At 43.1% G+C, this 72,089-nt stretch overlaps 1 protein-coding gene across 1 annotated transcript; it reads left to right on the top strand.

Annotated features, from left to right (window-relative positions):
* The first annotated feature begins 50,475 nt into the window (after positions 1–50,475).
* Positions 50,476–56,487, top strand: APOLD1 (apolipoprotein L domain containing 1). The gene is made up of 2 exons (XM_061417801.1): positions 50,476–50,951; positions 52,654–56,487. The coding sequence occupies exon 2, from the start codon at positions 52,657–52,659 to the stop codon at positions 53,395–53,397; it is 741 nt and encodes a 246-aa protein (XP_061273785.1). The 5' UTR covers positions 50,476–50,951; positions 52,654–52,656; the 3' UTR covers positions 53,398–56,487.
* The last annotated feature ends 15,602 nt before the right edge of the window (positions 56,488–72,089 follow it).

The following is a 72,089-nucleotide window of genomic DNA, read 5'->3' as shown; positions in this document are numbered from 1 at the left end:
ACCGAATGTAGTAGTCACGCTTTTCCACTTAGTTCTGTATGGGTGGACAAAACTTTAGAAGTGGAAAGTGGGAAAGCCACATTTTCATATTAATAAGATGGTAATATTTATATCTTCTAGAATATGAATGTGTCAGAACCAAAAATTCTTACATAAGTGTAGACTGATCACACACTTGCAGGATTGAAAATGAAACTAACATGGTGACTTCTCTAAATTCTGCATTTACACACACAGAATGTTGTAAGGAGCTAGTGCAATTGTTCAGACCCCCTAAGCTACACCTCTCTTCCAAAATATTCAGATATATAGGTCCTTTAGCAGGGGGCGTGCATTCCACACTAATTTAGATAGAACAGGTATCCTTCAAATTGAACTGGCCATCACACACCAGTTCCTCAACTTTACATTTCCTGGTTACACTCTACACAACCTAAAACTGGTTAATCTGAGTACCCAATCTGAGGGTTTGGGGGTCCCATATCCACATAGCAAAATTATTTTTTATTTAAATAAGAAAAAAAGTTAAACAGCATCTTAAAGTAAGATTTACTAAGATGATCCCTCTAATTTAAAATTCCCTTAGAAAATGTGGCTAAGGTGTAAAAAGTAAATTATTTTTTCTAGGAATCTGCAAATGGTTAAATCGCAAAAATCTGGATTTGGATTAAATAGTTTCTCTTGAATAGTTGCATTTAATTTATTGTACCTCAAAGGGGGCTCTAAACAAGATGATTTCAGCTTATTTTGACCCGAAATTGCTTATCCAAAAAAAAAAAAAAGGATTGTCTGTCTGCGACTGCCGGGAAGGGAAAAATAGGTCCTTTGGTGGCTGGGCCACATCTTCCAAGTTGGGGTATTATTTTAATTAAAGGCTAAAGGTGTTTTTGTGATTCTATTCAAAACACGAAGGCAGGGTGTTTTTCAGGAAGAGACTGAGAAAGCAAGAAAAACAATTCAAAATGGGGAGGAAGGAGTGGAGAGTCAGGAAATAATGAAATAAAGTCTCTCTGAGCCAAAAAGTACTTTAAAACGTGTTTCTATCAGATGGGGGGCAAAAATCCTTTTCTAAAAGCTGCTTCTACCCCCCACCCCCGTTTCTTTCCCCAAGAGGCATCGTTAATCCGAATTTTTAGAGATTGCGTTTTAGGAGTACAGGGCCAGAAAGAAGTGGATGCTCGCCGCGCCAGGCACGTTCACAGGAACGCAGCCCCTAAAGTCATCGTGTCGGTCCTTCGCCCGTTCTGCGTCAAGTCTCTAAACGTGTCCCCGAGATTCTGACCGTTCTCTCCCCGACCCCAGACTGCCTGGCCCGCCGCGGGCGTCGCTCCGAGGGGATGCGGCCGCCGGCCCAGGCACCCCCCACCCCGCTACTCGGGCCACCGCGCCGTAGTCTCTCCGCCCTGAGCCGCAGCCCTACGATCGCCCGCCGCGGCAGTTGCGGGGTCGGGCTGACCGGAGCCTCGGCAAGAAAAGACTATCAAATCTAGCTCCTCGTCTGCTACCGGCGGCTCCCGCAACTCCCGGATCGCTGCGCGCAGTTCCCGCGCCCCGGGCACCCGCAGGCCGTGAAGGGCGGCTGCGCCTCGGCCCGCGCAGCTGGGCTGGGCGGTTTCTCCGAAACTTGCCTCTCTCATCATCTCCCCTCTGGGCTCAGAAAGAAGCGAAAACCCCCATTCCTCTCCACAATCAGACCCTGCCCATCAGTACCCCGTCAACTCCAGGGCGCTGGGGAGATGTGAGCGGAGGGGAGAACCTTTCCGAATTCGTGGACCCTCCAGGGCAGCAGTCCGCTCCCACCCCCACCCCAGGCTCCAATGATCCGCAGCCCCGCGCATTTCGAAAGCCTTCTCGGCTCGCCGGCGGCCCAGGAGGGCCGCAGCCGCGCGCTAGAGGGGCCGAGCGCCGCTGCCGCTCGCGGGGGTCGCTTCCTCGCTTACACCCGCTCTGCCAAGTCCCCCGGTCGCATCCCCGCTGCCCAGTGAAGGGGATCAGGGCAGAGCAGGGAAGAACTAGGAAACTGTGGGTCCAGGGGCGTGATTGCAGACGAAGGGGACCGTGGAAATCTACAGGAGGGGAGCGGGGCGCGCGGCCTTTCAGGCCACGGTGCGCCCACCGGCCGCGCGCCGGGACCTTTCCCGGATGCCGAGGAACGTTGCCTTCGCCATTTCATCTTCACCCTTGTTAGCGTAGACACTTGTTCTTCCGAAGCTTTTTCTGACTGGGAAAAAAAAGTGTTTTGAAAGCTCATCTAGGATCTGCTATCTGTTTTCCAGACTATTAGTTTTTTTTTTAAGTTTGCCAAGTCTTTCACCTGGGCCACACCCTATGCTCGCTGCCCTCCCTCCCGGCCAAAATTAAGGTGAAAATCCTGCGCAGTGGGGGAGGGCAAGAGGGTCCACGGTCACGCTTGACCCTGCCTTCCCGGGTGTCGGCATGGGGGCGGTGGCACCGCCTGTATCTCGGCTTGCGTGGGGGTGGGGCAGGGTGGGGTCAGCGCCAGCCCGGACCCCGCAGAACCGAAAGTGTAGCCTTCGCACGTCAATTCGAGGCCCCGTGGAGTGGGGGTGGGGGGGATGGTGGTGCTCTCTGCGTACTGGGCCTGTCCCGCGTGGGAACACACACAAGAGGGAGGCAGGAGTCAGTAAGTGAACACTACAAAAAGGAGTAGAGGCGGGCTGGGCGCGAAACATCGACGCGCCTCAAAAGGAAGGCGAAGAAAAGGCCGGGAGAAGGGCGCGCAGCCGGGGGACCGCGGGGCCGGGGGATTGCATCATTGTAGCTCCCCCGCCAGAAAAAAAAATGGGCTCCGAACCGCGGCCACCATCATGGCGCTCGGGCCGGGCCGCGCTTCCCGCGCGCCTTCCCCGAGCGCACGGGGCCACGGGCGCTTCGCGTCGAGCGAGAGATCTGCGGACACGTTGCCCTTCCCTCTTTGGCACCCGGCCCCCACCCGCTCCTGTCTTTTGTGTCCTTGTGGACATGTGTGCGTGCCTCCCCGCGAGTGTGTGTGCAGACCCGAGAACTTGCAGATTATTTTTTTTTTCCTCTTTTTTTTTTTTTCCCCTCCTGTGCTGGTGGTTGTAAACTTGATTGGCATTGGCTGCGCCCACTGACCCCGGCGCCGAGTCCACTGAAGATTTAAGGTGGATCCGAGAGGCTGCAGCTTCGGGCGGAGTCTCGGGCTTTTAGCTAGTTTTGGAGGAAAAAAAAAAAAACCCCAAACCGTGCGCCCGCCGTGTTTTTACGCATCCCCTGCGGTACCAGCCCTGGCGCCCGCCCCGCCCCGCTGGCTCCTCCCTCCTCTCGCTTCCTTCCCATTGGTCCGCGAGGGCAGTTTGAATTTTTTTTTCCTTGGGACGCTTGTTTTCTCGGGGGGAAAAAAAAATTCCTGCGCCCCAGATCGTGTGATGAAAGCTACCTCGGCTGCCGGAGGTGGGGTGTTGTAGCCGGTTTTGTGTAGGCGGGAGGGAGGTGGGTTGGTGGGCCGAGTTTCTAGTCCCAAATTTTCCTCCTAAGAGCGGTTGACAGTGTGCGCGCGGGTCGGGGGGCGTGGGGCCGCGGTAAACTATCTGGAGACGCTCGGGCTGGGGGGCACAGTGTAGTATAAAAACGTTAATGGATGTCCAGGGCGCGTCGTTTCCCCGGCTGCTGGCCAGTGAGACTGGGAGGCGCTGGCAGGAGCCCTAGAGAAGACGCACCTTTCCCCTGCCTTGGGGAAGCATCGGGAAGGGCGAGGGGCGGGGAGGTGAAGGTGGCCGGGAAAAATAGACCGTCTCATTTCCTAGGAGGCTGAGGAGTGGGGTGGGGTGGGCAGTGGTAAGAAACCGAAAAAGTACATCTATAGCAAAAATGTATTATTTCAAAGGTCATCCATTCGGAATCCCTCGAGATTCAGGCAGTGCCATTTTTTACTGAATTTGTGGGGGAAAATTGCTTTCTGTCTCTTGATTTCTAGGGTGTTTTTGAATAAGAAAAATGTTAAAATCGAGATAGAGATTGAGACTGAAAGGGCTTTTGATTTTTGAATCTGAAGTGAATTCTTTCTTTACCATGTAGGATACTGTTATTTGTAATACAGGTCTAAAACAAATGATCTCCTTCAATAATTTATATCCCAGTTGTGTTTTAATGTGAAAATTTTGAAAGTTTATAATAATTTGGGTTATTCTCCAAATTACTGTATTTTCAGATTAGTGAAGTTAGCATATGTACAGTTGCTTTCCCTGTTATTTTTGTGGCGGTGTACCTGATGATTTTAACCAGCTACCCAGCGCCAGCCTTCAGTATAACAGTTCCTATTCTGTCCAACCTACAGTCCATTTTTTTTTTTTTTTAAGCTACTAAACTTCCCCAATACTTCCTAACCTCACTAACCCCTTAAGGTTAGCCCAGACCACCTGAGCTCTTCAGACCACCATCAGCCAATCTCCTTGTGCCCTTAGCAAGGAATTTTTGATGTTACAATGCCTCCCCTACCTCACCCCAATAGACAGATTAGCATTAGGAAGCAGTGATCTCGTTCCTGGAAGTACTAGTCAAGCGCTAGTCTCCATGGCCCCTTAATAGGGACATCGCGGGAAAGATTCAAATAGCAAGTGAATATTAGGACTAGTGATTTTGTAAGTCTGTTCCAGACCTTTGAGATAGTGTGTTTCCCGTCTTAGAGTTTCTGGATTTCTACTAAATTAAGCAGTTTATCTCGTTCATTACCATTTTCTTTTCTTTCTTCTTCTTTTTTTTAATATGGACCGTTTTTAAAGGTTTTTTTTTTTTTTTGGATTTGTCACAATATTGCTTTTGTTTTATGGCCAAAAGGCATGTGGGTCTTAGCTCCCCAATCAGAGATGGAACCTGCACCCCCTGCGTTAAAAGGGAAAATCTTAACCTCTGGACCAGCAGGGAAGCCCCTCGTTACCGTCTTCTAGTGTTATGTTATCCATTGTGGTAGGCAAAAGCCATATGTGGTTGTTGAGCACATGAATGTGACTAGTCCAAGTTGAGGTGTGCTATAAATGTGAAATACACTCAGGGCTTCCAAGAATTAGTGTGAAAAAGTGTGAAATATCTCATTAATAATTTTTATATTTATTACATGTTGAAATAATCATATTTTTGGTTATTAGGTTAAAATATTAAATATAATTTCGTCTCTTTCTTTTTACCTTTTTTGTGTGTGGCTACGTGACAGTTTTAGTTTATAGATGTGACTCATGTTTTCATTGGACGTTGCTGTTCTAGACCAACACTCCTGGTAACTTGAAGCCCCATCTTTGAGATCGGTGGCTGATAATCCTGAGGAGTAGGTGGTAATATCTAGCTGTCATTCTCACTTCCCAAGTTAAATCAAGGCCTAGAGTGGCTTCAGGGACCCTTAAAGAAATCTGCCAGCACCCGACACCTACTGTTTAATCTCTAATACGTAGTATTGGTTTTGAGCCCAGACTATGGAAATATGGTACAATTCTGTGGCTCAGTGCTAAAAGAATCCACCTGCCAGTGCAGGAGATTCAGGAGCCTCAGGTTTTATCCCTGGGAGGGAAGTTCCCCTGGAGGAAGAAATGGCAACCCACTGCAGCATTCTGGCCTGGAAAATCCCGTGGACAGAGGAGCCTGGCTGGCTATAGTCCATGGGGGCCGGAAGAGTCAGACACGACCGAGCGACTGAGCATGCACTGTCTGATGAAATCAGACTTGATCACAGCTTTCCACATTATGTAGAGAACCTGAGAAATTCAATATGTTAGACATGACTCTGAAAAAAAACATTTAGACCCCAAATGAAGTCTCCATGAGTAACTTTTCACTAGCCCTTAGCAGCAGAGAGGAGGGTGGTGGGGAGATGAAAGTGTTCTCATTCTAAGATTGTATCTCTATCAGAAGATTTGAACAAATGAAAAGATGTGCCATATTTTGGGGTAGGAATACTCAACATGATAAAGATGGCAATAAATTTATACCTTTGCACTAAATTCTAAGTTCTCATTCTATTTCATTCCATTGTCCAATCAGTTTAAACACTGAGAACCATTTTACTTTAATTACTGTAAATTTAGAATAGTTACAATTACTCATAACACTAATCCTCCACACCCCAACCAGTACCTTTATACTTCTTTTTTTTTTTTCCCCAGAATTTTCCTGGCTTCTTTTCCTTGCCTTTTCTCCCCCACCCAATGGATTTAAAATGAATTTCGTCTAGTTGCAAATATAATGCCTATTGAGTTAAAATATAAATAAAGTGGGATCTTTATTTCCTGCTTCATACCAGATAAATTCCTGAAGGATTAAAAAGTGAATTTTTTTTTTTTTAAATGAAGCCATAGACATACCAGAAGAGATCTCAGAGAATTTTTAAAATTTAATCTTGGAATGAGGATGGTCTTTCTAAGTATGACACAACATATAAAATCTATAACCTGAGTTTCCCCAAAATCATTACATTATTCTGGTTTTGCCTTCTTATTCATAAATCCAGTGACATAAAAGTGTTCTGTGTGGAAAGCTCACCATAGAAAGTCAAAAGACAGTGACTTGGTGGTGGTAGCTGCACAACAATGTGAATGGACTTTGTATGCTTAAAAGTGGTTAAGATGGGAAGTCTTATGTTACATTGTAATAACTGTGTATGCACACAGGCTCAGTGTGTCTGACTCTTTGCAACTCCATGGATTGTAGCCTGCCAGCCTCCTCTGTCCTTGGGCTTTTCCAGGCAAGAATACTGGAGTAGGTTGCCATTTCCTACTCCGATAATTAACTATGATAGTAAATAAATATGCAACTCCAGTGGTCCCCCCTTATCCTAGTGGATGTCTGAGTCTGAGGATAGTTCTGAACCCTGTATACACTGTTTTTTCCTAAACTAAGGAGTAGCTATGCTAGACAGTGGGATGATTTTTGTCCTGGGTGGGATGGGGCCAGACCATTGAGAGATTTCATCATGCTACTCAGACGGTCCTGCAATTTAAATCTGTGAATTACTTCCAGAGTTTTTCATTGAATATATTTGGACCCCAGTTAACTGAAATTAACTGAAACTGAGAACATTGAAAATCTGGATAAGGAGAGACGACCATCCTGAAAGAATTTTATTTTTTTTAATAGTTAATTGTTTCTTTAATTAAAAAAATTATTTTATTTGGCTGTGCTGGGTCTTTGTAGCTGCGTGGAATTTTCTCTAGTTGTGGTGGTAGGGGACTACTCTCTAGTTTTGCACAGGCTTCTCATTCTAGAGACTTCTCATTGCGGTGGCTTCTGTTTCGGAGCACAGGCTATAGACCATTTGGGTTTCAGTAGTTATGGTTCCCGGGCTCTAGAGCACAGGCTGAGTAGTTGTGCATGGGCTTAGTTGTTCCAGGCATGTGGGATGTTACCAGACCAGGGGTGCAACTAGTGTCTCCTGCATTGGCAGGCAGATTCTTTACCGCTGAGCCACCAGGGAAGCCCCTGGAAGAATTTTTAAGTTCATCCATGTCCCACCTAAAAGAATCTCACAAGATTCTGGATCCCATCTGTTTTGAGGCTCTGAAATGAGACTCTTCAGGGTAGAGTTACCCAACTTACTCTGTGCAAGACCATTTTGGAAGTAACTTCACCTTCCCTGGTGGGTCAGGTGGTAAAGAATCGGCCTGCAATGCAGGAGACCTGGGTTTAATGCCTGGGTTAGGAAGATCCCCTGGAGAAAGGAACGGCAACCCACTCCAGTATTCTTGACTGGAGTGGACAGAGGAGCCTGGCAGGCTACAGTCCATGGGGTCACAAAGAGTTGATCACAACTGAGTGACTAACACTTTTCATCCTTTATAGTTTCTATTTCTCTAGCTATATAATGAGGATGCTTATAGTTCTCTCGAAGGATTATTAATACTGTTTGGTGGCATAATGTGTGTGCAGTATTTAGCACAGTACCTGGTATATAATAAATAATAATCATTGTATTAATATATACAATTAATAAGGATAGCCAGTTTGTTTTTTTTTTTTTTGTCCATACCATGTGGCATGCGGGATCTTAGTTCCCTGACCAGGGATCAAACTCATGCCCCTGCAGTGGAAGCTTGGAGTCCTACCACTGGACCACCAGGGAATTCCCCAAGACACCCAGTTCTTATTTGGAATTCTCAAGTAACCACAACCAGCGCTATACTAACCTTGTCAATTTATTTTCTTATTTTTAATGACTGCTATTGTTACCCTTAAGAAGAACAAATGATTTTAGAGGAGGGTGGTAATTTAATGAATAAAATGAAGATATTGTAAAAACTTGTGAAAATGGTAGAGTTTAATGTGGGAGTTCCCTGGTAGCCTAGTGGTTAGAATTAGCTTTCACTGCCATAGCCTGTGTTCAGTCCGTGATGGGATAAATGAGATCCTTCAAACCACACACCGAGGCCAGGCCAAAACAAAACAAAAAGGCATTTGTTTAGTTTGAAAAGTGTGTTAGTCACTTAAGTCATGTCCAACTGTTTGTAACCCCATGGACTATAGCCTGCCAGGCTCCTCTGTCCACGAAATTCTCCATGCAAGAATACTGGAGTGGGAGAAGGAAATGGCAACCCACTCCAATATTCTTGCCTGGAAAAGTCCATGGACAGAGGAGCCTGGCAGGCTGCAGTCCAGGGGGTTACATGACTGAGCATGTGTGCATGAGGGTGGAGGGAGATGGGTTGGTAGCAATAAAGTGGTAGAACTTAAAAAAAAGAATACTGGAATGGATAGCCATTCCCTTCTCCAGGGGATTTTCCTGACCCAGGGGTTGAACCTGGGTCTCCCTCACTGCAGGCAGATTCTTTACTATCTAAGCCACTGGGGAGGTTTAGGGTCATCATTTATTATCTTGGAAAGGACCTGGTATAGATTTGTTTGGGGTACTAAGTCAGTAACACTCACACCCATACAAAAGACAATGGCAAACTGGAAAAAATGTTGGCAGCCTATATATCGAAGACCTCGTTTCCCTGATAAATAATTTCTACAAATCAACAAGAAAAAGCAAACAAAGTAGAAAAGTAAGCAAAGTATGTGACCACGATTTTCAGAAAAGGAAATACAAGAGACTCTTAAAAGACATGCTCAGGTGTAGTTTGAGACTGTTAGGATATGTCATGTGCAGAGTAGGTGAGTTTGGGTAAATAGAGTTACAGTTAGCATCTCTTGGATGCAAAGTTGACCATTATTCTTTCTTGAGATTTTGACATTTGCTTCCCTCCCTTTTGTCCAAAGCTGAGTGGTTTTTTCCCCAGCTTCACTGAAGATCAAGAAGCAAGGAATTTGCATTTGTGAAAGCCATGACCACCTTTCAAGTTGAGGAGAAATCCCTCTCATCCAAACCATCTAATTTTTGGCTTTTGGCATCACCTTACCTTGCCCACAGAAGTAGGTGCAATGACCTTTGTCAACATGTTTCATTCATTCTTGCTTTTTTTTTTTTTTTTTTGCCACACCACCATGTAGCTTGCAGGATCTTAGTTCCCCAACTAGACACTGAAGCTGGGCCCTGGGCAGTGAGAGCACAGAGTCCTAATCATTAAACCACCAGGGAATTCCTCATTCCTGGTTTTAATGGCTGTATATCATTGGATAATCTGAGTTTCTTAAAAATTGTTGCCTTATTCTGGCTTTCCCTTTACTTTCTCTATTGTTGTAAAAAGGTTCAAGCAGAATTTATTATATGATAAATATGAAATGTTAAATAAGAAGAGAATGTGCTGTGCTGTGCTAAATCACTTCAGTCGTGTCTGACTCTGTGCGACGCTATGGACTGTAGCCTGCCAGGCTCCTCTGTCCATGGATTCTCCAGGCAAGAATCCTGGAGTGGGTTGCCATGCCCTTCTCCAGGGGACCTTCCCAACCCAGGGATTGAACCCATATCTCTTATGTCTCCTGCATTGGCAGACGGGTTCTTTACCACTAGCGCCATCAGTAGAGAATATTATGGAATAAATACTAGGTTTTAGCTAATCATGTGAATAAAGGGTTAAATCCCTCCTACACACACATATACACACATACATATCGCATTTTATGTTATCTACTGTAGGTTTAGTCTTGGATTCAGCAGTTCTACAATTTACTTTATAGAAATAATCGTATGTGTGACTAAATGTGGGCTTCCCAGGTGGTGCAGTGGTAAGGAACCTGCCTGCCAATGTAGGTGACATAAGAGACTTGGGTTCGATCCCTGGGTCAGGGAAGAACCCATGGAGGAGGGCATGGCAACCCATTCCAGTGTTCTTGCCTGGAGAATCCCATGGACAGAGGAGCCTGGTGGGCTACAGTCCATAGGGTCACAAAGAGCGGGACATGACTGAAGCGACTTAGCACACATGCTGCGTGTGCCTAAATATATATTTACCAGAATGATTGTTGTTAAGTTATATATTAAACTTCAAAAGGAAACAAAAAAAGTAAACAACCAAACAACCTCCCCTTTGATATAGGATTGCAAGATTGATTATTTGATTGGACCAACTATAGAATATACAAAAAAGACACAGATGACAGCTACTAAAACACCCCAGGTAGCTTTATTGGTATGAATAGGGAAAGTTTATAATATTAAACCTGGCACAGAACAATATTTATAGTATGATCCCATTTTTGTAAAAATATTTTTTAAATACCTGGTAGCTCAGACAGTAAAGAATCTGCCTGTAATGCAGGAGACCAGGGTTTGATCCCTGGGTTGGGAAGATCCCCTGGAGAAGGGAATGGCAACCCACTCAAGTATTCTTGCCTGGAGAATCCCCATGGACAGAGGAGCCTGGCAGGGTACAGTCAATGGGGTTGCAAAGAGTCAGACACAACTGAGCCACTAACACACAGACATGCACATGTGCATAGACCCATGTCTATGAAAGATTACCTCTTCCGTGTTTGAGAATGAGATTATGAAGCGATTTCGCTGTAGACATTTCATTATTGGTTGTATTTTTTAGAATGGATTTTAACAAGAGAAAAAACATGAAGAGATTTCAAATTTGAAAAAAAACTATTATAATTCTTAAATGCAGAGTAAGTTTGTAAAAAAAAAAGTTTCTCTTTGTCTCATACAGTCTCTTTTCAGACATTAGGAGGGAACAAGGCATTTCTAGATTCATGTCCTCTCCATTTTTCTATTTAGTTTCAGGTATTGTTAAATCCGTGAATGAGTTATGAGAAGTGTGTGAGTTTGGGTATATGATTTTGCTTCCAGGGCACATCAGCGAGGTATAAATATCATTCCTATTAACTCAGGGGTAACTTAACAAGCCATGGAAAATTGAGCCTATTCTATCTTTTTGCCACATGGGATCCCATTGGTAATATTATCCCAAACCTCACATTCCTTGAACTTTGGCACAGTTATGGATTCTGTCTGAAATTCAACAAATCAACTCCCTGCTGTAGTTTACTTACTTAGCACCTAGTGCTGGGGAGATGTTTTAAATTTCAAGTGAGTAGACCAGTCTTGAGCTGTCATTCTCCATGGGACTGACCTGGGGCAGAACTTAGAAATCTCACAATACCCGGGATGGGAGATCACCAAGTTCCGTCTTCATCCGACAGATGAGGACATTTGAATCCATGATTTCCTGTAAAGTGGAAAAGTTAAACATGATGATTTATAGGTTCCTTCTGGCTTACAATTCAGAGATTCCTGTTTCCTAGTCCAGATCACGCTTTCCATCCCTGTGGATCAGGTTATTTTCCAGGAAGCTAGATTCTTGATTTTTTGGCCACAAACCACATATTCACCAGAGTCGAAGGAAAATAGCAGTTCAAGAGTGCAGCCTGAACACTGAACATTTATTTATTTATTTATTTAACCTTTTTATTTTGTATTGGGGTATAGCCGATTAACAAACAAGGTTGTGATAGTTTTAGGAGAATAGTGAAGGGCCTCAGCCACACATATACATGTAATCCATTCTCCTCCAAACTCCCCTCCCATCCAGGCTGCCACATAACATCGAGCAGATTTCCACGTGCTCTACAGTAGGTCCTTCTTGGTTATCCATTTTAAATATAGCAAAAGAGGAGAGTATTTATTTATTTATTTATTTTTTTTGAGAGTATTTTTTAAATTAGTTAATTTATTTGGCTGCATCTGGTCTTCGTTGTGGTACAGCATGCAGGATCTTAGTTCCTCTACCCGAGATCGAACCTGCTTCCCCTGCACTGGAAGTCCCCTGAACACTGAACATTTATTATTTTACCAGAAAAAGGCATGTGAAGGTACAATGTAATGGTTGCTTGGTGGTTCTAAACACTGCTTCACTGCTGCCTGAATATCATGGAGCCTCTTCTAAGGGCCAAGCTTTGTGTCTTCAACATGACAGATAGGAGCCTCACCCTCATGAAGCTAGAGGAAGCTAGGACAAGGAATCCCAACCACAGTTACCTGTGAGTGTTCTGAACAATAAGTGCAATGAAGGGACCTCAGAGCTTCTGCTCTGTGCTCCACACAGAGGTGTCCAGTTGAGGGATCAGACTGGAAGCAGAAGTCCACACACTTGCCCCAGGCCGCCTTGTATTTGCCAAAAAGAAACAAGCCTTTAAAAATCCATCCTTCTGTGTGTGCTTCTGCAGCCCCCTGTGTCTTAGGGGCTGCCCTGTAGGATGCTGTTTGGAACACAGGGTCTCACGTAGTGGTGGGGGCCAGTTGAAAGAAGAGTGGTCCAGGCAGAGCCCTGCCCAAGGCCCCAAATCCAGGAAGGCTTTTGATGATGTGAAAGAAGGTGTTTGTGGCAGGTATGTAGCCAGCAGGGCTAAGTGCTTGGACTGGAGTGATGGGCAAGTCTACATGGTGATGGCCTTTTAATTTTGGACTTTACATCAAGAGCGATGGAGAACCATTGGATAACAGAAGAGAGACTTCAATTAAGCTTCAGTGAAACTCTCTCACTTCCTCCTTTGGTCTCATTCTAGTCAAAACCCTTAGTCTCATACTGGGATCATTCCAATAGGTGTGGGGGAAAAAACTGCAGGCTCACACCTTTGTATTTATTTGAGAGGGTGTTCAGCATGCTTGCTAAGTCACTTCAGTCACGTCTGACTGACTCTTTGCGACCCTGCAGACCGTAGCCCACCAGACTCCTCTATCCATGGAATTCTCCAGGCAGGAGTACTGGAATAGGTTGCCATGCCCGCTTCCAGGGGATCTTCTGGACCCAGGGATCGAACGGACCACTGGGGAATCCCACTGCTCAACATACACAGTGTAAACAACTTTTTAAAGCTTTGCTCTCAGTAAGTAAAAGAGATGTGAAGTCCTCGTACCATCAGAGCACGTGCTGGTCACAACTGATTTATTTCTGGTTTTGAAGGAGGACCCAAGCAAGTGCTATGGCCTGGTGTTGGGTGATCAACTAACTGACCCCTTCCACTCCACCTTCTGGGGGTTCAGCTTGCATTCTCTTCATTGTCATGATGAGTTGTATGTGTTGTTTTATGGGCCAATCCATGTTTTACCCTCTGCTGGTACAGTTGGTGTGAAGCTTCTAAGCTAGTGAACAGCTAGGGATGAATATGAAATCATTGAAGAAATGATTCCATATTCCAGCATTTTATTTATTTATCTTGTTGCTCATCTGGACTGAGCAACCAGATCCAGTGTTCACAAATACTTTGGCCAAGTGATTCCTTATTTACATGTTTGTTTTTGAAAAGAGACTTCAAAAGAGGGATAATAAAAATGGGCAACTCCTGGGATTGTTTCCCCCACCCTGCCTTCAATGAAGATCAGTAAAACAGAGACCTCTGCTGGTTAAACTGGTGTAATAACCTAGCATTGGTCTGTGGCCATTAAGCTTTCACAGGTATTAGCAAATGGATTCCGCACAGTTTATTCATTATCTCAGCTCCCAACTTGGGTTCTTTTGGAACTAATCTAAGTAACAGCCCCAGTCACAGTTGTTTCTGCTTCTGTCTTCGGTGTTAGGCTTCCATATTTCTGAAAAATAATAGCCCTAAGTGTCAGCTGCAGCCAAAACCCAGACCTGAAATACCTCCCACATCTTGTCTTCTGTTTCCTTCCTCTCTTCTGCCTTTCACCTCTCTTCCTCCTCTCTGCCAGTAAAATAAAATAAAACACATCTTCACTCAAAAGAGAGAACTGCTGATGGAAAGTGAGAAGGAGGGAACAAAACTCTTATCTCTAGCTCATCCTTCCCTGGCTCTAGAGGCCTGGGGCCCAGGGTTGGGGTTATATACCTGAGAAGAGCTGTGAATCCCATTAGCATCTTCCGATGGAAACGTGCAACCGTGGGAACATGAGTTGTGTGTGAATGGAGACCAAGGATGCTGCAGAATGTAGAGTGGAGTTACGTGGTAGAAGAAAGGGGACTGTCTCCGTAAGACCTTTTGTCTGTCAACAGTGCAAACCATGATTTGTACCTGCTGAGTGCCAGGCCCTGAGCCAAGCCGGTGATGTACCTTATTCTGTTTCTTGCTTTTCCTCTCTATCGATGATTTTAACACCTTTCTATGAAAAAAAATATAAGCGAAGGACTTAGTACAAGGCCCACATAAAAATAATCTCTGTGTGTATGTTTGCTATTTTAGGATTATATTTTTACTCTGGAATAAGGCTACAAGCATTATTCTACAGTGCTATTATTCTACATTATTACATTATTATTCTACATTATTCTATAATGCTACAAGCCTTGCACATGAGAGAAGGCCTTCCTGTGCTCACTAGAGTATGCTCTAAGCTCACCTCTAGAACAACATCTCCAGCTCTTTGGAGCAGAGCAGAAGAGGTGCCTCTGGTGTGCCACATTTCTTCTGCACAGTGGCCCCTATCTCCTGTTTTCCTACTCTCACTCCTTTATTCATTCTTGTACTTTCTTTAAAAAAATATTTATTTGGCTGCACCGGGTCTTAGCTGTGGCATACAGAATCTTCAATCTTCATTGTAGCATGTGGGATATCTAGTTGTAGCATGCAGAATCTTTTTTCCCAGGCCTCCTGCCTTGGATGCACAGTCTTAGCCACTGGATCACCAGGGAAATCCCCATTCTCATACTTTAAATAACCTCTTCTGGATTGACTGAAGCACAAGTGTCAGTATCAAGTTATATTATTATCATAATATGCTAATGTTAATATCAAGTAATGATCATTTTAATGCTCATTAATGCTTAGCTCGTCTAGCCCATACTTCTCCTCTGAGAAAACTGAGGTCCAGAGAGGTTGTCAGTGGTCCAAGTTTACCCAGTCAGCTGGTGACTGAGGCAGGGCTGAAAGCCAGAGCTCCTGGATTCAGCCCTTCCTGTATAATACCTGCACTATCCTTGGTCTGCAGTGTGCAAAAGATGATTTTTACTTGTACTTCCTGCTCCTCTCTGGGGTTGCCTGTCACCCGGTTTTCTGGCCGCCCCCCCCAGTCTCCCCTGCTGCACTCAGGGAACCTGGGCCCTTCAGCACAGTCACCAGGCAACTTCTCTGACCAGCTCTGGGGCAGGCTTTCTCCTTTTCCTCAACTGCTCTGGCCTTTTTAGGGCACTAACAAATCACTTGAGTCACAAATTTACCAAAAGGTGTTTGTAGGCTTTTATCCTTCTTGGAAATGTCTCCTGACCTTGGCATTTCTAGGATGCTGGGTAGTGTTGAGTGCTTCTTTGTGTGTGTGCATGCTGTAAGTTTCCATAGTGCGTGTGTGCTAAGTCGATTCAGTCACGTCTGACTCTTTACAATGCTATGGCCCGTAGCCCACTAGGCTCCTCTGTCCATGGGATTCTCCAGGCATGAATACTGGAGTGGGTTGCCATGCCCTCCTCCAGGGGATCTTCCCAACCCAAGGATCAAACCCCCATCTGTTATGTCGCCTATGTTGGCATGCAGGTTCTTTACCACTAGCGCCACCTGGGAAGCCCATGTTAGAAGTTGACTTTTACTTCTTTGAACTCTCCCAGCTCCCTCAGCATAATACAGTAGCCTTTACTGGAATTATAGTCTCTTGAGAAGGCAATGGCACCCCACTCCAGTACTCTTGCCTGGAAAATCCCATGGATGGAGGAGCCAGGTAGGCTGCAGTCCATGGGGTCGAGAAGAGTCGGACACGACTGAGTGACTTCACTTTCACTTTTCACTTTCATGCACTGGAGGAGGAAATGGCAACCCACTCCAGTGTTCTTGCCTGGAGAATCCCAGGGATGGCGGGGCCTGGTGGGCTGCCGTCTCTGGGGTCGCACAGAGTCGGACACGACTGAAGCAACTTAGCAGCAGCAGCAACAGTATAAATCTCTCTCTCTCTCTCCCTCTACATATATTGAGCTTCCCTGGTGGCTCAGATAGTAAAGATTCTGCCTACAGTGCAGGAGACCTGGCTTCGATCTGTGGGTTGGGATGATCCCCTGGAGAAAGAAATGGCAGCCTACTTCAGTATTCTTGGCTGGAGAATCCCACGGACACAGGAGCCTGGTGGGCTACAGTCCATGGGTTGAAGAAGAGACACGACTTGGTGACTAAACAACAACAGAAACATATTTATCTGAATCACTTTGCTGTTGACTTGAAACTAACATAACACTGTAAATGAACTATACTTCAATTACAAAAATTAGGAAAAACCCAGAATAATTCTCTACCTGGGGATTTTAGGTACCGTGGTAAACCAGTTATAGAGAGATTTTAAAGAGTTACAATTATACCTTATAGTTTCTAATGTGGTGCCCTGGGTATACTGTTACAATCTACTGAAGTTTTGTAACCGATAAATCGCCCTACTTCCGTACTGCTGCCAAATTAATTCATTTGTGGATAGGGCAGTTATTTAAAGAGGGCTCATGAAGTATGCTGGACTGTGTTAGGCCCCGAAGGTGTTTGAAAAGAAGTTTGACGTGTGCCTATCTGTCGCCTTCTGGCTGCCTAGAAGGTGGATATGATGGATGCAACTTGAGGAGGCATCCTTTGTTCCTGAGGATAGAAGGTGCATTGTGGAGCAGAAAGATACAGGCACTCTAGGCGATGCCATGCCAGCTCTGCTTCGCTTATCTCCAGAATTCCTTTAAAAGAAAAGAAACTTTTATCTTGTTTAAGCCACTCTTATTTCTGGGCTCCGTTACTAGCTGCCAAATGCAAAGCTTAACTGATACAGAAGTCCTTGAGGAGTTTTGAGGAAGGAATCGATTCTGATTGGTAGCTATGAGAGAGATGGATTGGGGAGGCGGGGGTTCCGGGGCATACAAAGAGATAAAAGTTGGCTTGACAGGTGGGGACAGATTGTGGGGAGAGCCTCTGAATGAGGAGAATACACATTGATCTTACACAGGATCATTGATTTTGCTTTTTTCCCAGGACACCTCTGCTCAACTCCAGTTATATAGTTGTTATTTAAATAGGTAGTTATTGAGTCATTTGCATTCTGCTCTTGTCCAGTAGCCTGAAAGCTTGGGAGATTGAGAAGATGGGTACTATTCCGTGTCTTAAAAAGAAACAAGTGAAACTGGAATGGAAAAACAGTATCAGTGTTACAGTAAAGTGAAGTTAGACCACCTTTTCAGAACTCCTGCAGACATTTTCAAGGAAGGGAACTTTTGTCACATGTGATTGTCTAACCAGGATTCAAAATGTATCCACTACTGGATAGCAACTGTAAACAATATTTTAAAAATACATCTTAGAGTACTTTGCTGAGAAAAGATAATTTTATGTGCTAAAAATTTCTAAAGGGGGAAATTTATATTTTGTTAACTTACTCTGAGCTTCATGTAATTACACAGTAGCGGCTGCCTCATCATGTAAACTTTTCGCCTTGAGGTTAGGTAGGTAATTTCACACCTCTTAGATTAGAGGACGTTTAACTATTGTTTACATGGGTTATAAACATGATAATATAGCTATATAATAACACAGCTTTCCTCTGAACCAGACGTGCTAACAACATCACAATCTCTGTTTCCTTAAAAATGGGTTGGCATTTCCAAAGTTCCTTCTAAATCTGACGTGAACAGGGAATTAGAAGTCATAACGCAAATGCCAAGGTCCCTTAAGGCAGTGGCCTTCAGCCTTTCTCCCCCCGCATGTGAAGGGCTGGTGTGCCCAGTATTACCTGAAAATCCTTGCTCATGAATTATGTCTTACCACTCTTTCCCCTCTTTTGGAAAAAATACACCTAAAATGCAAGCAACTGAATAGATATTAGGCTATAGCCTGGACCATCGGTTGCGAACTTCCATACTTTTTTCTACCAACTCAACTATAATAGTCACATAGGATTATTCCCGGTTCACAGTGGGAAGAAATATTAAAAACGAGTCCAAATGTTGGGTTTTGATTCACACCTCCCTGAAGTGCCTGGGTGCATTTTGCTACAGCCTGCATGCAGGAGAAAGCCCCGAGTAGTCTGATAAGCAGAGGTTTTCTCCCTACAGGTAAATAATAACTGGCCAACATTTATGAAGCAGTGTGTGTTAAGGCACTTGTCTACGTGATTTCTTTTAATCCTGATGAAATTCTGAGAAGTAGCTTTATCGATGAGAAAGCGGATTCTGGGAGCTATGGCTCTAGGTCACATTAAACCGCTGAAAAAGGCTCAAATTTAGGTCCTGCTGACTCTCAGGCTGTCTTTAGAGGGTGTTTTGTTGTTCTTGTAAATAATCTCAATATGAACAAGGCCAACTGGCTCAGGGTGACACGTGATCCCCAATCATTCTCTTTCACTTTCTGCCAGATTGGAAGACGGTCTTGTGATTAAATATTTCTGGCCAGCAATATCTTGCTGCCTACGGAAAAATGATATTCCCGAATCCTTGATAATTGTTTCACTGGACACAGAAACAAAGCTTGGAATGTCTACAGGAAAACCGCTGTTTCTCTGTACCTGTCTTTCCTCCGGCAAGATGGAAAGAACGGTATCACTTTAGAAAGTGGCTTTGGGAAGAAGGAAAACCAGGGATGCTGCTTGGCTATGATTAGTAGACACTTTGGGGGGCAGGCTACGCCTACCACTGGACATTTTAAAATTTGGAAGCCACTTCTTAAGGGATGAAGGCAGGAGAACCAGAGAAGGCCCAAACAAGGAGATTGGTTGGCTGCTTGATTGATTGAGTTGAGATAGGAAGGACTTTTACTATGGGCCTGCCTCTGAGCTTCCCAGGTGGCTCATTGGTAAAGAATCTGCCTGCCAATGCAGGAGATGTAGGTTTGATCCCTGGGTCGGGAAAATTCCCCAGAGGAGGAAATAGCAACCCACTCCAGTATTCTTGTCTGGGAAATCCCATGAACAGAGGAGCCTGGCGGACTACAGCCCATGGGGTCATAAAGAGTTGGACACGCTTTCACTCTGATTTAAATATATAGTGTACAACATATTATTATGCATTGTATATAACAATTTAATAACATTATATTATTATAACATCGTGTAATAATATAATGATTAATATTATTAAGGGCTTCTCTGGTGACTCAGTGGTAAAGAATCTGCCTGCCAATGCAGGAGACACAGTTTCCATTCCTGAGTTGGGAAGATCGCCTGGAGAAGGAAATGGCAACCCACTCCAGTATTCTTGCCTGGAAAATCCCATGGATAGAGGAGTCTGGTGGGCTGCAGTCCATGGGATTGCAAAGAACTGGACACAACTTAGTGACTAAACAACAGCAACAACAGTCTTCTCTTTGCTTCCCTAAGGAACACTCAGTAAGCACTGGATCTGTGGCAGACTGGTTGCAGGAAGCCCTGAGGCTGGTCCTCTGGGCAAAGGCAAGAGCAAGATAACCCTAAACAGCCTGAGTGGTTTCAGGTGGTCAGAGCGAGGGGAAAGGAATGGGAGGATGCAAAGCAGTCTCTGAAGAGCAGGTCTTTCACTAGGAGTGGTTTGCTCAGGACTCAGGAATTCTTCAGAAAGGATGCAGGAAGAAGCTACTCCTCAGGAGAGTCCAGGAAAAAGATCAAGGAGAGGACATCTATCTTACCCCATTTTTAGTTCAGTTCAGTTGCTCAATCATGTCCGACTCTTTACGACCCCACGGACCGCAGCACGCCAGGCCTCCCTGTCCATCACCAGTTCCCGGAGTTTACCCAAACTCATGTCCATCGAGTCAGTGATGCCGTCCAACCATCTCATCCTCTGTTGTCCTCTTCTCCTCCTACCCCATCTTGGGTTCCATTAATTTGCTAGAGCCGCTCACAGAACTCAGGGAAACATTTCACTTACCAGGTTGTCTGTTTATTTTAAAAGGATGTAACTCAGGATCAGCCGAATGGAAGAGATGGGACAAGGTCGGGGAAAGGGGGTGGAGCTTCCATACCCTCTGCCAGCATGCTCCTCTCCCCAAATTTCCATGTGTTCACCAACCTGGATGCTCTCTGAATCCTATCTTTTGGGGGTTTTATGGAGACCTCATTACAAGGGCATAATTGATTACATGATTGGCCATTGGTGATTGATTCAGTCTGGGGTTGGAGGGGTAGAGGAGAGCCTCTCCCCTCCCCCATAGGTCAGGGGAGTGCGACTGAAAGTTCCAACCGTCTGGTCACACAGTTGGCTCAGCTGTTAAAGAATTTATGTGCAATTAGAACCTGGGTTCTATCCCTGGGTTGGGAAGGTGCCCTGGAGAAGGGAATGGCTACCCACTCTAGTTTTCTGGCCTGGAGAATTCCATGGACTGTATAGTCCATGGGGTCCCAAAGAGTGGGTGGCAACTTTTCAAAATATATCCCTACCTGTTCACTGTTATGCCTCCACATCTATTCCCATCAGTCCTTGCTCTCTCTCTTACTTTGCATAGTATATTCATAGACATTCCTCCATTCAGTTTTAGCAGCTGGAGCATTGTGTTTGTTTTCCTTGGTGGTTCTGTTCAGGTTGGAGGCTACACATTATTCTTTACTTGAGGAACACAGAGAACAATTCGAAAATGAGGAGGGCGTATTGTAACACTGCTTAATAATCTGATACAACGTGGCCCATGCTCAGAATTCGAAGCATGTTTTCTTCATGGCTGGTGTGTTAGACCTGCTTCCTAGGGCCAGTGCCTCATTCTGAGCACAATGAAAGTGCTTCAGTCGGGTCCCTCAGTCGTGTCCAACTCTTTGCCACCCCGTGGGCTATAGCCCACCAAGCTCCTCTCTCCATGGGATTCTCCAGGCAAGGATACTGGAGTGGGTTGCCATTCCTTTTTCCAGGGGATCTTCCCAACCCAGGGGTCAAACCCAAGTCTCCTGCATTGCAGGCGGATTCTTAACCGGCTGAGCCACCATGAGAACCAGGCCATGCTGGTGTGATATAGCTGCATTAGTGCTTGGCATAATCTATTCTGTGGTCATATGACCAAGTCATTAAGAGAGCTAAAATAACATGTCCATGGTGCTCATACATGGTGCACCCGGGTCTCCCGCGTTGCAGGCAGACGCTTTACCGTCTGAGCCACCAGGGAAGCCCGTACATGGTGCAAGGAGGCCCATTTGTACAAAGTTCAGGCAAATATCTATCTGAGAAGTTTTGTCATGTCAGTTTTCTTTTTTCCCCTTTCTTTTAGGTTTCAATAAAAACGTATTGAGGGCTCCCCTGGTGACTCAGTGGTAGAGAACCCGCCTGCCAATGCCGGAGACACAGGTTCCATCCCTAGTCTGGGAGGATTGCGCATGCCATGGGACAGCTAGACCTGTGGGCCACAACTATGTAACCAGTGCTCTAGAGCCCACGAGCCACAACTATTAAGCCCATGCATTGCAAGTACTGGAGCCCATGCACCCTAAAGCCTGTGCTCTGCAACAAGAGAAATCACTGCAATGAGAAGCCTGCACACCACAGCCAGAGAGTATCCCGCATTCACTACAACTAGAGAAAGCCCACACACAGCAACAAAGACCCAGCACAGCTATAAATAAATACATAAATCTTTAAAAAAAAAATGTATTGAGCACCTACTGTATGCTAGGCATTAGGTAAAAAAATACACACGCACATTATTTAAGCCTTCTAGGAACTCAGAGGTGTGTGGTTTTGTGTGTGTGTGTGTGTGTGAAATCACAGTATAATGAGTTATGAACACCAAAATAGATTTGAACAACCTGCTGTGAGAGTATGCAACGGGAAAAGATAACTCTGCAAAGGTTTGGCTGAGGAAATGTGATTTTAAGTATTGGAGGATTGGTAGGAATTGGCCTGGTCAAAACCCAACAAACAAAAATGTAGAAGGATAGTCCACAGGGCTGAACAGAATCCACAGAGGCACTAAGGCATGGAGGAAGATGATTGGGAAACATGATGCATAGGCTGGTGTTACGATGCTTGGTGTATGTATTCTAAAGTGAGTAGGAAGAGCTGTTCCATAAAAGAGGGAGGGGCTGACCCTGGAAGAAAGGAGGAGAGCTGGACAAACAAAATGAGCAACATCCACCACCTTGCCCACCATGCCTTGTCAGTTTCACAGAGCTCCTGCGAAGATCCTGTTTTTACAGTTAAGAAAACTGTGGTTCTGAGAAGTTGTGTAACTTGCTCAAGATGACATGTTTCAAGTGATGGAGATTTTTGGATTAAAAAAATAGATTTACCTGTTAACCAAAGCTAGAGTAATTGGGAGAGTGATGTATATTGAAAGGATAGACACGAAGACCAATGGGACAGAATACACAGTCCACAAATAGATCATCCCTATATTGTCAACCTGTTTTTAACCAAAAAGCAAATCCAATTTAATGTAGGAAGGATGGTCTTTGCAATAAATGGTGTTGAAACAAGTAACAACCGTATGGGAAAAAAATGAGGAGGGGGAAGGAAATCGGGAAGGAGGAAGAGGAAGTAGAGAAGGAGGAGGGAAAAAAAAAACCCACAACCAATAATACCTTTTATCTTGTGCAAAAATCACCTCAAAATGGATCACAGATCTAAATGTAAAATTTAAAACTATAAAACTTCTAAAGAAAACATAGGTGAAAAATCACTGTGACTTTGGATGAGGGAAAGAATTCTTAAATATGACACTGAAGGAATGATCCATGAAGGAAAAAATCCACAGTTGAACTTCATAAAAATTAACAACTTTTATTGTGTCAAAGACACTGTTAAGAGAATGAAAAGACAAACCACAGGCTAATAGAAATATTTTCAAATCACATACCTGACAGAAGACTTACGTGTATAATATATGAGAACTTTTAAAACTTCCTATAGGAAAACAACCCACTTAAAACTGGGCAAAAGATTTCGAACAGGTACTTCATGAATGGTGAATAAATGTATGCACATATTCTCAACATCATTAGTAATTATGAAATTGTAAATTAAAACCACAGTGAAATAATACCACACGGCTGTTAGAATGGCTATAACCCAACCCCAATCAAACTGAAACAAATCAAAAAACTACATGCTGGCAAGGGTATTGAACAACTGGAACTCTCATATATTCCTGTTCCTGGTAGGAGTGCCAAATAGTACAGTCACTTTGGGAAAGAATTTGGCAGTTTCTTATAAAGGTGAACATACACTTAGCAAATAACCCAGTAATCCTAGGTGTTCACCCAAGTGAAATGAACACTTAAGTTCACACAAAAAGACTGTACATGATTGTTTATTGCAGCTTCATTCGTAATCACCCAAACTGGAAACCCAAATGTCCATCAACCATTGAATGGATACACTGTGGCACATGTATACAATGAAATACTACTCAGCAATAAAAATGGAAAAACTATTGATAGATACAATAACATGGGTGAATCTCAAATGCATTTTGCTATGGGCAAGGAGCCAGATCCAAATATGATCTGCAGATCATATGGTTCCATTTAGGCAACTTCCTCAGAAAGCAGAAATAAAGAGATGGATCAGTTGTTGCTGAGGGCTTGGTGTGACAAGATGTTCTGGCTACACAGAGGCAACACTAGGAAATTCCTTGAGCTAATACAACTCTTTTGTACCTTGGTATCGATGGAGGCATACTGCTCCTTCACTTCTGAGTCAAGAGAAAAGATGCACACATTTTTGCAGTCTAGGGAGCTAATAGTAAAAAATTTTAACTTCTGTTTTTTGATTATATTGAAATAGTCGTACCTACCCATTGACTTCTCTCCAAGGGCTTTTGACCTCTTGCAGCATAAGTTGGAAATTTCAGAGTCATTGACAAACCTAGAAAATTCCATCACAGATAAGATGTGGCATGGAGAATAATGGTTGGTCTATGGGTTTCCCAGGTGGTGCTAGTGGTAAAGAACCTGCCTGCAGGAGACATAAGAGACTTGGGTTCAATCCCTGGGTTGGGAATACCCTCTGGAGGAGGGCATGGCAACTATTCCAGTATTCATGACTGGAGAATCCCATGGGTGGAGCCTGTCAGACAACAGTCCATAGGGTCACAGAGTTGCGACTGAAGTGACTTGGCATGCATGAAAATATGTCTATATTCTAATCCTTGGAACCTATAAACATGTTACCTTAAGTGATGAGAGGGTCTTCATGTTTCATGATTAGTGTTGTGGATCTTGAGATGGGGAGAAGAGCTTGGATTATGCAGGTGAGCCCAATATGATCAAATGAATCCTTAAAGGAAAAACAGAACCTTTTCAGCTGTGGTCAGAGGTTGACATGACAGTGAAAGAGTGGTCCCTCCCTCTTTCGCATCCTTGCTCTGTTTTTCTCCACAGTACTCCTCACCACGTGGTAGGTAGAGTGATGACTCCCCAAAGATGCACGCATCCTAACCCCCAGATTCTGTGCTAATGTTTCGTCACATGGCAAAAGGGAGATCAGGTTGCAGATGGAATTAAGTTTGCTATTTTGCTGACCTTCAAGTAGGAGGATTATTTTAGGTGATCCAGGTGGACCCAGTGTAATCACAAGGGTCCCAAAATGTGGAAGAGGAAGGCAGACGAAGTCAGAGTGAAGTGATGAGAGGATTCAGTTTGCTCTCGTTGGCTGTGAGGATGGGGAAGGGTCATGAGCCAAGGAATGCAGCAGTCTCTGGAAGCTGGAAAAGGCAAGGAAAAGAATTCTCAGGACTTCCCTAGTGGTCCAGTGGCTAAGACTCCACGCTCCCAGTACAGGGGGCCCAGGTTCCATTCCTGGTCTCAGAATTAGATCCCACATGCCTCAACTAAGAGTTTGCATGCTGCAACTAAGACCTGGTGCAGCCAAGTTAAATAAATAATGATTTATTTTATTTTTAAAAATGAGAATTTCCCCATTCAACACCTTGATGTCGGCCCAAGGAGATGGGTGTCAGACTCCTAACAAGAGACTAAGTTTATGTTGTTTCCAGCCACCAAGTTTGTGGTAATTTGTTACAGGGGCAGTAGAAAATGTATTATTCTTAAGCATAACGAGAAAATATTGGGTAGGGAACTACTTGGTTTCCTGGTCCCTTGACCTTCAACTGTGGGCAGGGTATCTGTTTGTCCACTTTCAGAATCATTGCCACTGGGATCAGTTCTAGGGCTGCAAACTTAACAGGATGTTTATTTTTGTAGTTTATTTATTTGTGGCTGCGCTGGGTCTTCATTGCTGGGAGCAAGCATTTTCTAGTAGCGGCAAGTTGGGGCTGCTCTCTCGTCATGGGCGTGGTTCCCATTGTGGTGGCTTCTCTTGTTGCAGAGCGTGGCTCTAGGGTGCACGGGCTTCAGTAGTTGCAGGACATGGGCTCAGTAGTTGTGGCTCGTGAACTTAGTTGCCCCTCGGCGTGTGGAATCCTCTCAGACCAGGAATTGAACCTGTGTCCCCTGCATTGCAGGCGAATTCTCACTAGGGAAGTCCCGTGATGTTTATTGAGTTTAAGATTTACTGAGTATTAAATTAAACCGTGCCCATTGCCAGTAATATTACTGAAAATCGTTTCCCTCCTCCTGTTCACAGGTGGTGTGGCCTCACTTGAACCCAGTTTTAGGTCACGTGTGCTCTGCATCAAGAGTGATGCTCCTGATCTGAAGTTTTCCCTTCACCAGATACCACTGCAAACTGGTCCCTACCTAGACCCATGCTGGCTTCACTCTGACATAGATTTATCTTCCCTCCACTCTTTGCTGGCTTGGAATTTTGCTTTATGCCTGTGTGACATGGGGAAAATGTTTTAAAAGGGTGTCCTGGCAATACCTCCCTTCTTGTCTGCAAGGAAGAATGAATGCTTTGTGCACTCCGCTCACTAGAGGGCCTTTGTTGAAATAAGCAGGGTGATTGGCAGTGAGGAGAATTAAAATGCTGAGAGGAGACCGAATTGTTTTACCCACCAGAGAATGAGGAAGAAAATATTATTAGTATCTTAAGAGAAGAGGAAGTAGAGATGGGTGAACTCTAAGCTGTGGAGCTTTTGAGGAAAGAAACTCAAGGAATATTTCAAAGGAAGGTTTTCTCTGTAACATGTAATGTCATCTCTTTAGGGCTTCCCAGGCGGCTCTGTGGTAAAGAATTCCCCTGCAATGCAGGAGATGTGAGTTCAATCCCTGAGTTGGGAAGATTCCTTGGAGAAGGAAATGGCAACCCACTCCAGTATTCTTGCCTGGGAAATCCCATGAACAGAGGAGCCTGGTGGGCTACAGTCCATGGGATTGCAAAGAGTTGGACATGACTTAACGGCTAAACAACAGCAGCAACAGTCTTCTCTTTGCTTCCCTAAGGAACACTCAGTAAGCACTGGATCTGTGGCAGACTGGTTGCAGGAAGCTGAGGCTGGTCCTCTGGGCAAAGGCAAGAGCAAGATGACCCTAAACAGCCCGAGTGGTTTCAGGTGGTCAGAGTGAGGGAAAGGGATGGGAGGATGCAAAGCAGTCTTTGAATAGCAGGTCTTTCATTCGGGTGTTTGCTCAGGACTCAAGAATTCTTCAGAAAGGTTGCAGGAAGAAGCTACTCCTCGGGGGAGTCCAAGAAAAAGAGCAAGGAGAGGGCATCTGTTAGCCCGCTTCCTCCCATTTCCCTTTCCCTTGGCCAAAGTTCACCCTAGGAAGACCTAAGTCCTCTGATCTCCCAGGTGGCAGAATCTGGCCACTCTGTGACCATTTGGGAAATTAACTTCACACCATGTGGTGTGGCCACTTCATTCAAATCTGGAAGTGGGGAGTGACTCTAGTTGGTTTTGTCAAAGTAGGCTTTGCAGTTCACCCTCATCGCCTTGTGGTGGGTGCAAAAAGAAAGGAGAGGACGGGTAATGGAGGGACGCTGAGAAGGCTAAAAACATTTGTGTCTGTAACTGAGAAAAAGTTGTATTTAAATCTTTCTTAAAATTAATTTGTTTTGGATTGTAGTTGCTTTACAATTTTTTTTCCTGCTGTATGGCAAAATGAATCAGCTATAAGTATACATATAGCCCCTCTTTTTAAATTTCCTTCCCATTTAGGTCACCACAGAGCACCGAGTAGAGCTCCCTGTGCTATATATATAGCAGGTTCTATTTAGTTCTCAGTTTTATACATAGCAGTGTATGTATGTCAGTCCCAATCTCCCAATTCATCCCATCCCCTTCATCCCTTAGTGTCCATATGTTTGTTCTCAATGACTTTGTCTCTATTTCTACTTTGCAAATAAGATCATCTATACCATTTTTTGTGTATGGATGTACGAGTTGGACTCTAAAGAAAACTGAGCACTGAAAAATTGATGCTTTTGAACTGTGCTGTTGAAGACTCTTGAGAATCCCTTGGACAGCAAGGAGATCCAACTAGTCCATCCTAAAGGAAATTAGTCCTGAATATTCATTGGAAGGACTGATGCTGAAGCTGAAACCCCAATACTTTGGCCACCTGATAGGAAAAACTGACTCATTTGAAAAGACCCTGATGCTGGGAGAGATTGAAGGTGGCAGGAGAAGGGGATGACAGAGGACGAGATGGTTGGATGGCATCACCGACTCAATGGCCATGAATTTGAGTAGGCTCCAGGAGTTGGTGATGGACAGAGAAGCCTGGCATGCTGTGGTCCGTGGGGTGTAAAGAGTTGGACACGACTGAGGGACTGAACTGAACTGAATACCATTTTTCTAGATTCCACATATATGCATTAGTATACAATATGTTTTTCTTTCTTTCTTCACTTTGTCTGACAGTCTCTAGGTCCACCCATGTCTCTACAAAGGACCCAATTTCATTCCTTTTTATGTCTGAGTAGTCTTCCACTGTATATATGTACCACATCTTTATCCATTCCTCTGCTGGTGGACATTTAGGCTTCTCCCATGTCCTCCTGGCTGTTGTGAATAGTGCTGCCATGAACATTGGGTTGCAAAACTTGTGTTTAAATGTTGCTACAAATTGTGAATTGTGTTTTTAAGTGCAAGTGTTTTCATAAAGGCACAGAAAACTATTGGAAAGAGTAGGAAATCATTTCCTTGTGCTGCCAGAGAAATCTAAACTTTAGACTTCCAGATTATAACTGTAGCATCCCCAGCCCACCAGGTAGCAGCTTCTACCGTCTTGTTTTTTTTTTTTCCACCCAAGTCATACATACTTACATTTTACTCTTTAAAAGAAAATGTAAACACAGCGTTGTGGGTGAAGGGAGTTGCATTAGTGTGACACTTGGCTTTTTGGGGGGCCCTTTCTTAACTCTGCCCTGAACTGAAGGAGAGCATGGTTTAATTGGCAGATTTGTGGGGAGTAAAGTGAGCTTGCTCAGCTCATTCTTGTCCCCTTCCCTCTTTGGCACCAGCCAGCATGAGGTCTGCTCTGGGAGCAGCTGACTCTCCCATCCCCATCAAGACAAGTGTACTTTAATCAGAGTTGCTAGATCCTATTCTAGGACTTGGTGTCAGGAAGCTCTTCTCTCATAGTAAACCGAATCCTGCAACCCAACTTTATCAGGAATTAAGTGGTCATTTGGTTTTCTTCTTCCATTCTGTTATCTCATTTTTTAATTTGCATTGAACTCAGAAAAGGAGGAAGGGTGCTTTCTACTGGACCCTTCTTCAGTGTTCCCACGTTTGAGGCACTGACTAGAAAACTGCTAAGTGAGAAATAAGAACAGTCAGGGAGAAGCAAATGAAAACACGTGGAGTGATCAAGGCTTCTGGAGTGGCTAAAGATGGGTGTTGGTCCTGGGGTCTCGTTCTTGAGTGTGTGCAGGACATCATGATTGTTTGTTTTAATTGAACATTGATTTACAGTGTTCTGTTTCGTTACCTCTGTACAGCAAAATGATTCAGTTATGCACACACACCTTGGTCACCTGATGTGAAGAGCCGACTCACTGGAAAAGACCCTTATGCTGGGAAAGATTGAAGGTGGTATGAGAAGGAGGTGACAGAGGATGAAATGCTTGGACGGCATCACTGACTCAATGGACATAAGTTTGAGCAAACTCCAGGAGACAGTGAAGGACAGGGAAGCCTGGAGTCCTGCAGTCCATGGGGTCCCAAAGAGTCGGACCTGACTTAGCAACTGAACAACAGCAGCAAATATGTATACATATATATATGTACATAAGATTTTTTATATGGGCCATATTTTTAAAGCCTTTATTGAATTTGTTACAATATTGCTTCTGTTTTATGTTTTCCTTTTTTGCTGTGAGGCATGTGGGATCTTCACTCCTCTACGAGGGATAGAACCCAAACTTCCTTCATTGGAAGGCAAAGTCTTAACCACTGGACTGCCAGGGAAGTCCCTATACATTCTTTCTTTATATTCTTTTCCATTGTGGTTTATCACAGGATGCTGAATATAGTTCCCTGTGCTATGCAGTAGGACCTTGTTGTTTTTCCATTCCATTCTCTCTCTCTCTCTATATATATATATATAAAAGCTTACATCTGCTAACCCTAACCTTCTCCATCCTCCCCCCAGCCCCCTCACCCTTGGCAGTCACTAGTCTGTTCTCCAAGGACATTTTGCTCTTGGCACTTTGTGTAGGCATATATTGGACCAGGTCGTTGTTTTTTTTATGATGGTGCAGTTGGCTTTTAAGAGCTGTGGCTGGGGAAAAAGACCTTGGAAAAGCCACTCAGAGGTTGTAAGTGGCCTTGGCAGGGGCACAGGAACCAGGAGAGGAACTTAGCAGGGGCCAGCGAGCTGAAGAGGCCTTAATAAGCAGTTACAGCTGGGGCAAGGATTCAATTATAAAGAGAAAGAAACAGTCCCTTCATACACTCTCCTTTTAGATATTAAAGGAGTGGGAAAATATTTGCCATTTTTTAAACTGTGGGGCAGCTGGGTTCTCTCTGGACTACAGAGCATTAGTGAGGGATTAGTTTTCAGTGTGCTAGTGCTAGGCCTAGGTAGGAAAGATAAACAAACAACTCTACTTTAAATTCTGCTTTTATGTTGTTTTGAACCATCTTCAAGGGCAAAAGAGGGCAGGGTGGATGGACCTAGTTTGAATTCCTGTGGCCCAAGAATTATTCCCTCTATTTTTGTCCTCAAGGCTACTAGAAACTAGTTATTTAGATACAATAGAGAAATCCTCCCCAGGTAATGGTTTACCTGTGTAGTCACTCCGTCGTGTCTGACTCTTTGTGACCCCATGGACTGTAGTCTGCCAGACTCTCTGTCCATGGGATTCTCCAGGCAAGAATACTGGAGTGGGTTGCCATGCCCTCCTCCAGGGGAGCTTCCCGACCCAGGGATCAAACCTATGTCTCTTACACCTCCTGCATTGGCAGTTGGCAGGCGGATCCTCTACCACTAGCACCACCTGGGTCCTTCTGTATGTTCTACTAAATCTATCTTTAGGGAAAAAAGGTACATCACAGACTCGGCTGGTATTACTATTTTATAACTGGGAGGTCCTGTAAGAACTATCCCCATTCCAAAGAGATGCAGTTTAACACATTATTGACTGGGGGATTTTTTGCAGAAACGAACACCTTTGTGTTTTTGGCTGGTATTTGTTATGTAAGTGAATATTGAAACATTAAGGTATTAATACGTCTCTGGTCAATGAATTGTTAAATTGCTAGATGATCTCTGACTCCACTCAGGCATTGAAATCCTCTCCAGCTGAGAGCAGAACAGCAAGATGGGGGGGATGAATTTTGGACTTTAATTTCTTTGAATTTTAACTCATAAAAGAAAGAAAATTATATATTGAGCTTTACTTTCTTTGAACTTTAATATCTCATGATTTTGATCTCATTTTTTGGATGTTAATTTCTTCCTAGAAATTTAGTAAAGGGAAGAGGTTTATGTTAAAATTTTTTTCCCCTCAACATTATTGGCATTATGTTATTGTATTGAAGTTTCTGTTTTTTATTTTTTTTTAGGTCTTCTTGGTTTATTAAAATCATGACTCTGAGAAGAAAGACTATGAAAAACATGGTTATAAGAAAAACTTTGATGTTCTTATTTTATTGAGGTATAATTAACATATTAGTTTCAGATGTACAACCTAATGATGTGATACTTGTAGACATTGTGAAATGAACACCACAATAAGTCTAGCTAACATCCATTGCCACATGTAGTTGCAAAATTTTTTTTCTTATGATGAAAAAATTTAAGATCTATTCTCTTAGCAACTTTCAAATATGCAATACAGTGTTAACTATGGGTTTCCCTGGCAACTCAGTGGTAAAGAATCCGCCTGAAAATGCAGGAGACATGAGTTCAATCCCTGGATCAAGAAGATCCCCTGGAGAAGGCAACCCACTCCAGTATTCTTGCCGGGGAAATCCCACAGACAGAGGAGCCTGGCAGGCTACAGTCCACAGGGTGGCAAAGGAATTGGGTACAACCTATCAACTAAACAGCAACAACAATTATTAACTATAGTCACTGTGTCATATACACACCCTTAAGACTTAGCTTTGGAAGACTGTATCTTTGACTGTCTTAACCCATTTCACTCAACCCCTACCTTGGCAACCACCAGTCTCTTCTGTCTATAAATTCATTAAAAACAATTCTACATGTGAGTGAGATCATATGGTGTTTGTCTGACTTATTTCACTTAGCGTAATAGTCTATTTATCTCCCACTTTAAAAATTCATTCATCCGTTGGTGGACCCTTAGGTCGCTCCCATGTCTTGGCTCTTGTCAGTAATATTGCAGTAAACATGAAGTGCATATATCTTTTCAGGTTAGTGTTTTGTTTCCTTCAGATAAATACCTGGATGAAATTCCTGGATCATATGCTAGCTTTATTTTTAATTTTTTGAGGAACTTCCATACTGTTTCCCACAGTGGCTGTACCAGTTTACATTCATACCAACAGTGAATGCATAAGGGTTCGAATTCTTCTATATCCTCATCAATGCTTGTTGCTTCTTGTCTGTTTGGTAAAAGCTGTTCTAACAGGTGTGAGGTGATATTTCATTGTGGTTTTGATTGCATTTCCCTGATGATTATTTCCAAGTTTCCTTTTGCCTGTTATTATTTGACTAGTATAATTTTGTTATTTAATCTCATTGATAATCCTCTGATATGCTATATGGACTACATTGATAGGCATAATAAAAAGTAACAGAAAAATGAATGAAAACTTAGCCTTGGATACTGAATGGCATTAAACCATTAATTTAATTAATAGGGAACTCTTTTGGAACTCTTCATGAGCAAAATCTCTTTCCTACCAGTGTCCCTGGGAGCAAACAGTTGGCATAAGAGGGCAATGAAACTTCTGTCACAGACTGAATAATGGTTCCCAAACATGTCCACTGGAGTAGGAAATGGCTCCCCACTCCAGTCTCCTTGCCTGGGAAATCCCAAGGGCATAGGAGCCTGGTGGACTGGAGTCCATGGGATTGCAAGAGTCAGACACAACTTAGCGACTAAACAACAACAAAACATGTCCACATCCTGACCCCCACACCTGTGAATATGTTACCTTATACAGCAAAAAAGGACATTCTAGATGTGCTTAAGTTAAGGATCCTGAGGTAGGGAGGTTATTCTGGGTTACCTGGTTATCCCAAGGTAATCACAGGGGTCCTTATAAGATAGATGGGTACAAGAGGGCTCAGAGTGAGAGAAGAAGGTGATGCGATGACAGAAGCACAGATGGGAGTAATGAGCTTTGGAGATGGAGGAAGAAGCCATGAGTCAAGAAAAAGAGGGGTCATAGAAGCTGAAAAAGGCAAGAAAACAAATTCTCCCCTGAGGGCCTCCACAAGGAGCCAGCCCAACCAACGCCTTGACTCTAGCTCTGTGAAATGGATTTTGGACTTTTGACCTCCAGAGCTATAAGAGAATAAGTCTGTGTTTGTGGTAGTTTGTTACGGTGACACTAGGGCATGAATACATCTTAGGTGGGAAGACGTTTAGTACCTCTCCTGTGTTTTTGGAGAGGGTGACTTAATCTGATTGGTAAATTCTGGAATAATAAATAGGGCATCATTGGCTTCATTCTCCTTCCTCTTTGGGAGCCAGTCAGCTCAAGAAAGCACAGTTCTATTTCTTGCAAGATAGGATGCCATCCATGTGATAAAACCTGTCCGCATGGTGCGGCTGGACCTGGATGGTTGAGGTTATATAATTCTGTGGTTCAGTATTAGTAAACTCATTTGGCTTTTGTGCTAAGCTACATTACCCAGTAGCTGGATCAGAGTGAGGTGATATCTTGGTCAGGCAGAATCTCTCTGTGAAAACAATGACTTACATAAAACTGATACGCATGATCTATAGGGAAAAGATGAAATATCAGCGATGCTGGGACAGCTCATTATACATAATTAGACCTCTAGCTCAGATCATATACTCAAAATGAATTCCAGATAAGAATCCAAAATGAAAAGCAAGTTTTAGAAGAAAAAAACAAAATTTTTATGATTATGCCTTTTAAGGTGAGAGAAAGCCCAAAACCCAAACTACAAAGGAAGAAGTTGATCATTTCAACTACAGTAGAATGAAAAAAAGTCTGTTTATTAAAAGACATCATAAAAATTGATTGTAACAAGTTAAAATGTGGAAGGAGACATTTATAACATAAGGATTAGTATCCAGATTTTATAAACTACAAATCAATAAAATACAAATAACCTATTGCAGAAAAAGAGGCAAAAAATAAAAAAAATTCACAAAAAAGAAAAACCAAATAACAAATCATAGGATGATGAACTTTATTAGGAATCATAAAAAGGAAAATAAAAACAAGTGACTCAATTTTTCAGCCAGTTTGGCAAAAATAAAAGTGAAGAAACCAATTGCTGGTGAGTGTATGGAATTACAGTTGGAACTATTATGTACCCCCTGGAAAGAACATAAATTGGTATTATGACTTCTTTTTAAAAAATATTTATTTGGCTGTGTCAGGTCTTAGTTGCAACATGTAGCCTCTTTAGTTACATCATGTGGGATCTAGTTTCCTGACCAGGGATTAAACCCTGGCTGCCTGCACTGGGAGCATGGCATCTTACCCACTGGACCACCAGGGAAGTCCTGATACATCTACTTTAGAGAGCAATTTGGTAATGTCTAGAAGGGTTCTTAAAAAATCAATTAAAAAAATAGAAGGGTTCTTAATGCACATAATCTAGGGCCTAGGATTCCACTCAGAGGCATGTACTTTGAAGAAACTCTTAGCGTAGTTAAGTCAACAAGACTTGGACAAGAATGTTCACAGCAGCGTGTGCTGTGCTGTGCTTAGCTGCTCGGTCGTGTCCGACTCTTTGTGACCCCATGGATTGTAGCCTGCCAGGCTCCTCTGCCCATGGGATTCTCCAGGCAAGAATACTGGAGTGAGTTGCCACACCCTTCTCCAGGGGATCTTCCCAACCCAGGGATCAAACCCAGGTCTCCCCCATTGCAGGCGGATTCAGAACAGCATAGTAAAAGCAAAAAAAATCAGAAACATATTAGAAATATTCATCAATAGGAAAATAAGTATTTAACTTGGAGTCTCTTAATAAAAGACTACTACAAAATAATCTAATTAGCTTATGATTAAACTGAACGATCGGGATCAGTCCCTGGGTCGGGAAGATCCCCTGGAGTAGGAAATGGCAACCCACTCCAGTATTCTTGCCTGGAAAATTCCATGGACAGAGGAGCCTGGCGGGCTATAATCCATCATATCACAAAATAGTTGGACAGGACTCAGTGACTACACAATGTGTCAATGTAGGTGCACCATTGTGATACCACCGTATCTGGTGGATGTTGATAGCAGAGGAGGCTGTGAATGTGCATGCATGCTATGTCTGTGTTCTGTATAGTAACACATTTAATAAAGTGAACAGTTATTGAAGACTACCTAAATTTTTAAAACCAAATCCGCAAGAAGTAGAAAACCTGACCAGGCTAATAACCACAGAAAAAATGGAATGGTTGTCTAAGAACTACCCACCAAAAAGGCACACAGCCTAAATGTTTTACAATGAGTTCTCCCAAATAGTCTGCTGCTGCTGCTGCTGCTGCTGCTGCTAAGTCGCTTCAGTTGTGTCCGACTCTGCGACCCCATAGACAGAAGCCCATAGTCTAGGAACATAATTCCCATGCTCTCTAAGCCTTTCCAGAGCACAGAATGAAATGGAAAGCTATGTGATTCATTTCATCAGCCCAACTTAACTCTGACACCAGCGAGGACAAGGACAGCATAAGAAAAGAAACAGACCCAATCACTTATGGAACTCAGAAAAATCACTCACTCAAGAAATAGATTTAATTTAGATGTATTCTGAATGAATAATGCATCATGACTGAATAGATGCAAAAAAAGTCTTAATGAGAATGTGACTAATTTACTATGTTAACAGATTCATTCAACAGATGTTTATTGAGCTCCTATTACCTGCAAGGCACAGTTCTGGCAGTGGGCAGTAAACCAACAACCTTTTAAAAAATTTTTTTTAATTTAAATCAACTTTGTTTACAAAAACAGTGTTGTAAGAATCACAATTCTATAACATTACGGAGAGTAATCTGCTTTACTTAAAGTCTATCAATTTAAATATAAATCACATCTGAAACAGTTTCATATCAACATTTAGACTGGTTTGACCAAACAACTGGGCACCAGAACCTAGCCAGGTTGACCCATAAAACTAACCATCACATCCCTCATTCATTAATTCATGGACCTTTGTTGTCAAGGGATTCAAGGGGACTTCTTCCTTTTGCCTCTCCAGAAAGCATGCATGGACCTTCCAGAATCCTTCTCACTAAAGGATTTCCCCCTGGCCTACCACATGCTTCAGCAGCAAGGAGAAAGACCCATCCACCAAATGTTTGCTTCCCTTTATTCCCCCATGTCCTATGTCACTCCACTGTCTGTTTATTCTGACAGTGGCTTTTCTTTCAGGCTGAGTCAGCTTTCAGTCAAACCATCTACTGAACTAGAGACCTCTTTTTAAAAATCTCCTTTCAAAATTAATTTTGAACTGTGGCTTATTTATTGCTATTACTTAAGAGATCATGTGTGTGTGTGTGTGTGTGCTCAGTCGCTCAGTCACGTCTGATGCTTTGCCACCCCATGGAATATAGCCTGCCAGGCTCCTCTGTCCATGGAATTCTCCAGGCAAGAATGCTGGAGTGGATAGCAGTTCCCTTCTCAGGGGATCTTCCTGACCCAGGGATCAAACCCAGGTGTCTTGTATTTCAGGTGGATTCTTTACCGTCTGAGCCACCAGGGAAGCCCATACACAAAGGAAATAATGAGCAGATAATCCATACAGGAGTATATGGGGGGGCGGGGGTTGGAAACCAAAACAAAAGTCACCTCAAATATATGAAAGGTGCTCAGTTTGCTCATAATCAAGGAAGTGTGTTTTATGTTTCTATTTTTGAACTTTTTATTTTGTATTGAGGTACAGCTGTGTGATAGTTTCAAGTAAACAGAAGAGGGACTCAGCCATACATATAAATATACCTGTATACATTCTCTCCCAAACCCCCCTCCTGAGGAAGTGTATCTTAAAACTGCAGCATAAAATTGTATAGTATGGATGTACTGACATTTAACCATTTCCAGACTGGTGGAAATTTAGATTATTTTTAGCTTATTACGTACAGTGCTCAATGACTGTCTTGACTTCTTGAATCTATGTCTGCTTCTGAGATATTAAATCTTGTAAACTTAAACCTAGAATGTAGCAGCAAACACCTTGTTATCTGGGCTCCAAATGGAAGTAGCACATTATGTGAATGTACTTTGAAACTTACCATCAGAATGTTCTTTGGATTTTATTCTTAATCATGTGCTTAATCTAATACACTTAGAGACTACTGGAACTTTTTCTGGTCAGATTAGTTCAAACAGTCAGAAATTGTTCTCTTTCCTTGAAATAAAGCTGATTGAAGGATTACATTGTCTGAATAGCTGTAGGATTCAGAAACTCCTTTACAAAGACTTACTTTATTTTTAGGTTTAAAAATATCCACGATTTCTTTTGGACTAACGATCTAAACATGCATGTTTTACCAGAGCCTTACTTTTTCATTCATCATAGCTATCGCTTGTTTGTTGCTCATTAAATATAAGTATGCTCTAGGGAGAGGAAATTGTTGACTCTCTGCCCAGGAGGGAGAGAAAATATTTATCAAGTTTAAAGTTAGTATGTCTTTTGTTGCAGTAATTCCAATTTTAGGAATCTCTCTTACAAACATACTCACCAAGGGTATACACACATATACACATACCCACACACATATACACATACCCACACACATATACACATACCCACACACATATACACATACCACACTCATATACACATACCCACACACATATACACATACCCACACTCACATACACATACCCACACACATATACACATACCCACACTCATATACACATACCCACACACATATACACATACCCACACACATATACACATACCCACACACATATACACATACCACACTCATATACACATACCCACACTCATATACACATACCCACACACATATACACATACCCACACTCATATACACATACCCACACACATATACACATACCCACACTCATATACACATACCCACACACATATACACATACCCACACACATATACACATACCCACACTCATATACACATACCCACACACATATACACATACCCACACACAAGGATGGTCACTGCACCATTGTTTGTAGTAAACAGTGCAATTGAAAATATGACAGAGACTTCCCTGGTGGCACAGTGGATAAGAATCCACCTGCCAATGTGGGAGACACAGGTCCAATCCCTGGTCCAGGAAAATTCCACATGCTGTTGGGCAACCAAGCCCAAATGCCACAATTAATGAGCCTGTGTGCTGAACTACTGGAGCCCATGTGCCTGGAGCCCGTGCCCGACAAGAGAAGCCACTGCAACAAGAAGCCCGTGTATCACAATGAAGAGTAGCCCCTGCTCACGGCAACTAGAGAAAGCCTGTGCGCAGTAACGAAGACCCAGCACAGCCAAAAATAAATAAATATTAAAAAAAGAAAATGTGATAAATGTCCATCAATAAAGGAAGGGTTAAATAAATCATGACTTGTCCATAGGATGAGTGACGGCTACATGTATCACCTTAGCAAAACATTTGTATAAGAGAGGGTCCCAGAAGGAAACAGGACTCAGCCTAGATGGTTCAGTGAAGAGCTTTTAAGGAAGAGTTTACTTACAAAGGTTGGGCAGTGTTAAACAAACAAAGGGAGGAGGACGAACCTACAGACTAGCAACAGTGGAAAGTTACTACATTCTAAGGCTTAAGGCACAAGGGAGAGAACATTCTCCCAGAAACAGTCATAGAGAACAGACTTGCGGTTGCCAAGGGGGAGGGAGTGGGGGAGGAAAGGGCTAGGAGTTTGGGATTAGCAGATGTAAACTATTATACATTGGGCTTCCCAGGTGGCTCAGTGGTAAAGATCCGCCTGTCAATGCAGGGCACTCGGGAGATAAGGTTTCGATCCCTGGGTCAGGAATATCCCCTGGAGGAAGAAATGGAACCCACTCCAGTATTCTTGCCTGAAAAATCCCACGGACAGAGGAGCCTGGTGGGCTGCAGTCCATGGGGTCTCTAAGAGTTGGACGCGACTAAGCAACTGACTGAGGACTAAGGACTGCCAAGGGGGGAGGGGGAGGAAAGGGCTAGGGGTTTGGGATTAATAGATGTAAACTATTACATGTGGGTTTCTTAGGTGGCTAAGCAGTAAAGAATCTACCTGCTGTTCAGGAGACCCAGGAGAGGTGGGTTTGATCCCTGGGTCAGGAAGATCCCCTGGAGGAGGAAATGGCAACCCACTCCAGTATTCTTGCCTGGAGAATCCCATGAACAGAGGAGCCTGGCGGGCTACGCTGCATGGGGTCCCAAAGCGCTGGACATGACTGAGCAACTAACACTTTCATAGTTGTTTACAATGTTGTGCCTATCTCTGTACAGAGATCGGGTCCCAAAGAGTCAGACGTGACTGAGTGACTGAGCACGAACAAACTATTACATATAGGATAGATTAAACAACGAGTCCTACTGTGTAGCACAGGGAACTATAGTCAAAATCCTGTGATAAACCATAGTGGAGAGTATAAAAAATGAGAGGACTTCTCTGGTGGTCCAGTGGTTAAGACTCTGAGCTGCCAATGCAGGGGCCGTGGGTTCCATCCCTGGTTGGGGAACTAAGACTCCCCCCACCACCACCATGACACAGGTTACAGCCAAAAAAAAAAAAAAGAATGCCTAATATGTATGAGTGAGTCACTTTGCTGTACAACAGAGATAGGCACAACATTGTAAACAACTATGAAAGTGAAAGTGTTAGTCATGTCCAGTGCTTTGCGACCCCATGGAGTGTAGCCCACCAGGCTCCTCTGTCCATGGGGTTTTCTAAGCAAGAATACTGGAGTGGGTTGCCATGCCCTCTTCCAGGGACTCTTCCTGACCCAGGGATTGAACTCGGGTTTCCTGAACTGGAGGCAGAGTCTTTACTGTCTGAGCCACCAGGGAAGCCCTAAATCAACTATACTTGGATTAAAAACTAAAATAAAAAATAATGAAAGGAGTGTGGTGAAATGTGGAACATAGAGGCAGGGCCACGCAGTGAAACTATAGCCCATGAGGGAATCTGTGACAGTTGTCCCTCCGTATCCAAGGGGGATTGGTTTCAGGACCCCCTAAGGTTACCAAAATGTGCAGATGCTCTTGTCGTTTACAGCTGGTTCTCTGTATTCACAGGGATGAGGAACCTGTGGGTATGGAGGGGCTGCCTGTACTGTAAAAGACAGAGCTGAAGCGAGGGAAAGCAGGGAAGGAATACTCGGATTTACTTCTTCCCATTAGGCTCCCATCTCTTGCTGGTACCTGCCTTGGGTTGGACACAGTCAGATGTGATGGAGCGTGAGTAGGGCAACCTGCTGGGGCACAGAGCAGGCAGAGAGAAAGGGCAAAAACTAATATATGGAGATAGGGAGTGACTAGCACGATATTTATGTCATATTTTTTCAGTGGAAAAAATGTTGCCTAGCAATCCAGAAACACTGTTATTTTGTAAAAGAAAATCATAACCACATATTTATATAATTGTGAACATTATGAAGAATGCATAGGAAACTGTAAACCTTGGTGCCACTTCTGGAGAGTGAAAACAAATGGAGAGGGAAAACCTAACTTTCTATGTTCTTATACTATGTGAATTTATTACAAGAAGTATTTCTTTTGTGATGAGGAAAATAAAGTACATGTTCCATGAAAAGAAAGTGCTGTTATGCCTAAGATGAAGACAAAGGTAGAGGAACCCTACTGCTGCTGCTAAGTCGATTCAGCCGTGTCCGACTCTGTGCGACCTCATGGACGGCAGCCCACCAGGCTCCCCCGTGCCTGGGCTTCTCCAGCCAAGAACCCCTAAATGGCTATGAAACAGTTAATTCACTTAAAGTGAAAGTGTTAGTCACTCAGTCCTGTCCAACTTTTTTCAACCCCATGGACTGTAGCCTTCCAGGCTCCTCTGTCCATGGGATTCTCCAGGCAAGAATACTGGAGTGAGTTGCCATTTTCTTCTCCAGGGAATCTTCCCACCCCAGGGATGGAACCCAGGTCTCCTGCATTGCAGGCAGAATCTTTACTGGCTGGTACTGCATAAACACCTCCAAAAGTCTGTTATTATTTTTTAATGTTAAAGAGTCAAATTTATATGCTGTAGTGTTGGTTAGTTGAGTTCTCTGTTGCAAAGATCAGAAAGCAAATCAAGATCATTTGAATAATAAAAGGGGAGTTAAAAAAATAAGGATATAGGATGACTCATGGAACAGAAGGACGGCAAGAAATAAAAATTTAGACTTTCTTTCTGTTTGCCTTTCAGGTCTTGTCTCTTTATTTCTTTTCCTCAGCAAACAAACTTTCTCTGCTCTGCGAGTGTGTGTGCTAAGTCACGTCAGATGTGTCACACTCTGTGTGACTCCATGGACTAGGTTCCCCATGGACCCACCAGGCTCCTCTGTCCATAGGATTTGCTAGACAAGAATACTCAAGCTATCTAAGACAGTTGCAAAAAGGGCAAGAACATTATAAGTTGATAAGTTAAAAATCACTTTTGAATGGCCCCATAGCTGAAAAATACAAATATTTATGAGAGAGCCTTAGAAAGTCTATGATAATATGCTAATTAAAAAAATCAGCTGATAAATAATATACTATCAAAATAATAAAGTATAAACAGTTGAACTATTTAAAAGTCATCAGAAATCACAAGTAGTCACTGGTTTGGAAAAAGGTACCAATAACTCAGGTTTGTACCCAAATTCCTAGATCTCAAAAGGATTCAATGTTCATTTTCTAATTTAATCAAGAAAACTTTGTAAGGTCTCAGAGAGGTTCAGTGATTTGCCTAACACCACACAGGAGATGTAGACTCAGGATTCAAGCCCCACGTTATCACTGTATACACAGAGGTCTACCTTATAGAATCTGTTTTCCCTATTTTTCAAAGGTGGTTTAAATTTTTTTTTTTAGCATAGAAAAACCTGAATGAGACTTGAAAAACTTCTAATCTAATTCTGAGAATATAAAGAAATACTCTGTTGTAAAAACAAACACAGGAAATTAACATGTAATACAGTACTACTGACTAAAATACAGATTTTGTTCAAATTTCAAAAAAAAAAAATGGGTGGGTTGTACTGACATCGATTCTGGTGATATTCTATTATAGTTTTGCAAAGTTTTACCATTAAGGGAAACTGTGAAGGATAGTGAATTTCTCTGTGTTCTTCCTTACATATGAATGTATATTTTTCTCAGAATAAAAATTTTAACTTAAAAAAGAAAGTAAAGGCAGAAATCCTTTTTTAATATTATAATAATATTTTGTTTATTTATTTGGCTGCACCAAGTCTTGTTTGGAGCACACAGGATCTTTTGTTGCAGCATATGGGATCTAGTTCCCTGACCAGGGATAGAACCTGGGCCTCCTGCATTGGGAGCACGGAGTCTTAGCCACTAGACCACCAGGGAAGTCCCAGAAATAATTTTTAAAGTGCTAAATTTAGGGGGAAAAGAAGACTACAAAAAAGTTATTTTCTCATCTAATTCAAAAGCAAATAAAGTTGAAAACCCTCAATAGTAACCATTTATTTTTTAAAAAGCAAATAACTAGAACAAAAACAATCAACTTTCAGAGTATAGCAGCATACACTCTTGCTTCACTGTAATGTCTGATGTGAAATGACTGAATTCTTCTTATTAAACATAGGCTTTAAACAAAGTTAAAAAGGAAGACCAATATCTAACATTCTCTCGCCTGTAAGACACATGCTAAAAATGAAACTATTCAAATATCTGAGATTTGAGGGAGCCCTGAAGATTTCTGATGCCTCTCTACATATAGAACAAGCAGGGGTTAGGATCCAGGTTGCAATGATTGTTATGAATGCCTGAGAACTTGGGAGAAAATGACTAAGTCTGGGAAAGGAAGAGACCAAGGTAATAGTTTGCCCGTGTCCCGGGAGATAAGAGAAGCTTTAGGTTACCAAAGGGATGTAGACTCAGCTGTAGTCTTTGTGGCACCAGAGGAAAAGGCATGTGGTAAAGAAGTTATACTATAATAGAGCCTGTGGGGCCAATGCTTCTATGTGAATGATGTAATGTATGTTTCACCCACATGATCCCAGGTGTTCTGTGCAAGTGTGCACACCTGTGAAGGAGGAAGTGGAACAAACTTAAATCAGCTTCAGTTGATCATATTAGCAAGGTTACAGCAGTCAAAGAGCTCCCATTGTCAGATTTGTCCAGAAGAACAAGCAAGTAAAATTTTCCAGGAAAATGTGATTATGATAGATTCTTCCTTTAAAAATAAAAATGTTACTATGAGGCAATGATTTTCAAAATTATATTATCTTGAATTTAAAAAGGTAAATTGATAAGTAAAATAGAATAGAGTTTCTAGAAGTAGATGTAAACAACAGTAACAGATCAAGGAAAGAAAAAGACAAAGAGCAATAACTCATCTATAGAAAAGCATATTACTGGCTAACAAACACATGAAAAGATGCTCAACATCACTCATTATCAGAGAAATGCAAATCAAAACCACAATGAGGTACCATTTCACGCCAATAAGAATGGCTGCTATCCAAAAGTCTACAAGCAATAAATGCTGAAGAGGGTGTGGAGAAAAGGGAACCCTCTTACACTGTTGGTGGGAATGCAAACTAATACAGCCACTATGGAGAACAGTGTGGCTGCTGCTGCTGCTGCTAAGTCGCTTCAATTGTGTCCGACTCTGTGCGACCCCATAGATGGCAGCCCACCAGGCTCCACCATCCCTGGGATTCTCCAGACAAGAACACTGGAGTGGGTTGCCATTGCCTTCTCCGAGAACAGTGTGGGGATTTCCTTAAAAAACTGGAAATAGAACTTCCATATGACCCAACAATCCCACTGCTGGGCATACACACCAAGGAAACCAGAAATGAAAGAGACATGTGTACCCCGATGTTCATCGCAGCACTGTTTATAGTAGCCAGGACTTGGAAGCAACCTAGATGTCCATCAGCAGATGAATGTATAAGAAAGCTGTGGTACATATACACAGGAATGTATTCCTGTGTGTTCCTGTATAATATGGAATATTACTTAGCCATTAAAAAGAATACATTTGAATCAGTTCTAATGAGGTGGATGAAGCTGGAGCCTATTATACAGAGTGAAGTAAGCCAGAAAGAAAAACACCAATACAGTATACTAACGCATATATATGGAATTTAGAAAGATGGTAACGATAACCCTGTATGTGAGACAGCAAAAGAGACACAGATGTATTGAACAGTCTTTTAGACTCTGTGGGAGAGGGCAAGGGCAGGATGGGAGAATGGCATTGAAACATGTAAATTATCATATATGAAACGAATTGCCAGTCCAGGTTCGATGCATGATACAGGGTGCTCGGGGCTGGTGCACTGGGGTGACCCAGAGGGATGGGATGGGGATGGAGGTGGGAGAGGGGTTCAGGATGGGGAACACATGTACATGGTGGATTCAAGTCAATGTATGGCAAAACCAATACAATATTGTAAAGTAAAATAAATTAATTAATTAAAAATTTTTTTAATTAAAAAAAGAAAAACATATTACTATTTTAAAAGGGATTAATCTGGAAAAAAATGAGCTTAACTCTCATCTTAAAAGTGAAAGTGTTAGTCGCTCAGTTGTGTCCAACTCTTTGCAACCCCATGAACTGCATTGCTTGTCAGGCCCCTCTGTCCATGGAATTCTCCAGGCAAGAATACTGGAGTGGGTTGCCATTCCCTTCTCCCAGGGGATCTTCCCAACCCAGGGATTGAACCCTGGGTCTCTTGCATCGCAGGCAGATTCTTTACCATCTGAGTCACCAGGGAAGCCCCAACTCCCACCATGCACTGTAACAAATTCCACTTTCAGCGGCTGTGAAGCTGGGGAGGTCCTGGCCAGCAGACAGATGTCAGATCTCATTGTCTTCCCAGCCTTTCAACCCTCCCCTGAAACCCCTCAATAAAATGGTTTGATTCCCCCCAAAATAAATAAATTTCAGGTGACTTGCCTCCTGTGTATCCCTTCAGCCTCATTCCTGGACACCCGCAGCATCCACTTTATGCTCAGCCATAGAAAAGTGCCTATGCTATGCTATGCTAAGTCACTTCAGTCGTGTCCGACTCTGTGCGACCCCATAGACGGCAGCCCACCAGGCTCCCCGGTCCCTGGGATTCTCCAGGCAAGAACACTGGAGTGGGTTGCCATTTCCTTCTCCAATGCATGAAAGTGAAAAGAGAAAGTGAAGTTGCTCAGTCGTGTCCGACTCCTAGCGACCCCATGGACTGCAGCCTACCAGGCTTCTCCGTCCATGGGATTTTCCAGGCAAGAGTACTGGAGTGGGGTGCCATTGCCTTCTCCGAGAAAACTGCCTAAAGCATCCTAAATGTCGTACCACACCTTTGTCCATTCTGTTCCCTTAGCTTGCTCTCCTCTCCCTCCTAACTTCTATGCAAATAACCACTTCTGTTCCACTCTCAAGTTTCAGCTCAATAGCAGTGCTTCTAGAAAGTCCTAACTAGTGCTTCATAGGACTCTGCTTCTTTGGTGCAGACACCTCTGGCACTTTCCACATAGAATTGAAATGATCTCTTCTGTATTTTTCTCTCCAGTGGATTGTCTTCATTCTGGATGGCAGACATGGTATCTTACTCAGCTTTTTATTCTCAGAATCTAGCGTGGTGTCTGACACACCCAGGTATTTGATACATGTTTGTGGAGCTGAAATAAACCAAACAAATTAAGTAGTCTTTGAGTAGTCTTATAGCCTGCAGCTGGAATTCTTACAAAGCTTATTGCATTATATCAATAAACTGATTTTTTGGAAAGCAATACAACAACATGCAACAAAAACCATGAAAATGTTCATTCTCTTTTACTTGGTATTTTCCTGTTTGTGAATACTCCCCAAAGAAATGATCCCAAGGGGGAAAATTTACACAGATGTTCCCGGTAACTCTAGTTAAACTAGTGAAAAAAACTGGAGGCAATCCAAGTGTCTAATAGGGAAATGACTAAGCAAACAATGGGATTATAACAGAGCTATTAAAAATGACAGAGGTGAGGACTGTGTCAACATGGAGAAGTGTGTATCTGCAGGAATGCTAAGTAGAGAGAAGAACACAGGCCAGTGTTTAAACACGAATGGTTAAGGATGTGTGTATACATTAATGATCAGAGGCTAATCTGGAGAAATTGAAAATGGCTGGAGCTCAATACTTTCTTTCCTGTGCAACTCCATAAGTTTCTGGCATTAATAGTTTAGATCTCATGCAACATAGATATCTATTTTATTAATTAAAAAACGTTAAAAAATTTTTTTGGCTGTGTAGGTCTTAATTGCTGCACTCAGGATCTTCATTATGTCCAGCAGGATCTTTCAGTATCTTTCGTTGCTCGCACAGATTCTCTAATTGTGTCATGGCTTAGTTGCTCTGAGGCACATGGAATCTTAGTTCCTCGACCAGGGATTGAACTTGTGTCCCCTGCATTGCAAGGCAGATTCTTAACCACTGGACCATAATTCTCGTCAAATTATTATAAAAATAATGACACTTCTTTAAGAGAACAAAATAGTTCACATTCAGCAAGTGATTTGAGTCTAATTATGTGCTATAGCACTTAACATGCTCATGCAATTTACCAAAAGAAAGAAAGAAAGAAAAAAAAAGTGGGCAAAGATCCTCAGGCAGTGGTGGTATTATTTTAACTTACTTTTGTTTATTTGGATAACTGTACCTTGGACTACAAGGAGATCCAACCAGTCCATTCTGAAGGAGATCAGCCCTGGGTGTTCATTGGAAGGAATGATGCTAAAGCTGAAACTCCAGTACTTTGGCCACCTCATGCGAAGAGTTGACTCATTGGAAAAGACCCTGATGTTGGGAGGGATTGGGGGCAGGAGGAGAACACAGAGGATGAGATGGCTGGATGGCATCACTGACTCGATGGTCGTGAGTTTGAGTGAACTCCGGGAGTTGGTGATGGACAGGGAGGCCTGGCGTGCTGCGATTCACGGGGTTGCAAGGAGTCAGACATGACTGAGTGACTGAACTGAACTGAACTGAACACATTAGGACCTAGTACAAAGGAAAGTCTGAAAAACCTTTGGCCTAAATCTCACATTCACAAATTGTCTCTATTTTATACTTTTGATATTGTCTCCGAAAAGGGTTCAATGCACAGTCACTGATACACCAAGAAAGGCTAAAAGAAAAACCATCACTGGGCACTTCTCTGGTGGCCCAGGGGTAAGACTCCATGTTCCCAGTGCAGGGGGCCTGGATTAGATCCCTGGTCCGGTAACTAGGTCCTGATGCCACAGTGAAGACTGAAGATCCCTTGTGTTGCAACTAAGACTCAGCACAGCCAAATAAATAAATATTACATTTTTAAAAATTTTATTTATTTTTAATTGGAGCATAATTGCTTGCAATATTGTGTTTGTTTCTGCCATACATCAGCATGAATCAACCATAGGTATACACATGTCCCCTCCCTCTTGAACTTTCCACCCCATCCCACCCCTCTAGGTTGTCACAGAGCACCAAGTGTGAGCTCCCTAAATTTGTGTCACACTGCCAATGTAATGTACTATTTTATAAATCAGTGATTATCTTATGAATAGAGAAATAGTGATATTGTAAGATCTGTCATATGGCAATTAAAAGAAAGAAACCACACATTTTCATATCTCATTTTAAAATTTCTTTTTATTGATTTTATTTTGATTGAAGTATAGCTGCTTTACAGTGTTATGTTCATTTCTGCTGCAGCCACATGGATGGACTGTCATACTGAGTGAAGTAAGATAGAGAAATATAGATACTGTTTGTATGTGGAATCTAAAAAAAGGGTACAAATGAACTTATTTACAAAAACAGAAATAGAGTCACAGATGTAGAAAACAAACTTATGGTTACCAAGAGGGGAAAGAAGAGGGGATGAATTGGGAGACTGGGACTAACATACACACTAATATATATAAAATAGATAACTAATAAGGACCTACTCTATAGCACAGGAAACTCTACTCAATACTCTGTAATGCTCTATATGGAAAGAATCTAAAAAACAGTGGATACATGTCTATGCATAACTGATTTACTTTCCTGTACAGCAGAAACAAACACATTATAAACCAACTAGACGCCAATAAAAATTAATTTAAAAAATTTCTGCTATACAGCAAAGTGATTCAGTTATACATATACTGGGTTGGCCAAAAAGTTCGTTTGAGTTTTTCCACAAGATATTATGGAAAAACCCGAATGAACTTTTTGGGCCAGCCCTATATATACATTCTTTTAAAAAATATTCTGTTTCGTTTTGGTTTCTCATAGTATACTGAATATAATTTTCTGTGCTATACAATAGGACCTTCTCGTTTATAAAATTTCTTCTTTAAAAAAAAATTCACTGAGACCCTTAAAAAAATAGAGGTGGCCCAGACCTTTCTAGAACTCTGGGAGGCCCAGAACATAGTTATCACTTTATTTTTAAAATGTGGTAATTTTAGCTGGGGGCCCCAGACTCATGAGTTGTTAATAACTTAACTGTGTAAACACCTGACTCACAAACTGCTATCTACTAGCCGTACTGTTTCTGCTGCGATGTAACCAGTGGTCAGAGAATTCACAGCTTCTACAGCAGTGGTTCACAGCCCTGGTTGCACGTTTAATCTGAAGGTCAGTCACCATTTTCAATGTAACGTGTCTGGGGTGATGGGTTACAGGTGCCCAGAAAACAGTTTAAAAAATAAATTTGAGGGTTCAGTCCCCAAGATGTTGGGGGAACAGCCTCAATAATACTTTTGATCAAAATACCTTCAATTATTCCTCAAATTTCTTATTGTGCTTAAATATATGAAAGTAAATAAATACTGAGCCAAAAGTATTATGTTCATGTGTCCATTTTAAAAAATGATGTGAAGTACCGGATTTTTATAGGCGGTAAAACAACAACAAACCCAAACTGTTAAATGAATGAATTCTTTTAGTTCCATTAAAAAAAAGAAAACACCCAAAGAAAACGGATTTGTAATAGAGAAAAACGAATTCTTGGATATTGGCTGAGGTCAGTGCTGCCCATCTCCTGGACCTTCTCCTCTACATGCTGCTTCTGTACTATGATTATTGATGCTCTGAAGATGACGATCCTCTCTGTATCCCAGCAACATTCACCCATTCATGAAATAATTATTTGTGTTCATCTAAACCCCAAATTGATGCTTTTGAACTGTGGTGTTGGAGAAGACTCTTGAGAGTCCCTTGGACTGCAAGGAGATCCAACCAGTCCATTCTGAAGGAGATCAGTTCTGGGATTTCTTTGGAAGGAATGATGCTAAAGCTGAAACTCCAGTACTTTGGCCACCTCATTCGAAGAGTTGACTCATTGGAAAAGACTCTGATGCTGGGAGGGATTGGGGGCAGGAGGAGAAGGGGACGACAGAGGATGAGATGGCTGGATGGCATCACCGACTCGATGGACGTGAGTCTGAGCGAACTCCAGGAGTTGGTGATGGACAGGGAGGCCTGGCGTGCTGTGATTCTTGGGGTCGAAAAGAGTCAGACATGACGGAGCAACTGAACTGAACTGAAACCCCAAACACGGCTTCCCTGGTGGCTCAGTGGTAAAGAATCTGCCTGCCAATGCAGGAGACGAGGGTTCGATCCCTGGGTCAGGAAGATCCCCTGGGAAAGGAAATGGCAACCCACTCCAGTAATCTTGCCTGAGAATCCCATGGACAGAGGAGCCTGGCACGCTACAGATACCACTCAGTGACTAAACAACAACAAAACCCCAAACACAAGAAAATGTCCAGAGAAGCTGGAGGAGCAAATGGGAATTGAAGAATCAGGGTACATTGTCTCACTCCCTGCCTACTCTACCACTGCCTGACCGCCTGCCCAATTCACCCTGCTTTACATTCCATTTGGAAATGACTATGTCTGTGGGTTCAGTGGAAGACATTTTCCCACCTCTTACCTCAAAAGCACAGGCAGGCACTGCAAGTGTCTGACTGAGGGTTATGTTTATCCTTTGAGGAGCTGTAACCAGAATTTTTGGACATGGGTCAGATTCAGAAAAAGCAAGTTCAAAGGCCCATGATTGTGAGTAGCAAAAAACTGGGTTGTGTTCCTCAATACCATGTCTACTTATAAAGGTGGGGGACTTGTGTTCAAGAAAGATATGGTTGCTAAGGCTTTCCAGACAAACCAGAGAATTCAGACAATAACTCCTATCTGGGAACCTGTGGCAGGAGTCTTCCTGGCTGAATGGCCAACACCTATCTGAATGTCCCAGAAAGCATCCACAGACGCTATCCTTGTTTTCCTCTCCTGAATGATCCAGAATATTGCCCTTCAGCCGGTGCTTCACTCCGTGGGGGTAGAATGCACTCATATAACTCTTGGCTGGGCTACAGTGGTTGCTTCCCATGAAAACCCAGGAAACAGAATCCCCGCTGCTATTGAAAGTGTATAATTAGCTCCTCGTGCAGCCTGACCCCACTGATTTTTCTGACGCATTTGGCCCGAGGTGTGCCCTTTCTGAGACCTCCAAGAGCTTCTCTGCAGCTGGAGATGCTCAAAACTGCACGCAGCACTTCCTGTGGGCGTGGCTTTGCATTCTGATGGTTGCGCGCCTACTGAATCACGTGTTTCAAAGGCTCAGACTCACGATGCTTTTTTAAAAAAATACGGGAGTGGACTGTGAGTGGCTCTATCAGATAATAAGAGTCTCTTCCCTTTTTCTTTTTAAAAAGTGGTTGTGTACTGGTGGCCTCCCAAGAAACACTATAATTGGTCAGCCTGGGGTGCGTTTTATGTCCTCTCAGATAACGTCATTAGCTATTTTCAGGAAAGGGAAGGCAGAGTATGCCCGCGGGACAATGACAGCAGTTGTTTCAAGTTGGGGAAGAGCCTGTGGTTCTTTTCCTGCGTTTGGGGGAAAGCGAACACACAATGTTCATTTCCTAAATACGGGATGTGCTGCGAGGCTGGCGGGTCATTTTCCACCATGTCATATCCTTCTGGATGAAGGCAGCAGGGGCCAGGACAGGAAACGGCAAATTCTCAGAATAAGACAAGGCTTTCCCAGGGCCGTCATTGGCTCTCGGGAACTATAAAGCTTGCTCATCCAGAAACAGCCTCAGATTCTTCTTTCCTGGAGATAGCCAGAAGTGAGTGGTAAGTGGGGAGACCAGAGGGATGCTATCTGAAAAAATAGCCACTGGACTGGTAATACTGGGGTTGTATCCTTGGTCCGTAATATATTTGGAGTAACTTTGCCTCGTTTTTGCTCAGAGGTGTCTTTATCTGGCAGTTTGTCAGTGGTGGGTACAATTATGGAGGCATGCTAATAAAATTAAGATCTAGGCGTCTAGAGACCAAGATTCTACACTGGGCTCTGTGAAGTATCAGCTGCAGGTAGAACTTGTCTTTCAATTTCCTCACCTTCCACATGAGAATAATCATTTCTGTTCTGATATCTCACAGTAGTGAAATGGTGGATTTCTATCACTTTGTCACTTTTGAGAAGTTCCTAATAATGAAAAGTACAATGGCTATGAAGGGAGAAATCTTTGGCAACTGGAAAGGATGTACTTTTACTCAGGATGTACAGTTTTCTCTGTTAGTCATCTTCAATTGGCTTCCGTTCAGCTCGGTACGGGTAGCCCTCAGTGAGCTGTTCAACAAAAATTGTGGCCCCTTTTAAAATTCTGTTCAATTGTTACTCATTTTTAAAGGGAGCTTTCATCATAAAAGGACATACTGGTGCTAGTGTAATTTACTTCTAATTAAGCATGTATCAAAGAGTGAGATTTCTGAAGACCTGATGAGCTCTAGTTAAAAGAAATAGTGATTCTAAGATAAGAGCTGGGAAAAATAACAAACAGAAGAGTTGCTTCAGGTGAGCATCTAACTTAGAAAAATTAGTTTCTTACATTTGATAGATGCTTTTTGAGTTTTTGGTGATTTGTCTTTTTCACTCATCAGAGAGGGGAAAAAACTATTGCAAAACTCTTAAGATCTTAGTCTTCTTGTAAGGAAAGGGTTTTGTAAAGGGGTACAACCTACTGCTTGCCACATGTCATCTTTCAGAGATGAGGGCTCAGTATTCCATGCCTGTTCAATCCTGGGCGGCTCTTTCTGATCCCATGGATTGTAGCCTGCCAGGCTCCTCCATCCATAGAATTCTGCAGGCAAGAATACTGGAGTGGGTAGCCATTTCCTTCTCCAGGAGATCTTCCCCACCCAGGGATCGAACTTGCATCTTCTGCATTGGCAGGCTGATTCTTTACCACTTAGTCACCTGGGAAGCCCTTCAGTAATTGCAGTAGACTTATAATATTAATAGCTGCTGCTGCTGCTGCTGCTAAGTCGCTTCAGCCATGTGGGACTCTGTGCGACCCCATAGATGGCAGCCCACTAGGCTCCTCTGTCCCTGGGATTCTCCAGGCAAGAATACTGGAGTGGGTTTCCATTTCCTTTTTCAATGCATGCATGCATGCATGCTAAGTCGCTTCAGTCGTGTCCAACTCTATGTGACCCTATGGACAGCAGCCCACCAGGCTCCTCTGTCCATAGGATTCTCTAGGCAAGAATACTGGAGTAGGTTGCCGTTTCTTCTCCAACACTCCCTTATTTAACAGATTTAAAAAAAAAAAAAATCAATCCTTGGCATTCCCTGGGAGAAAAGTGCACGAGAGCATTGTTCCTATTGGCTTACTCGGATTTAAGGTCCTGGGAAGTGGAGGACTCGTCCCAGATGACAGAACGGGTCTTTGAGAACCTGACATATGACTCATTGGAAAATGACCCTTTTCCCCTTGGGTGGCCGTAGCTGTTGCGCTCGACTTCGGGCTAACCGCGTGTCTCATCCCCGCAGGACATGGAGAGGCCGGCGGCCCGGGAGCTGCAGGGCGCGGATGCTCTGCGACGCTTCCAGGGGCTGCTGCTGGACCGCCGCGGCCGGCTGCACGGCCAGCTACTGCGTCTGCGCGAGGTGGCCCGGCGCCTAGAGCGCCTTCGCCGGCGCTCCCTGGCGGCCAACGTGGCCGGCAGCTCGCTGAGCGCGGCGGGCGCTGTGGCCGCCATCGTGGGACTCTCGCTCAGCCCCGTCACCCTGGGGGTCTCGCTGCTGGCCTCGGCCGTGGGACTGGGGGTGGCCACCGCCGGCGGGGCCGTAACCATCACGTCTGACCTCTCCCTGATCTTCTGCAACTCCCGGGAGCTGCGGCGCGTGCAGGAGATCGCGGCCACCTGCCAGGACCAGATGCGCGAGATGCTGAGCTGCCTCGACTTCTTCTGCCGCGGGCAGGGCGGCGGAGACCGCCAGCTGCTGCAGTGCGGGAGGAACGCTTCCATCGCGCTGTACAACTCGGTATACTTCATCGTCTTCTTTGGCTCCCGCGGCTTCCTCGTCCCCAGGCGGGCCGAGGGGGCCACCAGGGTTAGCCAGGCCGTGCTAAAGGCCAAGATTCAGAAACTGGCCGAGAGCCTGGAGTCCTGCACCCGGGCTCTGGACGAGCTGAGCGAGCAGCTGGAGTTCAGAGTCCAGCTCTACACGAAGAGCAGCCGCGGCCACGACCTCAAGATCTCGGCTGACCGGCCCACGGGGCAGTTTTTCTGAAAACGTCTTTTCCCATCTAATGACCGAAGCCAGAAAATCATCCCCATGGGATGCTCCATATTTGTATCTCCCTCAGGAAAACACGAAGTTGGGCTAGGAGCTGAATGCGAAGGATGAGAGAAACTATTCGAGGATGGGGGGTGGGAGTGTGTTCTCCCAACTCTTCTTTACCTATCGCTGACATCCTGCCAGGGGCTGAGTGCTAGGGACTTCTACCTGCCTGATCCTGGTGGGATATATGACCTGAAAAGTATTTTATATTTTATCATAACCGTTCGGTCTTCACACCCTTCCTTGGGCACTCCTGATTTAAAGTTGTTGCCACGTGCCTGTCCCTGACTCGGCGGGTGATTTGAGCCGAGGCTGGAGAACGGTGCAGACACCCCCACCCTCTGGGTCCTCTTCGAGCCCCATTAGGCTTTGAGGTCCTCAGAAACACCCGTGAGAAGACACTAGCTTTAAAACCTCTCTGGCAGAGTTTCTGAGTACGAAGAACTCCAGAATCTAGAGCTAATCAGACTCTCTCTGAACTGTGTAGGAGGGTTCAGGACCCAAGGGAGGCACCTCCCGCTGATATGCGCCCCCTCCTCTCTCAGCGTGCCCTGCTCACAGATCCAACCTGGAGATGGAGTGGACCTTCCTAGGTGACTTCATAGCCAGACCTCCAAGGTGCTCTGAGAGGGGAAAATCCACTAAACCGTCACCTAAGTCCCGCCCCCTTACGGAAGAAATTGAAGGAAAGGGAAATGGTTAACAGCTTCGTATATTGACTTCATACTGTAGAGAAGGGAGCAATGGCTTTTGAGTTAGTCCTGGGTTTATTCTGTGTGAGACTTGGCTTCCTAGTCTGTAAAATGGATGCTAAAACCCCACCTTATTGGGAAGTATTGAGTAAGATAAAGCCAAGCACAGTGTCTGGGTGGTAAAGAGTGGTCTCTGGGCTTGTAGCATCACCTGGAAACTTGTTGCTGCTGCCGCTAAGTCGCTTCAGTCGTGTCCGACTCTGTGCGACCCCATAGACGGCAGCCCACCAGGCCCCGCCTTCTCAGAAAGGCCAATTCTTGGACTCAGCTCTAGACTTAAGGCGTCAGCAACACAGGTGGGGCTCAGCAAGCTGTGTTTAAACAAGCCCTTGGGGGTAATTTGATGCCTGCTGAAGTTTGAACACCATTGCAATGGGTGTTAGTTTGTAATCCCCTGATGAGCGTTCTCTAAGTCTATCGCCTCTCTAGGGGCTGCTCCGTCTTTAGTGTCATTCACAGACGGTCAAGGACAGACTGTGTCCCAGAAGTAAAAGAAAGAATGTGCGTGGGGGCCTTGTGTCAATGCTTCCTGGAGCAATTTCCCACCAGTTGAACTAAGAGATGTAACAGAATCAGCCCGTTAGAGGGCAGTGTTGCCTGCTCATTGTAGAAATTGGTACAGAAAGGAATGTGAATTTAATGAAAATTGACCTTTATTACCTTTTCTAAAAACCTCCAGACCATGTTTTTTAATTATTATTTATTTTAAGTTTATTATTTAATTACTGTTTATTATTAACATTTAATTTTATTTAACCACATTAGAAAATAATAGGAATAGCAAGTTTCCAAATGGGAGACTACTGAGATTCTTTTCAGGAGACTTAGCTGAGTTTGCCTTTCTAAGGTGGGCCATGAGCTGTAAACAGTATTGTGTTCCTTAAATAAGTCTCCTTCAGAGGGAAATTTTTTCCCTAGTGTTTTGAATGATCCTTTTAAGTAAATGAGGGTAGTTCTTTTTTTCTCTTGGATTTTTTTTTTTTTGGTTGCTGTTCTTTTTATAAGTAAATAAGGGAAGTTCTGAATAAAGAGACCAGGAGCTGAATTTAAGCCTCATAAATGGAGGCTTGACTTGTCAATATAGAAATGATGCAAGCATATCTATCCTGAAGGTAACTGGCCAGCAGATAACACTTGACCTGAAAGGCCCTCCCTATTTAGTTCAGGGGAAAGAAAACCCAAGTAGAGGCATATGAAGGAAACACTAGGAAGCCTGATGTCCTGCGAAGTTGGGTCTTAGGAGCGACAAAGTAGCTTGTGTTATGATGGTGATGTGTTATATTTTCACTTTGGAACCTGTAAGATATCTGTAAGCTGTCTCTAAGAAAATACTTCCAGTTTCTTCAATTTCTATTGCTAGCACTGTATTGCTGAAAAATATGTTGAAAAGTCTTTGGGATCACACATATACCCAAGCTAGGTTGAATTATGTGATTATCTAATGTGTTTAAATTTACCCAGTTGATCCCCCATGCTTACCAATGATGGCAGTGTGTCTGAGGAAGTGTAATTTCAGTGCTGGGAGAGGAGTTGGCGTGCCTATATTTTTATTTTTCCTAAAATGGCAATTGATTTGTATTTTGATTTATTTTGAAATTGGTACCTTAAAAAAAAAATGGTGTCAAATTTCTTAGGTTACCTTGCACAGATGCTAGCATTTTAGATCACCAGAATGTACTTCATACTGTTATATTATGTTTGAAGGTACAATCATTGCCTAACTCCATCTTGTATTAAAGCTTAAGTTTGAATTATTCTTCCAAATGCCTGAGCTGTTCCTTAGAAATAAACCGGGCACTTTTGGAAGCAGCAGCAACAGAGACCATTTCATATCATTAGGGTATTTTGACTGTACCAGTGTCTTAAGCTCCTGAAATTATTATTTTAGTGGCCTACTGTACATCTAAGGAAGGGTGTCTATTTTGGAACAGTACTTTGCACATTATAGGAGCATAGTAAATGTATTTGAATAATTTAATAAACTTTAGCTCTATTTAGGAGTTTGTTTTGATAGTGAAAGATCATTCATCCTCTTTTGTGTCTGTTATAGAGATGGGAGCCTCTACCAGGATTTAAGTCAAGTTTAGTTAAATGGATCCTAGAGACAAGTATTTTATTTATTTCTTTTGTGGGAATGTGAATAAGGCTTTTTCCTTAAGGCCATCGTTCTGTAAACAAACAGACTGAAATGGTATGTTGTAAAGGGAAGGAGAGAAAGGGGTATTTAGATTACAAGTGTACTTCAGAACAATATCCGAGTTGGAAAAATAAACACGTTCATATTGAAGGTTTAAGTGCTTCTGTTGGTTTCCGGGGTTTACAATCGTTTGGATTGTTTTCTTTCACAAGAAAGGAGTTTCTTTTGGTTCTGCATCTCAAGGATTCAATAAAACTACATTCTACTCTATTAAAAAAAATAATCCTTAACAGACATTCTGATCCTAATCACTTTGATGCGTTTGTCCTCAGGTGCCTGTCATTTCCAATGTGGCAAATGTCAGTGTCCAAAGTATTTATTGGGAGGAAAAAGAGAAAAGTGATGTAGAAGCCACCCTAGATCAGATATGTCAAGCAATTTGTCAACTTGATATATTACACAGTCGATGCCTTGGTATGAAGTGCAAGTAGAAGGAATGGAGACACTGAGATAAAGCTATTGTGCAGAGAGAAATGGGATACATTTAAATTCAGCAGTTTGTAACCTCCTAATTTTTTTCCCCACTGTAGCAAAATCAGTCCTCTCCCTTTATTGAAATAAATTGCCCATTTCTCTTTCTTTTCAAAAAAATTTTTATGGTTCTTAATCTTTTTATTTTATTGAAGTAGAGTTGATTTACTCAAACTTCTTGATCTTCCTCTAATTAGTTACCTAATCTCATGTTTGCCTCTGTATAAATTAGTAACTTTGAGGAAAGGTAGAGGTTTCATCATTTTAACTTAGAATATTCCGCATCAAACTGTATAAATCAATTTTTAAAGATTAATCAATTCATGTACAGGAATTCTCTTATCTAAAAATAAGACTTCCAGCAGTTTCAAACCTTTGAACATAACTACAATCTGAGAAGTAATTGAAAAGAATGCTTGTTGTTCAGTCTCCTAATTGTGTCTGACTCTTTTCGACCCCATGGACTGCAGCATGCCAGGCCTCCCTGTCCCTTACTTACCACCTCCCGAAGTTTGCCCAAGTTCATATCCATGGCATCGGTGATGCCATCCAGACATCTCATCCTCTGACACCGTCTTTCCCCTTTTGCCCTCAATCTTTCCCAGCATCAGGGACTTTTCCAATGAATCATCTGTTCACATCCGATGACCAAAATACTGGAGCTTCAGCATCAGTCCTTCCAGTGAATATTCAGGGTTGATTTCTGTTAAGATTGACTGGTTTGATCTCCTTGCTGTCCAAGGGACTCTTAGGTGTTTTCTCTAGCACCACAGTTCAGTTCAGTTCAGTAGCTCATTCGTGTCCGACTCTTTGCGACCCCATGAACCGCAGCACGTCAGGCCTCCCTGTCCATCACCGACTCCCAGAGTTCACCCAGACTCACGTCCATCGAGTCAGTGATGCCATCCAGCCATCTCATCCTCTGTCGTCCCCTTCTCCTCTTGCCCCCAATCCCTCCCGGCATCAGAGTCTTTTCCAATGAGTCGACTCTTTGCATGAGGGGGCCAAAGTACTGGAGTTTCAGCTTTAGCATCATTCCTTCCAAAGAAATCCCAGGGTTGATCTCCTTCAGAATGGACTGGTTGGATCTCCTTGCAGTCCAAGGGACTCTCAAGAGTCTTCTCCAACACCACAGTTCAAAAGCATCAATTCTTTGGCGCTCAGCCTTCTTCACAGTCCAACTCTCACATCCATACATGACCACAGGAAAAACCATAGCCTTGACTAGACACCACAGTTAGGAGGCATTAATTCTTTGGCACTCTGCTTTCCTTACGGTCCAGCTCTCACAGGCACATCAGGCTTCAGAAAACCCAAACACTAGAGAGGGGTAGAGAGCGATGACAAGAGACAGCCTCTACATCAGGATGGCAAAATTTTTCCAGAAGTCTCCAGTGGTCTTCACCTGGCAAGTCACTAATTTTAATTGTGCAAAAAAGGCTGGGAAATATAGTACCTTTAGCTAAGAACTAACTGTTCCCCAAATACCTAGGTTTCTGTTTGTAATTAACGAAAAGGAGGATGGACATTGGTTGAAGAGGCCAACAGTCCAAACAACGAGCCTATAGTGGTTGCTGCAGTCTGTTGAGAACTGTTGCTGAAGGTAATCTCATTATCTGAGTGCCAACCTGAAGCCCCACCTTGGAAACACCCCTGGGTCCGGATGTTGCACTGTTAATGACTGTGCAACAACAACAAACAAAAGAGGGCTGTGTTGGCAGGTTGGATCCTGGCTGTTTGCAAAGGCCAGCCATAAGCTTGAATTCTATCTTTGCTGAAGCATACGGTATTCCTGTCATAACAAGTATCCTTTTAGTTAACTGCAATAAATCTTTCCTTGTTGAGTTGACAGGGGGTTGGGATGTTGTTACTTTTTGCTCCTGGCAAACTCCTAAGTGGGAAAGTAAACCCTGCTGTGGTTCTGACTAGGACAAAGAGTGAGTCCTAAAATATGGAAATAATCTCTTAGCAAACAACAGGTTGCTAGGAGAGGGGGAAGTGTGCTGATGAAGCTCTCAGGGCCCAGGAATGAATATTAGGGACCTTCAGCATTCTCAGACTCTGACTGGCATTAGCACAGGGTAGTGGAGAGCAGACCCTGCGACGTGGTCCTGCCTGCACAGGTAAAGCTTGTCCATATGAAGCTCACTGGCAAAGAGTGATGTTTACTACCATTTATATTAACGTTTCCAATACAACCCCACGGGGTGGGAGTGCAGGCAGGTCTGCAACCTGATTTTCACCAGAACTTTAGCAGTGAGTCATGGCCAAGGTTTCTGCCTCCCAAGCGTACAGGGCACCCATAACAGGACTTGTGCCAGCACTTGTATGGATCCAGTTGCTAAATTAAACAAAACAGCTGTAATTGGGAGAAACTTTTGGTGTACATGGAATTGGAGATGGGTAGTGATATCTAAAATCTTTCTTTTAGGCCCCAGATTTCTTTTCCCAGTTTCCCTGGTTGACATGGGGACATTTAGTAAAACTGACCTTGTTGCTTGGCTTCCCAGGTGGCGCTAGTGGTAAAGAACCCGCCTGCCAATGCAGGAGACATAAGAGACTGGAGTTTGATTCCTGGGTCGGAAAGATCTGCTACAGGAGGGCATGGCAACCCACTCCAGTACTCTTGCCTGGAGAATCCCATGGACAGAGGAGCCTGGCAGGCTACAGTCCATGGGGTCACAAAGAGTCAGTCACAACTGAAGTGACTGAGCAGGCATGCACACAAGACCTTATTATAAACCTGCCCTGAACTTATTTACAAAACAGAAACAAACTTACAGATACTGAAAACAAACTTACTGTTACCAAAGGGGAAACATGGTGGGGAACAGATAAATCAGGAGCTTGGGATGAACATACACTACAGTATATAAGATAGATAACCAACAAGGACCTACTGTAAAGAGGAAACTCTACTCAGTATTCTGGGATAACATATATGAGAAAAGAATCTAGAAAAAAATGAATATATGTAGCTGTATAACTGATCACTTTACTGTACACTTGAAACTAATACCACATTGTAAATCAACTATACTCCAATAATATAAAAATAAAAAACCTGCTCTGTCAAAATTTCATTAAAGAACAATACTTTCCTAAATACTTAAGTAAATGACATTTAGGTAACAAAGTTATAAAATAAATGTGGATTTTTGAAAATACTAATCATAGTTAAAATTTGTGGAAGATTTACTAAGTAGTGTCCTAAGTACAATTTGATGTGGATTATCACATTTACAAAAATCTTTTGAGGTAGGCACTATAATTACCCCATATTATTAAAGAAAAGAAAGAACTGGAAGGTTGTACAGCTAGCAAAGGTTGCTCCAGGATTTGAATCCTGGCAGCCTGACTCCAGGGTTATACTCTTAGTTCTTCTGAGAGTAAGTTTACTCCTAATATAAAGTAAAAACTAACAGGAGTGACAACATTAGTTACAAGTCTGACAGGTTCATTCATTTAGAAAACATTTATTGAGTGTTCACCTTGTATCTCCCACTGCCATTTGGAGCAATACAGACAGGACTCTAGATGTTATGGCCCTGACAATCTGGGTGGGCTATACTCTGGTTTTTCCAGTAGTCATGAATGGATATGAGAGTTGGACTATAAAGGAAGCTGAGCACCGAAGAATTCTTGCTTTTGAACTGTGGTGTTGGAGAAGACTCTTGAGAGTCCCTTGGACTGTAAGGTGATCCAACCAGTCCATCTTAAAGGAGATCAGTCCTGAATATTCATTGGGAGGACTGATGCTGATGCTGAAACTCCAATACTTTGGCCACCTGATGTGAAGAACTGACTCATTTGAAGAGACCCTGACACTGGGAAAGATTGAAGGTAGGAGGAGAAGGGGAGGACAGAGGATGAGATGGTTGGATGGCATCACCAGCTCGATAGACATGAGTTTGAGTAAGCTCTGGGAGTTGGTGATGGACAGGGAGGCCTGGCATGCCGCAGTCAATGGGGTCGCAAAGAGTTGGACACCACTAAGTGACTGAACTAATACCCTGATGATGCCAGTAGGTTAATCAATAAGAAATTAGGGGAATTCCCCAGTGGTCTAGTGGTTAAGACTTCGACCTCTCACTGCAGAGGGCCTGGGTTCAATTCCTGGTCAGGAAACTAAGATTCCACAAGTTGCGTGGTTTGGCAAATAATAAATAAATAAATAAACAAACAACCATGGGATTCTCCAGGCAAGAATACTGGAGTGGGTTGCCATTCTCTTCTCCAGGGGATCTTTCCTACCCAGGGATTGAACCTGTGTCTCTGGCATTGCAGGCAGATTCTTTACTGTCTGAGCCATCAGGAAAACCCCTAATAAATAATAAAATAAATTTAAAAAGAAATTAGAATGTAGTTTTTCAAATGGCTAGTATTTGCTAAAAGCAACATGGGCCAATTTGAAAATGATGAAACTTCAGCTCTGATTGTAAAAATTTGTGCATAGGTATTTTGTAACCCTGCCCCAAATGTCCAAAACATGGCAAGATTCTTGTGAATACAACACCTGAAATAAAAGGATGTGATTAATAAGCATTTTGCTAGCTACTGATATGCTGAGACAGAAGGTGTGGGCCGGGACCACACAGACATGAATAAAGGAATTACTGATTCAATAGACCTTTCCAGATCTTGCATAAAAACCTCTGAAAATGAAACTTCTTGTGGTCATTCCATCGAAACTATCACTGAAACTGCTTGTCAGTTTTCTTCCTGATAGGGGTGTGTACTCAAATTCTGAATGGTGGCTATGGACTAAAAGGGCTAGACACTTGTGTGTGAGTAGACAAGTGTGTGTAGGAATAAGATTCTAATAGTAATAAAATAATGCATTATATAATCTATGCGCGTCTGTGTCTGCCTACTTTTAGTCAGCTTTCTGTTTGTGAGAGTCACTTTTGTTATTTGGTTGTAACTTGTTTATTCTTATTACTTTATAGTATCCCGTGTAACTACTGTTTGGTTTTTGTTGCATTTGTGTAGGCAAATACCTGAAGTATATAAGAACAATTCATTGTGTTGATGCAAATTCATGGAAAAAGCCCTTAAAAGTACCCAATGTCTCTAATTCTAACTCTGTACATACCATGATGCAAACCTCCGATGTGTAATTTGAGACTCTCCATGACTCTATCCATCTGAAAGGAGAAGCCTGGGCTGATGGTCTAACAGTTCTGGTGCCAAAGATTCCCTTCTGCAAGTTAATAAATGGAAGTCTAGAAAAAAAAAACAATAGTAATAAAATTACTCAAAATAATAATGCTTTGTCTTCGAATGATTTGTTTTTAACACAGTTTCCTGAGATTTTGCATGGAGAACACTACTGTTGGATTTTCGCGCTTTTTTTTTCCAACAACCATTTTTTATTAATTTTCAAGACCTTTCAAGGAAGGCATTTCTATTGGTTTTTCTGTTACTCAAAGGACCTTTCTTTGATGTTTGAGTACCTCAGGTATTCACATCTACCATCATCTAGTTATCACTGGAGGGAATCCCCTGATGGTCCAGTGGTTAGGACTCCATGCTTCCACTGCTATGGCCCAGGTTTGACCCCTGGTCAGGGAACCAAGATCCTGCAAGCTACGTGGCATGGCCAAAAAAGAAAGAAAAGTACTGGAGCGGGACTGGGCTTGAAGTCTTGGAAAATCTGAAGCAGGTATCTTAAGATTGATGTGGCCATATAGAAAGTTTTACTAACCTTTTAAATTGTATTGATTCATTTTATTTTTACCGGTGCTGGGTCACTGTTGCTGTGTGGGCTTTCTCTAGTTGCAGTGAGCAGAGGTACTCTTCTTGGTAATGTGTCGACTTCTCGTTGTGATGGCTTCTCTTGTTGTGGAACATGGGCTCTTGGGTGCATGGGCTTCAGTAATTGCAGCACGTGGGCTCAGTAGCTGTGGCTCCCGTTCTCTAGAGCACAGGCTCAAGAGTTGTGGAACACGGACTTTGTTGCTCCAAGGCATGTGGGATCTCCTGGAATCAGGGATCAAACCCATGTCACCTGCATTGGCAGGCAGATTCTTTACCACTGAGCCACCAGGGAAGCCCTCCTAACCTTTTAAACTACAATTTAATTTACATTTAAGACTTTCTGCCCCTAAGGAGAATTTTAGAGTATACTGAATGTTTTAGGTGGCATTGTAAAAATGTGAAGTAGTATAAGAAAATGACTTTATCTTTCATTTATTTCAGATTTATTTATATTTCATGGAAAGATTCGCCTTCTTTTTAACAGACAATAAAGAAAAAAGAAAAACATGCAGACGGTCAATAATAGGCCTTTTACTTTTTCTAACTTTTCTGTAGTTTCTATAGACATTGCTGACTACTTAGTTCTTAGAAGACTCTGAATACACACCCCAGAGACGAGTTTCTGTGATGTTCGTTTCATTTTAACAGTGGGTTATGAAAGGTGATGTTGTGAAGGGCTAAGATGAACTTAATCCTGTGGTTTTAATGGAAAAAATAATGAAGTAGTTTATGGACTTTACAAAAAGGGCCAGATCTAGAAGTCTGAGGGTGGCAGGGGCGAGGGCTGAGGGGAGGCTTGGGAGGGGGAGGAAGGTAGAAAGCAGAGGGTGAGCAGCAGCAATAAGCAGGATGGGCAGTGACTAGGGGAATGTCCTCCATGAAACTATAGGTTTTATGGCTTTGAGTGACCAGGAGGGAAGAATCAGATCACCACACACAACCAGTTTGCAGGAGCTTCGATGGTGAGAAACAGAAGCAGCAAGGAAAGATAGTTGAAATTGATGTCTTACTTTCATAGGCTCTTAAACCTGTGTGGTTGGCATAAAAAATAGAATACGTGCCCAGCCTTAGGTCAGCACTATTCTGCAGCTGAATCATAAATCTATGGTGCTGACAATTAACTTCCTGACCTCCAATAGCCTTCCTCTCCTGGGAGGCCTCCTTTTAAAGGCATGTTATCTGAAAAGGAGAAGACTTTAGAGTGACTCGGGTTACCCAGTCCCTCCTCTCCAGTATGACCAGTTCTGTAAGCTTTGTTAAGTTGCTGATCCACATTTACCTCTCAGAACAGGACCAGGGGACATTCATGTGCAAGAGCTGCCAAGAGAGGTTTTTCTTTTCCACCGTCAGATTGAACCTTGTCACTACACAACTGCCTTACACTTGGAAAGCTGCTCTTCTGTCTGCACGAGGGATGAGCAATCTTGGCCCAGGGTGATAACCTGCTCCAGAAGCCCAATTTAGTTTATGATATCCTTTACGTACAAGCCTATGGCCTTTCCGTATCACGGTGGCTGGTTCATCTGGCCTTTCTCATCCCCTTGCATACACACTACGGACAACATGGATATTCCTCCATTCAACAAAATAGTTATTGGGGAAATATTTGCCAACTATTTGCTAAGTTTATTTCCAGGCGTGCTCAGTTGATAAGTTGTGTCCAACTCTTTACAACCCCATGGACTGTAGCCCACCAGGCTCCTCTGTCCATGGAATTTTCCAGGCAAGAATACTGGAGTAGGTTGCCATTTCCTTCTCCAACTGAGCACAGAGTAGTGAACAAAAACAGTCAAATGTCTTGACTTTGTATTCTAGTGATGATAGGGAGCACAGACATAAAGAAAATAAATGTCTGGTTTGTGAGATGGTATGTATTCATTTACGATTGCTGCTGTAACAAGTTGTTGCAAGCTTAGCAGCTTAAAATAACACAAACTAATTTTCTTACAGGCAGAAGTCCAATGTGGGTCTTACTGGGCTAACATAAAGTAGCTGACAGGGCTACAATTCTATCCAGAGGATCTCAGAGAGGATTCGTTTTCTTGCCTTTTCTACCTTCTAGAGGCTGCTGCATTCTTTGGTTTGTGACCCTCTTCCACTCTCTCCAATGCCTGAAATGATCAGTTGAATCTTTCCCTACTGTGCCACTCTGACCTTCTGCCTTTCTTCCACTTTTAGGGCCCTTTGATTACAAAAAAACCCCAACCAACCAACCAAACCCCCTGCCCCCAAATACATCCACTCAATGAGAGGAAAGGTAGGGCATGTTATCAGATGGGCGTGGTTACTTGTACTGGAAAACAAAGTTTCCTTCATTTCCCCATGAAATAGGAAGTGATATCATGGAAGTGACAGTGGAAGAGGAGCACTGGATGGTTGAGAGGACGTTCAGGAGAGAGAGGGAGAGAGTGGGCTGAGGAACGCCCTGGGCTTGCCAGGCAACATGAAAGGCCGCTTACAGAGGGGCGGTATGGGGCAGGTGTTTTATGATGTATCATTAGGGAAGCACGCTTCCTTTCCCTCAGCAGATTGGCTAGTCAGGTTTCTTACATTCAAACAGTAGAAGCTCTTTCAACCAGTTAAGCAGAAAGGAAATTTATTAATTTGTGTTTAGCCTTTATGGCATCCGGTCCCATCACTTCATGGCAAATAGATGGGGAAACAGTGGCTGACTTTGTTTTTCTGGGCTCCAAAATCACTGCAGATGGTGATTGCAGCCATGAAATTAAAAGACACTTACTCCTTGGAAGGAAAGTTATGACTAACCTAGATAGCATATTCAAAAGCATTACTTTGCCAACAAAGGTCCATCTAGTCAAGGCTATGGTTTTTCCAGTGGTTATGTATGGATGTGAGAATTGGACTATAAAGAAAGCTGAGTGCCAAAGAATTGATGCTTTTGAACTGTGATGTTGGAGAAGACTCTTGAGAATCCCTTGGACTGCAAGGAGATCCAACCAGTCCCTCCTAAAGGAGATCAGTCTTGGGTGTTCATTGGAATGACTGATGTTGAAGCTGAAACTCCAATACTTTGGCCACCTGATGTGAAGAGCTGACTCATTTGAAAAGACCCTGATGTTGGGAAAGATTGAGGGCGGGAGGAGAAGGGGACGACAGAAGATGAGATGGTTGGATGGCATCACTGACTCAATGGACATGGGTTTGGGTGGACTCCAGCAGTTGGTGATGGACAGGGAGGCCTGGTGTGCTGCAGTTCATGGGGTTGCAAAGAGTCAGACATGACTGAGTGACTGAACTGAACTGAACTGAACTGATTGTTTGTTAATTTATTAAAGCATAATGAGGAAGAATCTCCAAGAAAGTGAAGGTCAAGTTTGGGGGCCTTGTAGTCAAGAACAGCACCCAAACCTGGAGATCAGCACGCCAGCAGAAACTCCACTGCTGCTGCCACTAAGTGAGGACACCTTGGAGTGCATGTTCCTTACACATGCTGGACACCAGACCCTTTGCCACGGCTGCCCCCTCAAGCTGGACACCTATGCCAATGCCAGGATCCACTTTTTTGTATTGTTCTGGAGAGGTGTGTCTGCTCGGTAGAGACATTTAGGTGCAAAGGTGGGTGGGAGAGTGAATTTCTGGTTTCTAGTGGGCTTGAACTGGGAGAATTTTGCTCATCGCAGGAAAACTGTTCAAAAGATGTCAGGCTATCACCAAGCATGAGAAATTGTCCAGGATAGCAGTTAACGTTTTATTTTATCTATTTATTTTGAACATTTAGACATCAAACCCTTTTACTTAAATTCAAAGGCTTCCATTGGAAAGTGTGGCTGGAAGCTGCCGTGTCCTATACTTACTATTTCATTGTGGCAATGATATCTGGATTGACTTTTTACTTATGTACTTTTGGCTGCACTGGGTCTTCGTTGCAGTTCATGGGCTCTTCCTTGCCGCACGTCGGCTCTGTAGTTGCCACTTGAGGGCGCTAGAGCACAGGTTCAGTAGTTGCGGTGCATGCGGTTAGTTGCCCTGCAGCACGTGGGATCTTCCCCAACCAAGGATTGAACCCGTGTCTCCTGGATTGGTAGGCGATTCTTAGCCACTGGACCACCACCAGAGATGTCCCAAGGAATCTCTTGCTGCTGCTGCTAAGTCGCTTCAGTTGTGTCCGACTCTGTGCGACCCCATAGACGGCAACCCACCAGGCTCCTCTGTCCCTGGGATTCTCCAGGCAAGAATACTGGAGTGGGTTGCCATTTCCTTTTCCAAAGGAATCTCTGAAACACCTCCATTTCTAGCAATTTGTTTTCTAAAAAGTTGTGTATGCATTTAAAAGGACACTTGTATGAAAGAATACCAAACAACCAGGAAATCAGGAAGTGAGTCAAAGTTGCCTTTCCTTTATCACCCACTCCATAGTAAGAAGTGACCTTGAAACTCTAGCCTTTGTGGTTTATAAGAACTATAACATTTGAATTTCCTGCTTGTTGTTGACATCAGGCTAAACCCTCTTTTCCCCAGATTTTATTTACATCTCGGTATATCTATGACATCATTTTAACTCCCAAAACCTCAGACATCAGGTTTTTTCAGGTGCTGGACGTGAAAATCTTTTATCTTAAAGACTTAAGGATGGTAGTGGACCAAGGGTTTCTGACTAATGTTCCAGGGGCCAAATGACAAGTTAGGTGGAGAAGCTGGCTTTACTGCCACGGTGAGCTGCTCCTGGCCACTGAGGATGGGGTGGTGCCTACCGTAGGAGTGGCTGCAGCCTGCCTTGTTAAATGACCACACTCCAAGGTCAGTTTCTCCGTTTTTTTTGTGTGTGTGTGATTCAGAAATTCCCTATGGTTCATCCAATTAGCAAATAAATAAACTCAGGGGATATTCATGCCAAGCATGCTCAGATCAGATCAGATCAGTCGCTCAGTCGTGTCCGACTCTTTGCGACCCCATGAACTGCAGCACGCCAGGCCTCCCTGTCCATCACCAACTCCCGGAGCTCACTCAGACTCAAGTCCATCGAGTCAGTGATGCCACCCAGCCATCTCATCCTCTGTCGTCTCCTTCTACTCCTGCCCCCAATCCCTCCCAGCATCAGAGTCTTTTCCAATGAGTCGACTCTTCACATGAGGTGGCCAAAGTACTGGATTTTCAGCTTTAGCATCATTCCTTCCAAAGAAATCCCAGGGCTGATCTCCTTCACAATGGACTGGTTGGATCTCCTAGCAGTCCAAGGGACTCTCAAGAGTCTTCTCCAACACCACAGTTCAAAAGCATCAATTCTTCGGCGCTCAGCCTTCTTCACAGTCCAACTCTCACATCCATACATGACCACAGGAAAAACCATAGCCTTGACTAGATGGACCTTTGTTGGCAAAGTAATGTCTCTGCTTTTGAATATGCTATCTAGGTTGGTCATAACTTTCCTTCCAAGGAGTAAGCGTTTTTTAATTTCATGGCTGCAGTCACCATCTGCAGTGATTTTGGAGCCCAAAAAATAAAGTCTGACACTGTTTCCACCGTTTCCCCATCTATTTCCCATGAAGTGGTGGGACCGAATGCCATGATCTTCGTTTTCCGAGGAGACTAATCTACAAACCATTCTCATTTATTCATTGAACAACAATTTACTGAATGCCTGTTCTGTGCAAGGCACTGGGAATGGCAGTGACCACCAATGAGTCACTGCTCTCCTAATGTTTAAATCTACTAAGAAATCAGACAATGATAAAGTTCATTTTCAACAGTGGTGGTAGTGATGGAAAGGCAGAAGTAAAGGGACTCAAGATAAATTTAGGCAGCTGAGTCTACAGCACTTGCTGATGCGGAAGCTGAGAGATGCAGAGAGAAACAAGTGTGGAAGAGAAAGCCAGATGCTCATGTCTTAATGTTCATTGGAATATGAAAGTGAAGGTGTTAGTCGCTCAGCTGTGTCTGACTCTTTACAAGCCCACCAGTCGGTAGCCCACCAGTCTCCTCTGTCCATGGGATTCTCCAGGCAAGAAAGTTGCAGAGAAGAAGCCAATCCTGACTGCATATTAGAACTGCTTCTTTGACTTGCTTTTCATTGCTTTTGTTATTCTAATCATCCAGAACAGCCTGCCTCAGAGAATCCTGGCCTCTAGTAAACTGAAGTACCTTTGTTCAGAACTCTATCCGCCAGTAGGTGGCAAGGAAGAAGTTAGCACATCCCTTGCTTGAGGCTGGTCATTCTGGGAGATGTTTGCAAGATTCATGGCCTTTTTACTTTGCTTCCTATCTCGCCCCATCTCTGATCTATCAAAGAACTTGGCATCCAGACCCCAACAAGATGGTAATTTTGAGGCACTAGCCTGCCATCTTCTCAGTCAGCTGGTTCCCTGATTAAAGTCTCTTCCTTACCTCAAACTCTGGTCTCTCGGATTCATTGGCCCATCGTGTGGTGAGCAGATAGAGCTTGGCCTCAGTAACAAGAATACTGGAGTGGGTAGCCATGCTCTTCTCCAGGGGATCTTCCCAAACCAGGGATCGAACCCAGGTCTCCCTCACTGCAGGCAGATTCTTTACTGTCTGAGCCACCAGGGAAGTAAGGCCCTAAATATTCAGGTCCCCACTTATACCTCCATCATCATCATAAATCATCATATTATAATCTCTATAAGTTTCATTTGATTTTTCTCCACTGCAAAGCTTAGCCTGGAAGATTCTTTCTGCCTGTAAACAGATCTCTGCACAGCCAGTCAATGATGCTCATCTTCCAAATTTCAGTTTAAAAGTCCCTTCTAGGGGGAAAATGTCCCTGCTTCGCAGAGGAAGGCCAGTTCACCCCATCATATATTGCTGTAGTATCTTGCTTTTCTCCTTTTAACCATGCATCTCACTTTTGATTCCTTCTTTTGTTTCTGTTCTTCCCACTTAAGATTTATTTATTTACTTACTTTTGTTATTTAAAACATAGGCTGTCCCCCCTCACTGGATATAAATTTCATGCTTACTTCCAGTTCCTAGTGTGTGGTCCACAGTCTGCCATAGTGTTTGAGAATGTTTGTTAAACATAAAGAAAGACATACAGTTTTTCTATATTTTAAAAAACTTTTGAAACTATAGGCAAAAAGAAGAAGGAAATAAATAAATAACCAGGACTAGTTATCTTTTTTTTTTCTCTAGACACAAATTGGTTAGATAACAAAGTATTTTATACGTCATTTTTTATTGATTCCATGGAGACTGAAATCTCTCTCTGTCCTCATTATTACATCATTAGTGTCCTTTCTTCCCTTGGACATACATATCCATAACAGAATTATAGAATTCATAAGTTATGGGGAGTTCCCTGATGGTTAGAACTCTATGCTTCCACTCCACAAGGCACTGGTTTGATCCCCGGCCTGGGAACTAAGATTCTTCAAGATGCCAAAGATTTTCAAGATTTTTTGGGGACAGCCAAAAAAAAAAAAAAAAGAATTCATAAGTTAAAGATAACTTTTTGATAGATTAAATTTTGCATTGCTAGCTTCCTGATGAGTATAGAGCGCTGTGTTAGAGGGAGCTTTCTCCAAAATAGACTACAGGGTATGTAGCTCCTGGGAAGAGCTTGAGCAGAAACTGATTAAGAACAGATTCTTGTTTGAATGAAAAGTTTGTGTTACTTTGGTCCGGGAGCCACCTCTATCCTCGCAAGCTTTCACCCCACAGCAGCCCATGTCACTGGCCTGTTGAAGGCTTCCCTGTGGTCCTCACACCCTTCCCTTATCCACCAAGTGCAGGAGCCACTGTGCCTGGGAGCCCACTATACTTTTAGAGGCCCACATAAAGGTTTCATTTCTTTTAAAATATCAAATGAAAAAGATAACTTTTAAGTTAAAGAAAATATTTTAATATGTAATATTAACATGTTTATGTTAATATAGCCATAAGCTATAGTTTTTAATATATATTTTTGCATGTGTAGAGGAAGAGGTGCATGAAGGCCTGGAAAACATTTCGGAGGGAGAGGGATAAATTAGGACTGTGAGATTAACAGATACAGGGGAAGGAGAGGGCGGGAAGAATTGAGTAAGTAGCACTGACATATATATACTATCATGTGTAAGACAGACAGCTAGAGGGAAGCTGCTGTGTAACACAGGGAACTCAGCCTGGTGCTCTGGGATGACCTGCGGGGGGAAGCAGGTGGGAAGGAGATAGAGGTTCAAGAGGGGGCTATATGTGTGTGTGTGTGTGTGTGTAATGATGACTGATTCAAGTTGTACGGCAGAAACCAACATACACTGTAAAGCAGTTTCCCTCCAATCAAAAAAAACCCATATACACGCTGCTATATATAAAGCAGGATAAACAACAAGGATCTACTGTATGGCATGGGGAACTAGAGTCAATATCTTGTAATAACCTACAATGGAAAAGAATCTAAAAAAGAATATATATTTATATATATACACACATATAAAACTGAATCACTTTGTTGTATACCTGAAACTAACCCAAGATTGTAAGCCATCTGTACTTCAACCAAAAAAATTGAAAGCAAAGAAAAAACCTCTCCGGGGGAAGGGAGGTGGGATCAGTCACTTTGACCTCTCCTCCTGGAGCCAGTGTATTGTTTCAGGGCTGCTTTGCCCCTTATTTTGAGTGTTTATTGGGATTTCCTCTTTAACGTTTCTCATTGTTCTGAAAGTACAGGATATGACACGGTTCAGTTACTAGAACAGACCTCTATTATTTCTATGACCAGAATGTGAATATCCAAACTACTCCAGACTTAGGAATAGTCAAAAGCCCACAGTCCTCTTGACTGGACCCGCCTGTGCTCACCCTGTTGATCTGACATGAACTCTGTCATCAAGGTGGGTGCTGGCACCAGAGGAAGTTGGAAAAAGAGCCCATGTCTGAATTATCCAAGAACACACAGAAGTGTACTTGCATATGTATGGCTGAATCCCTTAGCTGTCCACCTGAAACTATCACAACATTGTTAATCGGCTATACTCCAATACAAAATAAAAAGTTCAAAACAAAACAAAAAAGAACACAGAAGTGCTTTTCCCTTGGGTAAAGTGGGCAGAATTTGCTATGATAATAGCAGCTTGTTGGTTTGAATCCATTTCCCTTTAGAGGAGCCCCAGAAAAGACCCTGATGCTGGGAAGGATTGAAAGCAAGAGTAGAACGAGATGGAAGACGATGAGATGCTTAGACAGCATCACTGACTCAATGAACATGAGCTTGAGCAAACTCTGGAAGATGTTGAAGGACAGGGAAGCCTAGTGTGTTGCAGTTGATGAGGTCGAAAAGAGTCTGACGCCACTTAGCAACTGAACGACAGAGCCCCAGAAATCTTGTGTGATTTTTGTTGTTGCTGTTCCTGTAACACATTTTAACAAAACTTGGATAACTTTAGACCCTGTATTATATACAGTCCTCTCGATCATTTCCATCTGGCTCCCCTTTCCAGGCCTCTTTGCTCTGCTGTCTCGAACTTTCCAATACAGTCTTCCACCTTCTCCCAGAACTTTTAATTCCA

This window comes from Bos javanicus, chromosome 5 (genome assembly GCF_032452875.1).
Source record: "Bos javanicus breed banteng chromosome 5, ARS-OSU_banteng_1.0, whole genome shotgun sequence".
Classification (NCBI taxonomy): domain Eukaryota; kingdom Metazoa; phylum Chordata; class Mammalia; order Artiodactyla; family Bovidae; genus Bos; species Bos javanicus.
The sequence above is the reverse complement of the archived record's forward strand: the minus strand, read 5'-3'. Positions and strand labels throughout refer to the sequence as shown.

Excerpts from the sequence above, each read along its gene's own strand:
- APOLD1 (XM_061417801.1), top strand. The coding sequence starts at position 52,657 with ATGGAGAGGCCGGCGGCCCGGGAGCTGCAGGGCGCGGATGCTCTGCGA.